At 38.9% G+C, this 72,089-nt stretch overlaps 2 protein-coding genes, 1 non-coding gene and 2 pseudogenes across 5 annotated transcripts; 1 reads left to right on the top strand and 4 right to left on the bottom strand.

Annotated features, from left to right (window-relative positions):
- Nucleotides 1-25,622: 25,622 nt before the first annotated feature.
- On the bottom strand, nucleotides 25,623-30,300 carry LOC106397364 (annotated as a pseudogene).
- Nucleotides 30,301-30,439: 139 nt separating this feature from the next.
- LOC106402244 (V-type proton ATPase subunit G1) lies at nucleotides 30,440-31,843 on the bottom strand. 3 transcript variants are annotated; one of them, XM_013842940.3, is made up of 4 exons: nucleotides 31,646-31,841; nucleotides 31,231-31,332; nucleotides 30,910-31,010; nucleotides 30,440-30,813 (listed from the first exon to the last, which is right to left on the bottom strand). In XM_013842940.3, the coding sequence occupies exons 2-4, from the start codon at nucleotides 31,316-31,318 to the stop codon at nucleotides 30,670-30,672; spliced, it is 333 nt and encodes a 110-aa protein (XP_013698394.1). In that variant the 5' UTR covers nucleotides 31,319-31,332; nucleotides 31,646-31,841; the 3' UTR covers nucleotides 30,440-30,669. The 3 variants fall into 3 exon arrangements, with proteins under 3 accessions (XP_013698394.1, XP_048620422.1, XP_013698393.1); XM_048764465.1 differs by lacking the exon at nucleotides 31,646-31,841 and adding an exon at nucleotides 31,554-31,621; XM_013842939.3 differs by having other exon boundaries at nucleotides 30,440-31,010; nucleotides 31,646-31,843.
- Nucleotides 31,844-32,163: 320 nt separating this feature from the next.
- LOC106402177 lies at nucleotides 32,164-37,815 on the bottom strand (annotated as a pseudogene).
- Nucleotides 37,816-46,672: 8,857 nt separating this feature from the next.
- LOC106399894 (subtilisin-like protease SBT3.6) lies at nucleotides 46,673-47,991 on the top strand. The gene is made up of 3 exons (XM_048763877.1): nucleotides 46,673-46,748; nucleotides 46,855-47,018; nucleotides 47,078-47,991. Exons 1-3 carry the CDS (start codon nucleotides 46,673-46,675, stop codon nucleotides 47,972-47,974), a joined length of 1,137 nt encoding a protein of 378 aa, XP_048619834.1. The 3' UTR covers nucleotides 47,975-47,991.
- Nucleotides 47,992-66,571: 18,580 nt separating this feature from the next.
- Nucleotides 66,572-66,678, bottom strand: LOC125590849. Its single transcript, XR_007326851.1, has one exon. It is a non-coding gene; the product is annotated as a small nucleolar RNA R71 (small nucleolar RNA).
- Between the last annotated feature and the right edge of the window lie 5,411 nt (nucleotides 66,679-72,089).

The raw sequence follows: 72,089 nt of genomic DNA on the forward strand, positions 1-72,089 counted from the left end.
CAAAAGGATATTGAGAACATTACTAATCAAAATTTTTTGCAGGCAAAATCGGCATCGATTGACAGGCTACAAGGGCCTTGGATCGATGGCAAGAAACCTGTTGAGTTACTTCCTTACACAGCAGCAGAGGTTGACAAGATCACATCCAAGATCTACACTGCTCTAGACACCATGGATGAACGACTTGACAAACGCTGCGATGACATCTACTTTCCATTCGACAACAAAATCAGTGGACTAGACAGCCACGCAGATTGGCTACAGAAAGAAGTCAAAGCCATTCAGAGGCAACTCGCAGCTCAACACCAGATATCAGCATCGATCGACAGGACACGAGCAAAATCAATCGATGGCAACACGCCGAGATCGACCAACGAACACATAATCGCATCGATCGACGCCAATTCTACAGCAATCGGCGAGCAGCTGATACACAAGACAGTAGAGTCAATGCAAAAGGAACTGACAGATCTTTCAGCATACGCCTATGACAACATTGGCTGGCACCAGGTCAGCATTGACAACGTTCAAGAAAGGCTACAGAACATCTCCAATGTACTTGAGAAGATGGATGACAAATGGACAAGAAATGATGAGGCCACAAGAAGTTTCATTGCATCTTGGTCCAGAATGTGCAGAGATGACGTGGATGCTTGCTTTCCAACAAGCAGCTGTTTCTCCACCCAATACCCAATCACTACCACAGTCAAGCTAAATGACTATAACCAAGCGCTGAGTGGGAGGCAACCCACTATTAGGTAATTTATTTAGGTTTTATTAGCTAGCATTTATTTACTTTCGTTTTATTTCTTTCAGATTTAGGAGACCCAAGTAGGAGGACCTGAATATCGACCGATGACGAGACGTCGACATCGTTCGACATAGGCTGGCACCAGGTCAATGCAAAAGGAACTGACAGAACTTTCAGCATACGCCTATGACAACATAGGCTGGCACCAGGTCAGCATTGACAACGTTCAAGAAAGGCTACAGAACATCTCCAACGTACTTGAGAAGAGGGATGACAAATGGACAAGAAATGATGAGGCCACAAGAAGTTTCATTGCATCTTGGTCCAAAATGCGCAGAGATGACGTGGATGCTTGCTTTCCAACAAGCAGCTGCTTCTCCACCCAATAGCCAATCACTACCACAGTCAAGATAAATGACTATAACCAAGCGCTGAGTGGGAGGCAACCCACTATAAGGTATTTTACTTTGGTTTTATCAGCTAGCATTTAATTTCTTTCGTTTTATTTCTTTCAGATTTAGGAGACCCAAGTAGGAGGACCTGAATATCGACCGACGACGAGACGTCGACATCGCTCGACATAGACAAACACACGACGATCAATGTAACACTTTCACATCGATCGATATCTAATACGGTCAGATGTATCTTCCTTACTTGTTACATTTCGTACATCATGAACTATTCGTCATAACTCCGGCTGAGTTACAATGGGACAGTGTAATTTAAGTCTGGGGGGAGATTTACTGATATAATTTATTTTATTCTTATGTAAAAAGAAATTTTAATAAATTATGCTTAGCTATTGAAAATAAGGACTATAATCTTATATTGATTTAAACATGAATATCTAACCAATCTTTAGCACTATTTTAGATTTACTGATTGCAGATAGCACTAGAGATGCTAAAGCGGATCAACCTATCAACTACACACTTGCCTTGAACCGTATGAAGTAACCAAAGCTGATTTCCAACACTAAACCTGACATAACCGCTTGTCTTGGGGCTTGGTATACATGGGATCTGATTCTTCAGACAGGTCTGGAAGGTAACGCCTGGTTTAGATTATTTATCACATTTTCTCTCTCTAAATTTCGACCCTAGATTAGTTAGTGATTAGAAAATAAAAAAATAAATAAGATCTATTGTTTAATTAGGATGAGTCTGAACAGGACTTGGTGGCTAAAACCATTAAGGCTTGATTCATAAAGACTCAAATAAAAGAGTTCGAAACGGGACTTGGAGGCGGCAATCTTCAAGGCTCGCTTTCGTAAAGAACTCTTGGATATAGGTCAAAAATAAGTGAACAGAACTTGGTGGCAACCACCATTAAGTTTTAATTCATGGACGCCTGTCCAATCTTGGTCACTGATCCTGCAATGGAAGCAGACTTTGACTCAAGAGAGAAATTTAGAGAGAGAGAAACTAGGAACTAACTTTTATTTGCAGCTCCAGATACCGGTCTTAAATCCTTGCATCTTGTGATCGATACTCCCAAGGTAAAGCATTCACTTTATATTTATGTTAAGAAATGAAATCAGTAGAGGGGATGTCAGACGTGAATTGATGAGTTGTGTTATGTTAGAAATGGTTGCTAAGCTAGGATATTGCATAGTGTGCTTTTGTGATTAGGACTTTTTAAATGTGGTTACAAAATTGTTGAGGAAAGATTTCTATGCTTTAAAATCTTAAGTCCCCAAATATTTTCAAACCTCTTTCAGAGAGACTGTCTGTATGTTTTGCTTGAGGACAAGCAAATGGGTAAGTCTGGGGGAGTTGATATACCTTGGATTTGACCCATTTTTATCCATAGTATATAAGTATTTTACTATATATATATCTATGTTTTCTACTCTTCTAGGTATGTTTTCAGGTTCAGGTGCATTTCGAAGTAAAGCTATGACTTTGGAGCATTTTGGAGCTTAAAGGACATTTCACCCGAGCTGACCACTTAGAGGTCGACGAGAGGAAAAACAATCGATTGATGCGCATCAGTGCTAACGATCGTTATCAGGAAATGCCTCGACAGATGAAGATTAATATCGATCGATGTACACAAGTACCATCGATCGATGTCGAGACACCAGACGCGACATTTTGGATTCAGCAGACTTAAAAACCAAGGCCAAGCCAAATTACCAAAATGCCCTGGCGAGTTTTTAACCTAGTAGAATATATACTGCCTAAGTGTTTTGACGGCAGAGAGTTTTTTCTAGACCTAGTTTTGTTACAAGTTTCATTTGGGAGAGAAGATCACTTGTGATTGGAACTCCTTGTTTCTATTCTTTTCATCTATACTATGAGTTTCTATTCCTCTATTGTTATGAATTGCTTTGCTATGTCTGAGTAGTTCAACTGTTAGATCCAGAGTTCTGATAGGTTTGTGGGATTAGTCCCAAACTATAGATCTGCCTTGTTGTGATATTCATGATAGATTTGTATTCATTGCTTGTTTTAGCCTTGCTAACTAAAAATTGATCATAGGATTGCATACTCAAGCACCCTTGTTATCCCATCCTAACATCTATCTATCATATTAGGCTTGCTAGAGAGGGCTAACCGCCAATTTAGCATCCTAGTAGGGCATTTCATACTCGCGCATAGGCCTGGTTAGAAACCGTCGATCGATGTCCTCAACTGACTATCGATCGACTTTGGCAAAGGTGTATCGGTCGACGTCTTAATTGACCATCGATCGACACTCTCTCGTTGTCTGCATACTAACCGTTGAGACACGAGATCTAGTCTGTTAACCAGTGGTACATGCGACAGCTGATCACTGAGTTAAGCGAATGAGCTCTAATATATGATGCATGCAACAGTTAGGCATCTTATTATAATTTCCAACACCTGAATAGTGGCCCTGCATCTAATATCATTTCCAACCAAGTTACATTTATTATTTACTCGCTTGTTACTATTGCTATTTCATTTAAACATTTGCAACCTTTAGAATTAATAAACACTAGATTTAATTGTTCCCAACCTCCTTGTGGATTCGATCCCTAAGTACTACATCTGAACTTCTTTTGATGAGAGTAACATTCCTTAGGGTAATTTGAGTGGTATCAGTTCCCTATCTAGCATATACAACTATCCGTCATTCTAAACCCAACCCCAAACACAAGCAAGACGGGTAGTTCAACAATCAATAATCAAGATAATAAAGCATGACCGATTTAAGCAATAAACCATAATAAATTAAAACACTCTTTATGAGTGTCGCATCAATCAACCATATATATATACTCCTAGCGCCCAACATAATCATTCTTCCTCCACATAAGGGACACCGGCAATCCCTTCACTATTACACCACACAGGCGTAGGCGCTCGGGAATCACCCGGTCACTGTCCTCAATCAGAATCGCCGTGCCCCGGTGATGTGCCCTGGATCGTAGACCCGGGCCAGGATGGTACACAACTCGACCCAACCAAGGTTTCCCCATCGGATGAAGCAACCATGGTCGAGCCAGAAGCTAACTTTGGACGAGCTGGACGAAGTGACATTTCTTTGGGCGAGCTGGTCGAGCTGAATCGAAGTGACACTTACATATCTGAGCTGGATGAGCTGAGTGAGCTAAGTGACACTAGCTTGGAGCTGAATGAGCTAAGTGACACTGAAGAAGGAGCTTGTTTAGTTTTTGGACGAAATGAGCCTTTTTCAACCCAAGGAAAAATTCCTAACAAATTCAATTTGGGTCGGTTTTACACCAAATTCGACCACGCCTTTGCTGATGGTCTTATGCCCATTTGCATCAAGAAATATCAACAAAAGGAGTCAAAGTCGTGGTCATATCAAGGGGCATTCAACAACACACTTATTTCTAGTCAAAAGTCTTAGTGTTTGTTTATGTTTTCTAAGTTTCCAGTTTTCCACAAAAACTCTTAATCTTTCTTTGACCACAAGTAGTATAAATATGTAAGCTCTTCTATGAATAAAATCAGTCTATGTTTTTGAGTTTATTTGGTTTCTTCTCTGAGTGAGAGAGAGAGTTCTTTAGCTAGTTCATCGGTTTGAACCGGCTTGTTGATTTGGTGGTCAGCCAATTCATCTTTGTGTGTTGTTTGGTGGTTAGCCAACGCATTACATTCTTTCTTAGGTGGTTAGCCTTAGACCGTGGGTATATCAAGAGTCATTCCGCATCTATTGACGATCCTTTCAATTCATCTCAGCTCCAGAAGTGCCGTTGGCCTTCTCGGATCATATCCAACACCCAGCTAAAGTGATCCTTCCCGATTTTGGTTCTATCAAGTGGTATCAGAGCCACTTTGGCTGGTTTGTTTTCATTCTTCTTATCATCTTCTCATATCTTCATCATTTTCTTTTTCTTATTTTTTTTTTGGATCCGGGCTGTTCCTTTACTCCATTGTGATCGCCAGTTATTAAAAAAAAAAAGAAAAAAAAAATCGATCAAAAAAAAAAAGAAAGAGTAAAAGTTTTGGCTTGAATCACTTCTGAAGAGAAATCCGGGGGGAGTGGTGGAAGAGAAACCCTGCTGGCTGAAGAGAAACCCAACCTTAGGACAGTTAAGGCGGATCCATATCAAAATTATTTTCATCTTTCTTTCTCTTTTCTGTTTCCCACAAAAGTTTATCTTGGGTTTTGATTGCTGAATTTTGACGGCCTATCATCCTTTGAACCAGTGAAAGAACTCTGAGTGACCATATAAAAATCGTGAGCTAAACACTTGAGAGTGTGAGAATTTTTATTTGCTAACTTTGTTAAGTGTTTTCAGGATGTTTGGACTTCTCAAGAAATCAAAACTACAACAAGACGTCTACTTTCCTTTTAAAACTGTTTTTGAAAAGGAGCAATTGATTTTAGATAAGAAACAGTTTGCTTCTAATGGGTTTGACTTTGTGCAGAAACAAAGGAAGAGACAAAACATGTGCGATGATGAGAAGTGGGTCAGAAGTGGTGATCGTCCCTTCACTAAAGCCAAGAGAAGCAACCGTGATGTGCATGATCAGAATGAGCTTCAGACTTATGCCAGCTTGGAAAAGATGTTGCATAAGCCGATTCATGTTGTCCGGCAACTCAAAAAGAAGGGAAACAACAACACTTCTTCTGCACCAAAACAGCAAAGTAATTTTTCTTCTCTTTCAAATTCTGATTTGAAAACTAATGTGTTGTCTTCTGATAAAAGCAAAGCTGTGAAACCCACAAGCAAAGCTCATTCTACCAGGTGCTTCAAATGCCATAGGATCGGTCATTATGCTAACAAGTGTCAATAGCAAAAATCGTTGGTGACTTTGGAGAATGACAAAGTTGAAACCGAGCCAGAAAAAAAAGATCCATTGCCAATTTTCGATGACTTCACATATGATCCAATGGAGGGGCTAGATGAAGAAAAAATTCTTGGTCATCAAGCAAACCAAGAAAGATCTTCTTCCATTCAAAAACCGGACCAAACTCAAGGTGAGAAATGTTCAGATTATGATTCCTTTGCTTATAACCCTTTTCCTTTTAATATTACAGATTTGAGGACAAATCTTTTTGAAGAGAGAGGGAATGATGTGCCCTGGATCGTAGACCCGGGCCAGGATGGTGCACAACTCGACCCAACCAAGGTTTCCCCATCGGATGAAGCAACCATGGTCGAGCCAGAAGCTAACTTTGGACGAGCTGGACGAAGTGACACTTATTTGGACGAGCTGGTCGAGCTGAATCGAAGTTAAACTTACATATCTGAGCTGGATGAGCTGAGTGAGCTAAGTGACACTAGCTTGGAGCTGAATGAGCTAAGTGACACTGAAGAAGGAGCTTGTTTAGTTTTTGGACGAAATGAGCCTTTTTCAGCCCAAGGAAAAATTCATAACAAATTCAATTTGGGTCGGTTTTACACCAAATTCGACCAGGCCTTTGCTGATGGTCTTATGCCCATTTGCATCAAGAAATATCAACAAAAGGAGTCAAAGTCGTGGTCATATCAAGGGGCATTCAACAACACACTTATTTCTAGTCAAAAGTTTTAGTCTTTGTTTATGTTTTCTAAGTTTCTAGTTTTCCACAAAAACTCTTAATCTTTCTTTGACCACAAGTAGTATAAATATGTAAGCTCTTCTATGAATAAAATCAGTCTATGTTTTTGAGTTTATTTGGTTTCTTCTCTGAGTGAGAGAGAGAGTTCTTTAGCTAGTTCATCGGTTTGAACCGGCTTGTTGATTTGGTGGTCAGCCAATTCATCTTTGTGTGTTGTTTGGTGGTTAGCCAACGCATTACATTCTTTCTTAGGTGGTTAGCCTTAGATCGTGGGTATATCAAGAGCCATTCCGCATCTCTTGACGATCCTTTCAATCCATCTCGGATCATATCCAACACCCAGCTAAAGTGATCCTTCCCGATTTTGGTTCTATCAACCGGTCCTCTATCGGACTCGCCGGGGGCTGTCACATCCACGTGTGACACTCGGCCTTGGTGATCAAGCCAAGTTAAACCGAGCCCATCACTTTCCGGACCAGGACCGGCTTAGTGGTACCATTTGAGGGAGCAATGACCTGCAAACTACTCCTAGAACCACCACGAGGTTCTCACACAACAGTACCAACACAAGGTACATACTATAACAACATATAATAATCATACAATCACAATAATCCGGGTGCTTAGACTAGTTTTGCTATCCACTTAACCCAGACATCGTCTCAAGCCTCGGATCCACAAACTGACACCTAGACCGGTCCGGCTATCCTAGCTCGGAAGCCGTCTCCGATGTCAGGAACCTGCGTTAAAAATTTGTTAACAAACAATTAACTGTGACTCACAGTGATTAACCGATGTGGCTTGACTTCTTGTTTCCGGATGTTGACCAAACCCTTTTTATTCCCTTCAAATCTTCGTCTTGATTCCGTACCGTTAATCCCGTAATCTTGTAATTTCATACGTCTTGCTTCTCCCAACAACTCTCTAAATTTATTTATTTTCTTTTTTTTTTCTTTTTCTTTTTCTTCTTTTCTTTTATTTGTCCTCTCTCCTCTTCTTTGCTTCCTTCTCTCTCTCGGTCACATTCAGTTTTCTTAAATGGAGAAAGTCCATCTCCTTTTATAGCCAACTTTGATGTGTAATATGATAACAGTTGTCACACTCTCCATTTGGCCATATTAAAAATAATATGACTAAGCCTTGGTGCATCATTCTCTCCAAGCCACGTTTAGATAATGACTATGTCTCAAGGCATTAACTGTTTCTTCTATGACCAGGCCACGTACTCATTAAAAATGAGTTATCAGTTGACTCTTTTCTTGCTTCCTTCTTTTAACACGTATGCATGCATTTGTGCATGAATATCAAATTAGCCACCTCTTTCTCATCTTCTTACTTGACACGTCTTTTTTCTTTTTTGTTTTTTCTAGATGGGGTATTACAGCTTCTGCTTAGAGATTGCAGAAATTCTTTGATAGGACAGAACTTCTCTTCTCGGTCTTCCGAAAGAACTTTTCTTCTAAAACTTCTTTTTCTTTCTCTTTCTCTCACTTGCCATGTCTTTAAGTGTATTTTGGTGTGTGATGGATGAATTAAAATGAGCAGGGGGTGAAGGGTTTATATAGAAATCGCCAACGAGTCAGACAGTGCCACCCAAGTGGCTGTGTGTCATCCCGCATGCTTCCGGTCGCATGCGTTGCAACACACGGGCGTCCACCTGCCCTGATGAATGCTTCCTTTACATGCCAGAAGACAGTACCACGTCCAGATGTGTCTAAGCATGGCTGGACTGCATGTGTCGCGACACACCGGCCTCTGCATGTTGGTTCGCATGCGCAGATCGCATGTATTGCGACACCTCGATCTACGACTTGTCAATATGCATGTGCAGCACTCATGCACGTCTACACCTCCTCATTGTGTTGACGCTCATCTGCTGATGTGATAGATACAACGTCCTGGCCATATGCATAGAGACACCTCGAGCTTCTTGGTCGGTTTACGCGATTTTTGATCTTTCCGGCATATTTTCATCACGCGATCAATCCCGAATATTTTTCCGCTCCCATTCTGATGAGCTAAATATTATTAATAGACTCCAAAATATCTCTGGCCTTGATAAGAAATATTTCCCGAGCCTCCGGCTTTCTCGAATAATTCCATAATACCGAAATTAGGGTTTTCGCCCAACTTCGGGTTTTCCCGCCATGCTTGCTTCCCGTCGTGCTTAATTTCCTTCTTGCTTCCGACTTATTATGTCTCCAGAATAATATTTTATGATACGAATATTTTATGAGAAAACTTCGTGATGAAGAAACGTCGGTCTTCAATTCATATTGTAGTAAAAAATTTTAAAAAAAATTAAAACTCGATTACAATGATGCATCTTTTCCAATGTGGGAGTATACGAGTATACGTACCCACTCTCCCCCCCCCCTTTTAGAGAGGGGGATAGCTGAACTCGTCTTTTGACGAGCTGCCTACGTACCTCTTTCGAGGATCAGGCCATCTCGTAGTTCTGTTTTATGCCGCAAGTATTCTTACTCGGCGGTTGTCGCCATGCTGACCGCCTTGATCGTGGTGACCGTGGCTGGACTAGCGCTTTGATCCGGGTGTTCTGTAGTGTCGGCTTTGGAGTCGTGTTGAATTTCGATGTTTAAAGTGTTCGTGTCGGCAGACGATGTTGAATCGTCTTCCTTTGAAGTGTTCTCGGCCGAAGGTTGAGCTATCTTCGTGTGCTTGTGATTTGCCGTTGCGGAAGTCGCAATTTGCCTTAACTTATGCTCCCCGAGGAAGCATAGCCGCGACTGTTTCTGACAACCCCATATAGCTGCGACTCCATTCAGGGTTGGGAATTTGACACCGAGGTGGTCTGTCGATGGAACGGCTTGCATGGCGTTGAGCCATGGGGTTCCCATGATCACGTTGTAGATGGCAGGATTATCGACCACCGCGAACTCGGCGATTTTCATGATTTCCTTGGCCATGACTAGCAGCTGGATTGATCCGAGAGTCATCAACACTTCGCCCGAAAAACCCGTGAGTGGTTTCGGCGTTGGAGTTACTTCTCCGAGTTTGATGCTCATCCGATTGAAAGTGTCGCGGAAGATAACATTAACCGTGCTTCTCGTGTCAATGAGTACTCTTCCGACTTCCAGATCTCGTATGACGAGATCTACGACGAGGTTGATCGATCCCGCCGTCTTCCTCCTTTGTAAAGGTGATTGATCTGTTTTGACCGTCTTGGGGAGGAGACCATGTAGGCCAGTTTGCACTCGACTCTGCCTTCCGCTGGTAAGCCTTGATGGCCGAAACCGTATCGTTGCAGTATTGCGATCCTCCGATGATCATGTTGACTCTGCGACGATTGTTTTTGTTCCCTTTGTCATCCGGCCTCCTGCCGCGTTTATCCCTGGATTGGTTTCTTTGAGGGGATTTCTCCGCGGGTGGATTTCTGTATGTCTTCGGGGGGCGATCCCTCTCGAGGATGAGATCTTTCACGCTGGTCACTTTCGAGAGCTCTCCAGCTAGTAGTTTCGCGGCCAGCCTTGCTCCCAAGACTTTGCAGTTAGCCGTAGAGTGTCCTCGGGACTGGTGGAACTCGCAGAAGGTGTTTTCGTCATATCCTTGATTGCGAGTCCACGTATTACCCGTGATTCGGCCTTGGTCCGAACTGATAGTGTAATTGTGTGCTCCTTGGAGCTCTTCCCCCTCGTGATGGACGTACTTGTTGTTACGAGAGTTCTTATTCTTCGTTTTCGGGTCCACATCTTTCGAGGATGGTCTCGTCGACTTATGTTTTTGCGACAAGACTTTCGTTTCTTCTTCGATTATGATGTAGTCCATCGCCTTGTGAAGAGCGTCTTGGATCGTCCTCGGTTGGTCGAGGGTTATCCATTTTCTGAATTTCGACTTGTACCAGAGCGTCTTTCTGAGTGTGTCAATGGCCACCTTGTCGCTTATCCCGCTGACCCTGGACCTTACCAGCTTAAATCGACTGATGAACTCGCGGAGGGGTTCGTCCTTCCTTTGGAATAGACTCCAGAGATCGACATCGGAAGTTTCTCTATCTATGAACATAGAGTATTGTTTGAGAAATTCCAATGTGAGCTGTCGGAAACTCCCGATAGAGTTTCGCTTAAGACGTGTGAACCATTCGAGGGCTGCTCCTTCCAGATGCTCGACGAATAGGCAGCAATAACCGGCGTTTTTTTCGCCGTACTTCAGTCTTGCTCTTCCCATCGTGATGTGTAAAGCCTGAAGGTACGCCTTCGGATCGGTTGTACCATTATACTTTGGCACTTTGATTTTCCCCGGGTCAGATACCCTCATATCAGAGATGCGAGTGGTGAAGGGGGTCTTCCGAGCCCCTTCCAGCAGCCTGTCGATCTCGGCGGCAGCGCTGGTAGCATGATGGATCTGGGATTTCATGGCTCTTACTTCTCCCGCAGTTTTGGTGATGTTGTCGCGAAGATCGCAGATATCCAACGTCTCGTCAGCAGATTTCCGAGCCTGTCGGCGTTTACTGCGAGTGAGCTCGGCTTTCTTTTCAGTCAGCTCTTCTTGCTCGTTCCAATAGAGAATTTCCTCCTCTTCCGTCATTGGCTTGTCGAACGGAGAGCTTTCCCGAGCAGATCAGCTTCTGGTCCTTCTTGGATGTCTGTCGACGTCCTCCTCGGTATCGTTGGAGACATCGTTGGGATCCAAGTCGACGTGCTCGATTTCATTATCCTCCGAATCCTTCGCGGGAGGCGGAGAACTCTCAGGGTTCCCCTTTTCGATGGGAAATTTTTCGCTAGGGTTTTACCCGAAGGTCGTTCCCGTGCGGTTCCAGGCCTATCGAGTGGGGTTGCGAAGTCAAGTCTTTTCCCGCGGACTTTAGTGGTTCCGCGGGGACGGATTGCTCGAGTCCTTGCCGTTAAGGTTTCAACTTGTTTGGTCAATGTGCTCACGAGCTTATCCTGTTCTTCCGATCATTTTTCGTAGGTGGCGAACATCTTTTGAAACTCCTCGAGCGCCGCGGCGTTGGCTGGTGTGTTGGCCACGGATACGTCCGCTGCTGGAGTGTGGAGATCAGTGCTGCTGCCTCCGTTAAGAGGAGTTTTCACGTTGTCCGCGTTGTCAGTTGACATGTCTGGTTGAGCGTGATGTGGTTGCGAGTTAGATTGGTCCGTACCCCCTCCTTCTAGCGCCAAACTGTGGGAACCGAAATTCGCACTGTCGATTTCCGTTTAAATAAGGAAAGTAGGAGAGCCCTAATTTCCCAGAGGTCCCGGATATCTGCTAGTACCACACGCTAAGCAATCCGAACACGAAATAACAATGACAAAGTATATAAGATCGTAAAAAGATAGCAAAGTAGGTCTTACTCCGAATCTGCGTTTGAGCGTTACAACAAGGTATAAGCCTGGGCTCGAGAGCTGTCGGCGAGATTCCTAGTTCTAGCAACCCTATGACGGCTAAACCTAATTGAGTCGCATCTCGAATAACAAAAAATGGAAAATTGCCTAAACTGCTCTAAGCACTAAGTTTGATGTGTCAAAAGTTCTCTCCTCATGCTTCTCACCTAGGACTCCTTATATACTCGCTTCTAGCTCAGTTTACGCTTTTCCCCTTCTGCCCTCATAGCGACCGAGCGGGATGGATGTTATAAAATTACCATATAAGTACCATATATGGTAATTAATAATATAAAATTAAACAAAAATGAAGAAAGATGCAAAAATTGTTATCAAATCTTTATTATTCATAGTCATTAATTACCATATATATGTTAATCATATTAGGTAATTCCGTAGCTTTTATTTAAGAAAATAATACATGCTTCTTATATTTTGGGTTAATATAATGTTTTCTAATAATTAAATTTGAACCAACATTTTTTTCAATTGATTCTTAAGCTGACACGTAAGATAAATTGACATCCTAATTTAGTGACACCTATGCATGATTTCTTTTTAATTAGTACAAAATTAAGATTACAACTTTTTAAATGATTCTCAATTAATATATACTAGGTAATAACCCGCGCCTTGCGCGAAAAGTGATTATCAGTTTCGTTATATTTAATAAAAACACATTAAATCTGTTTAATCTGGATATCGGTTCGGTTTTAATTTATTTTTTTAGTTTTTAATCTCCTAAAATATAACTATTATTTTAAATTACAATGAATGGAATAGATTCTGACAACATCTAATTCTGATGTTAACTCTCGGCTTACGCTGTGTGTAAACGGTATTCGTTCATAAATAACAGAACAATAGACAGAGGTAACAAAATCTAACAGAATAGAACTTGAGGGGTTAATTACAAGATAGCAAGTTGAGGGAATTTTCTACGAAAAATCTTTAGTTGGGGAGATTTATCACTAAAATGAAACTGTGCGTTTGTGTGTAAACGGTATCCGTTCATAAATAACAGAACAATAGACGGAGTGTAACAAAATCTAACGGAATAGAACTTGAGGGGTTAAATTATAAGATAATAAGTTGGGGGAATGTTTTACGAAAAATCTTTAGTTAAAGGGATTTATCACTAAAACCCCTTTTAAATAATATTCATTTGGTTTATGTTTCGTTAGAGATTCAAAGTAAAGAAAAAAATTCTCAAAATAAAATAAAATTAAAAAATAAATTTAATTTAAGTTTTGAAAAGATATTGCAAATTTAATACAAATTTTGAACTATGCATGTGGGGACCGAGCTTGGCTCAATGTTTATATTAAATTAATTACCATCCGACAACTGCTAGATGTTATAACAGTACGACAACTGTTAGTTTAATTTCTCATGCAATGTTATGATGGTGCTAGTAAATGCATTCTTGATACTCTTTTTAGAAAGAAATGCATTTATGATACGTTACCTTGAATGTTTTATGTCTTACAAAACTTTATAAGAATAAATAATAATAATAAACTATAAAATAAATATTTTAAATTCCAGAAATATTTATCAAATCACTCGATAAGAAACTCAAAATTATCTGCCTAGAAAAAATAAACTCAAAAACTATATTTTTATTTTTTTATCAATATTATCCCCTATATATTAATCATGGAGCATTACAACATGTTTTTTTTTTTTTTTTTCTTTTGAATTAACATTACAACATGTTTTCATAGCCACATGTCATCACTAAAATGATTTTTAGAATCTTTAGAAAAATATGTTGGTTCATATAAATATATATTATAATTTTATTAAACTGACTATCAAATTGATTAGTAGTTTACAAAAGAATATTCTCAATTCTTTTCTTAAATAAAAACTACAAAATTACCAAATATGATTAACATATATGTCAATTAATGATTATGAATAATACATATTTGATAACAATTTTTGTATCCTCTCTCTTTTTTTTGTTTAATTTTATATTAATAAAAAAAATTAAACAATCACATTAAGCATATAATACAAAAAAAATATATTTTTTCTTATATGTTGTATTGTAAATATTTTAAAACAACTATAAATTATTAAAAATGGTAAAAGTTTCACACTGAAATTTTGTGATTAATGGTTTAACTCTTTTTGTTTAAGCAAGATACAAATGATTATAAATCGTATGAATATAGTCTCATTAATACATATTCATATTATATATATATATATATATATATATATATATCTATATTTATATCATTTAAATTAAATTATATACTATATAAAATATAAAAATATATTAATTTCAAAATTTGTATTAAATTTGCAATATCTTTTCAAAACTTAAATTAAATTTATTTTTTAATTTTATTTTATTTTTGAGAATTTTTTTCTTTACTTTGAATCTCTAACGAAACATAAACCAAATGAATATTATTTAAAAGGGTTTTTAGTGATAAATCCCCTCAACTAAAGATTTTTCGTAAAACATTCCCCCAACTTATTATCTTATAATTTAACTCCTCAAGTTCTATTCCGTTAGATTTTGTTACACTCCGTCTATTGTTCTGTTATTTATGAACGGATACCGTTTACACACAAACGCAGAGTTTCATTTTAGTGATAAATCTCCCCAACTAAAGATTTTTCGTAGAAAATCCCCTCAACTTGCTATCTTGTAATTAACCGCTCAAGTTCTATTCTGTTAGATTTTGTTACCTCTGTCTATTGTTCTGTTATTTATGAACGGATACCGTTTACACACAGCGTAAGCCGAGAGTTAACATCAGAATTAGATGTTGTCAGAATTTATTCCATTCATTGTAATTTAAAATAATAGTTATATTTTAGGAGATTAAAAACTAAAAAAATAACTTAAACCGAACCGATATGAAGATTAAACCGATTTAATGTGTTTTTATTAAATATAACGAAACTAATAATCACTTTTCGCGCAAGGCACGGGTTATTACCTAGTATATATTAATTGAGAATCATTTAAAAAGTTGTAACCTTAATTTTGTACTAATTAAAAAGAAATCATGCATAGGTGTCACTAAATTAGGATGTCAATTTATCTTACGTGTCAGCTTAAGAATCAATTGAAAAAATGTTGGTCCAAATTTAATTATTAGAAAACATTATATTAACCCAAAATATAAGAAGCATGTATTCTTTTCTTAAATAAAAGCTACGAAATTACCTAATATGATTAACATATATATGGTAATTAATGACTATGAATAATAAAGAATTGATAACAATTTTTGCATCTTTCTTCATTTTTGTTTAATTTTATATTATTAATTACCATATATGGTAATTTTATGGTAATTTTATTAATTACACACATGCATTGTGACAACCAAGTAGGTTGATATATGCTTTGCTGTGAATCAGGTGAGTCAACACATGCAGCTTCCCAAGGAACATCATTGGCGCATTGTAGAGAGGCTGTTGATGTATCTGAATGGCTCGCCGGATCAAGGAGTATGGATGGGGTGCAATGGAAGCACTGAAGTGGTGGGCTATTGTGATGCAGATTGGGCAGGAGATAGAGCTGACAGGAGATCAACAACCGGCTATTGCACATTCATTGGAGGCAACTTGGTGACTTGGAAAAGTAAGAAACAGAAGGTGGTGTCATGCTCAAGTGCATAAGCTGAGTACAGAGCTATGCTGAAGCTTACAAACGAGCTAGTTTGGATCAAGGGCATCTTGAAGCATTTGAAGATAGAACAAGCCACTCCAATGACAATGCATTGTGACAACCAAGCAGCCATTCACATAGCCTCCAACTCGGTGTTCCATGAGAGAACAAAGCACATTGAGGTTGATTGCCACAAGGTGAGGCAGATGATTGTCCTAGGAGTCATCTTGCCATGTTATACTAGGAGTGAAGATCAGTTGGCTGATGTATTCACCAAGGCTGCAAGGCAAAAGACAATGGAGTCCATTCATATCAGATTGGGCCTCATTGATCCTGGGAAGAGAAGTAGCTGATCCCCTTAGTCATGAGATCTTTACTCTTTTTCCCTCATCAAGGTTTTGTCCCAATGGGTTTTCCTTGGTGACGTTTTTAATGAGAAAGATCTCATGGCTGTCCAAGCTTAGACTTTCACAAAGCTAAGCTTGAGGGGGGGAGTTGAGATGAGGAGTGTTAAGTGAAGAATGGAGATAAGGGTTGAGTAGAATGAAGAGGAGGAAGGATAGGAAGGTTTGGGAGCTTTGGGATCAGCCAGTCCGTACAAGGCCGTACATGGCCGTACATGGCCGGACAGTCCGTACGAGATGGGATCAACCAAAGCTCAACCAAACCTTACCATAAGTTATCTGAGTTACTTAAGTAAAGAGGAGAAGTTACCTTAGCCTTTGTGGGATGGATCAGACAGTTGGAAAGGATAAGGGAGTCTTGGACAGGCTGGCACAGCTGGAAAATCAAAAGCAAAAGGCATGAGCCAACTAAGGAAGACTCACACGCGCGGCTCACATCATTGGATGATTTTGAAATGGTCATTGACTCCACATGCTTATCTTATCCTCTTGTTTACGAAAACCCTAAGCTCTCTTCTTATAAATATGTAAACTCTCTCATTAATAAGATCAAGCAAGTTTTGAGTCTTTCTCTTAGTCTTTAATCTCAATGGTTCCATATTAGACTCATAATCTCATTTCATACTCTAATCCTCTCTAAATCGATTCTAATCTTCTCTAAACACTCAGATTACTCTAAACAACACTAAAAGTGTTAGAGATGCACCAGAGTCAACTACTAATGGCTTAATGTTCTGATTACTAGCAATATGAGCAAGGATACTAGATGGTTTGAATGCATGATCATTTCTAGCAAGATTTGCAATCCTAGATTGATTTACCATTTCTATCAAACTCTCATGCATCCTATCAGTTCTAGTTAGATCCTTATAGTTCTCTATAGCCCTAGTACCAAAAGAGTACCCAAAGGTGTTACCATTCTCCTTGAATATCTTAATGAGGGCATCAAGATCAGCTCTCCTTAGATACTCCTGATCATTGTTCCCACGGTAACTTGGTGCTCCGGTGTAGGCTACAAGAGACTTCCCATCACCTGCTTCACGTCCATCCATCTCCTTTCCTTTGCTTGTACCAGCTCCACTTGTCACATCCGAGACATTAGCCCTTGCCTCACGGTCTTTCATGAACTTGGCCGGCTTGAGATGTGGATGAAGTATCCAGCATTGACTCTTCTTGTGGCCATGCTTCTTGCAGTGATCACAGCTCCCATTGAACCTCCTCTTCTCATACTTCCCATTTGCAGCCTTGTTTGCTTGAGGAGCTTCACTTCCTTCCTCTTGAGTTGCTCGGTTCACAAGTGACAGCTCTCATTTCTTTCCAAACAACCCAATAAAGCCTTGTTCCTTCTGAATCCTTGCGCACACCTCTTCAAGATCAGGTAGAGTATCTTCCCTCAGCAGGTGTTGAATCAGACCGTTGTAAGCTGGATTCATCGTGAGGAGTAGCCCAAAGACATTATCTTGCTCTCTCCTCTTGTTGAGCTCATCAGCATCAGTTGTGCTTGGCCTAAGCATCTCCATTTCGGACCAGAGAGTTCTGAACCTTCCTAGATGCTTGGTAAACTCCATTGTTGACTTGAAGAAAGAAATGGAGCCAAAGGAGAAGTATGGAGGAGTTTGGGTCTGGTGCAATGATAGGGACAAGATGTCAAGATGCATGGGAGAGGCCTGCTAATTGGTGGTTTAGCCCAATAGTGTTTCAGACGTTGGCCATTCACCGTGAATTCGTCTCCTTTATCATTTATAAGTGTAATGGCTCCATAAGGATTGACGTTCAAAACAGTGAAAGGACCTGACCAACGAGATCGGAATTTTTCGGGAAACAGCGTAAGCCGAGAGTTAACAAAGAGCTGGAACTACAAAGATGCATGTGTGTATTGCGACAACTGCCCTAAAAAGAGTATCAAGAATGCATTCACATACCTCTCTCTCTTTTTTGTTTAATTGAAGAGATGTTTTATTAGACCAAAGAGCTGGAACTACAAAGTATTGAGTATGAACCCTAGTTCTAGCCGCTATCTCTAGTCTCTAAGTCTTGAAGTGTCAATCCCTTGATCTAGGGTTAAGGCTCCCCTTATATAGTTGTCTTGAGGTCGACCTTAGCCGGTGATATACCTTGGATTTGACCCGTTTTCATCCATGGTATATAAGTGTTTTACTATATATATATCTATGTTTTCTACTCTTCTAGGTATGTTTTCAGGTTCAGGTGCATTTCGGAGTAAAGCTATGACTTTGGAGCATTTTGGAGCTTGAAGGACATTTCACCCGAGCTGACCACTAGAGGTCGACGAGAGGAAGAACAATCGATCGATGCGCATCAGTGCTGACGATCGATACCAGGAGATGCCACGACAGATGAAGATTAATATCGATCGATGTACACAAGTACCATCGATCGATGTCGAGACATCAGACACACGACATTTTGGATTCAGCAGACTTAAAACCCAAGGCCAAGCCAAATTACGAAAAATGCCCTGACGAGTTTTTAACCTAGTAGATTATATACTGCCTAAGTGTTTTGACGGCATAAGAGAGTTTTTGAGAGTTTTAAGAGTTTTTCAGTTTCAGAGTTTGAGTTTACAAGTTTTGGAGAGAAGATCACTTGTGATTGGAACTCCTTGTTATCATTTCTTTTCATCTATACTATGAGTTTCTATTTCTTCATTGTTATGAATTGCTTTGCTATGTCTGAGTAGTTCAATTATTAGATCCAGGGTTCAGATAGCTTTGTGGGATTAGCCCCAAACTATAGATCTGCTTTGTTTTGATATTCATGATAGATTTGTATTCATTGCTTGTTTTAGCCTTGCTAACTAGAACTTGATCATAGGATTGCATATTCAAGCACCCTTGTTATCCCATCCTGACATCTACCTATCATAATAGGACTGCTAGAGAGGGCTAACCGCCAATTTTGTATCTTAATAGGGCATAACATACTCGCGCATAGGCCTGGCTAGAACCCGTCGATCGATGTCCTCAACTGACTATCAATCGACGTTGGCAAAGGTGTATCGATCGACGTCCCAATAGGACCATCGATCGACACTCTCTCGTTGTCGACATACTAACCGTTGAGACACGAGATCTAGCCTGTTAACCAGTGAAACATGCGACAGCTGATCACTGAGTTAAGCGATTGAGCTCTAATATATCATGCATGCAACAAATAGGCATCTATAGGTATTATAATCTCCAACACCTGAAATGTGGCCCTGCATCTAATTTCATTTCCAACCAAGTTACGTTTACTAGTTACTTCGCTTGTTACTATTGCTATTTCATTTAAACAATTTACAATCCTTAGAATTAATAAACACTAGATTTAATTGTTCCCTAGCTCCTTGTGGATTCGATCCCTAAGTACTACATCTGAACCTCTTTTGATGAGAGTAACATTCCTTAGGGTAATTTGACTGGTATCAGTCGGTTTGAGTAGGTTAAACACTTCAATATTCGGAAATATGGAAGGTTCTCTTTATCAGAAGTTTTCCTTTTCCCGGAGGAAGGAGGTTGTAGAAACCCGTTAAAAAAAAGTGGTCGAGTATCTTTGTGATGGTCGAGTCGCGGGTGATACTTATCGATCGAGAAGTTTTGAAGTACGAGGTGGACGAAGAAGTGATCGTGAGTAAACTATGAGTCGAAGAAGTTGCTCGACCATAGTTAGAAGATGTATTAGATTGATGAGACGGAGGTTTTGGAAGCTTAACATTTTTGGAAGCACGACGTTTCAGAAGCTCGACGTTTTTGAAGACCGACGTTTCTTCATCACGAAGTTTTCTCGGAAAATCTTCGTATCAGTAAAATATTATTCTGGAGACATAATAAGTCGGAAGCAGGATGGAAATTAAGCACAACGGGATCAAAGCACGACGGGAAAATCCGAAGTTGGGCGAAAACCCTAATTTCGGTATTATGGAATTCTTCGAGAAAGCCGGAGGCTCGGGAAATATTTTTCATCAAGTCCAGAGATATTTTGGAGTCTATTAAGAATATTTAGCTCATCCGAACGGGAGCGGAAAAATATTCGGGATTGATCGCGGGACGAAAATATGTCGGAAGGGTCAAAAATCGCGTAAACCGACCAAGAAGCTCGAGGTGTCTCTATGCATATGGCCAGGACATTCTATCTATCACATCAGCAGATGAGTGTCAACACAAGGATGAGGTGTAGACGTGCATGAGTGCTGCACATGCAGCTTGACAAGTCGCAGCTCGAGGTGTCGCAATACCTGAGATCTGCGCATGCGAACCGACATGCAGAGGCTGGTGTGTCGCGACACATGCAGTCCAGCCATGCTTAGAGACATCTGGACGTGGTGCTGTCTTCTGGCATGTAAAGGAAGCATTCATCATGGCATGTGGACGTCCGTGTGTTGCAACGCATGCGACCGGAAGCATGCGGGATGACACACAGCCACTTGGGTGGCACTGTCTGACTCGTTGGCGATTTCTATATAAACCCTTCACCTCCTGCTCATTTTCATTCATCCATGACACACTAAAATACACTTAAAGACGTTGCTAGTGAGAGAAAGAGAAAGAAAAAAAAGTTTTAGAAGAAAAGTTCTAACTTAATTACACATTTGAACATTATATTATTAATTACCATCCGACAACTGCTAGATGTTATAACAGTACGACAACTGCTAGTTTAATTTTTGATCTCCCTCAATATGTTGCTTTCATAGAACAAGTACGACAACTGAGTATACGTTTATATATGATCTAAATCTAGATGTAACTGAGTTATACATTTATAAATTTGATGAACATTTAACATTTTAAAGATATTTTAATTTATGATTTTAACTAAAAGTAATATTTATAGAACATTATGAACATTAAACTACGTATATCAATTAAAATGTATACATACATATATTTAAAAACCATTCTATTAATACTTGAAAACGTTATTTTAAGACTTACAGATCAGATATGCTACAAATGACCATTTATATATTACAAACTAATCCGTATAAAGATCATCAAGGTTGTCGATATCAAATGGTCATATCGAATATTGTATGATGTACTTTGGCTAACACAATTTGATCTGGATAAGTATACTATATACAACAATAAAATGGAGTATATTGAACGGAGGCAAACCTATAATCTCTTTCATGGTTAGAACTTTAGCCCATACCCCAATTAAGTTTTTGTCAATTTTTATGTTTCTCAACTCCGATGAACTTGCGCATTGCTTCGAACTTGATCTTTGCCAATGGCTTAGTGAATATGTCTGCCTTCTGCTCCACTCCAGGTATGTGCTTCACTTCGATAAAGTCGAACTCCACACATTCTCGAATGAAATGGTACTTCCAGAGTATGTGTTTGCTTCTACCGTGAAACACCGGGTTTTTGGTGACCTCCATGCAGCTAATTCAATAACTCATCAATATGATGGTTACCATGTTCAAGTCTATGTAGTCGATACAAAGCCTGAAACTCTATCATTTTTTTCTTTACAAACAACACTGGTGCTCCCCACGGCGAATTACTCGGCCTGATAAATCTCTTGTCTGATGAATCTTCCATATGTTCTTTCAGTTCAGCTGCTGGCGCTAATCGGTATAGAACTCGTGAAACCGGTGCAGTCCTTGACTCTAACTCGATCATAAGAACATCTCCTCTGGCTGGTGACAGCCCTTCCAGTATAGCTATATTATAAATATTACTTTATCAGAAACGGAGGGAGTACTAAATTGAGTGGCCATCGACGCGCTGAGATAGTGGGTACATGTCCTCGGGAGGATGTTATAATGCTTTTTTGTAAAATTGTGTTAGCCATCAATGGTCAGTTGTAATATCTTGTCACGATATTACAAGAACAGTTATATACTTAAAAGCATCTAGAACATTCAATAAAACGTATAATGTTTATACTACTAATAAAATGCCTGTAAATTTATTATATATGTAAAAATAGACATGAACTAGAATTTTTAATAAAATTCAAAATACTTCATTAATTTTATTAAGAAAAATTTACATAATGTTCATATACACTTTAACACCACCAACTGAGTATACAATAGTGGGTAACAAATGTATTTTGTTCATACTAGGTGGATATCTAATTCTTGTTCATTACTTGTAAACAATATAACACAACTCAATTCCAAAAAAATATTTCATTTCTCCTAAGTCTTTAATTTCAAATACGGATTTTAAAAACTCATACGGTTGATTTAAAAATTATAAGAGGTATACTGACTTTACCAAATTATGATTACAAGTATTATAAATTTGTTATGTTTCCACGACTGAGTTAAAGAACATCGACTGGCTGAGTTATTGAATTTACGACCGACTTATGGGATGTTGTTACGGCTGAGTTATGTTTAATCAGCCATAATTGGATGGATTAACAGTTAACTCAGTTTATTTACGGCTGACTTATTAGCGAAAGATTAATTACTAGAATAGCATTCGTTTGACGGCTGATTTATTTGACGATACGGTTGACTTATGATTTTGCATTTTAATTAGGGCTGATTTATCAGCAAAAGATTAATTACTGAAATATTATACACGTTTCGGCTGACTTACATTGTACATGAGGGTTGATTTATTTAGGTTGAGTTATATATTCGTTTGGCGGCTGACTAACCGAACACTTCAAACATCGAAATTCAACACGACTCCAAAGCCGACACTACAGAACACCCGGATCAAAGCGCTAGCCCAGCCACGGTCACCACGATCAAGGCGGTCAGCATGGCGAAAACCGCCGAGAAAGAATACTTGCGGCATAAAACAGAACTACGAGATGGCCTGATCCTCGAAAGAGGTACGTAGGCAGCTCGTCAAAAGACGAGTTCAGCTATCCCCCTCTCTAAAAGGGAGGGGAGAGTGGGTACGTATACTCGTATACTCCCACATTGGAAAAGATGCATCATTGTAATCGAGTTTTAATTTTTTAAAAAAAAATTTACTACAATATGAATTGAAGACCAACGTTTCTTCATCACGAAGTTTTCTCAGAAAATCTTCGTATCATAAAATATTATTCCGGAGACATAATAAGTCGGAAGCAAGATGGAAATTAAGCACGACGGGAAGCAAGCATGATGGGAAAACCCGAAGTTGGGCGAAAACCCTAATTTCGGTATTATGGAATTCTTCGAGAAAGCCAGAGGCTCGAGAAATATTTTTCATCAAGGCTAGAGATATTTTGGAGTCTATTAATAATATTTAGCTCATCAGAATGGGAGCGGAAAAATATTCGGGATTGATCGCGTGATGAAAATATGCCGGAAAGATCAAAAATCGCGTAAACCGACCAAGAAGCTCGAGGTGTCTCTATGCATATGGCCAGGACGTTGTATCTATCACATCAGCAGATGAGCGTCAACACAATGAGGAGGTGTAGACGTGCATGAGTGCTGCACATGCATCTTTTGCTGATCTTTCCTCTCCTTTGACATCTGTCGCATTGTGCTATGAATGCATAAGTATCGCGAAGCATAGTTGGCCACCAGAATCCTGCCTGAAGAATTTTTGATATTGTTTTAAAGATTGCAAAATGTCCAGCATAATCGGATCCATGGCATTGGAATAAAATATCAGGTGTTTCAGTATCGGCGACGCAACGTCTATACATCCTGTCAGAGCAGTGTTTGTAGAGATATGGTTCGTCCCAGTGATATCTCCTAACTTCTCTTAAAAACTTATTCTTTGTATAACCTCTCAGATCTTCGGGTTCTACGTCAGCAGCTCGATAATTCACTATATCAGTGTACAAAGGTCTGTTCCTTAAACCTTATCCGACTGCGTGCACTTCCCGATTCAGACTTCCGTCTACGGGGGAATCATGGTCAGGGTACAGCTCGTTGTATGTGACGTTTACTTTTATATCGAAGGTGAGGGTTATGGGATTTATTGTTGGGGTCAAAATCGGTCACGACGGAATCAATGTCTGAAAGTCCATAAAAATCGGCATGAACGTTTTTACGAAAAATAAATCTTCGGAAAAGATTTATTCTTACGAAGAGCCCTGCGGAATAAACACGAGACATCAGAGAAAAGCTCGAAAAAGGTCGCACGGTCGCTACGTAGCGACCGAGCTCGAGCCAAGCTCGGTCCCCACGTAGCGAGGGGACTGAATATTGTTATAACATCTAGCAGTTGTCGGATGGTAATTTTAAGATTTGACACACATCTAGCAGTTGTCGCAATACACACATGCATCTTTGTAGTTCCAGCTCTTTGTTAACTCTCGGCTTACGCTGTTTCCCGGAAAATTCCGATCTCGTTGGTCAGGTCCTTTCACTGTTTTGAACGTCAATCCTTATGGAGCCATTACACTTATAAATGATAAAGGAGACGAATTCACGGTGAATGGCCAACGTCTGAAACACTATTGGGCTAAACCACCAATTAGCAGGCCTCTCCCATGCATCTTGACATCTTGTCCCTATCATTGCACCAGACCCAAACTCCTCCATACTTCTCCTTTGGCTCCATTTCTTTCTTCAAGTCAACAATGGAGTTTACCAAGCATCTAGGAAGGTTCAGAACTCTCTGGTCCGAAATGGAGATGCTTAGGCCAAGCACAACTGATGCTGATGAGCTCAACAAGAGGAGAGAGCAAGATAAGGTCTTTGGGCTACTCCTCACGATGAATCCAGCTTACAACGGTCTGATTCAACACCTGCTGAGGGAAGATACTCTACCTGATCTTGAAGAGGTGTGCGCAAGGATTCAGAAGGAACAAGGCTCTATTGGGTTGTTTGGAAAGAAAGGAGAGCTGTCACTTGTGAACCGAGCAACTCAAGAGGAAGGAAGTGAAGCTCCTCAAGCAAACAAGGCTGCGCATGGGAAGTATGAGAAGAGGAGGTTCAATGGGAGCTGTGATCACTGCAAGAAGCATGGCCACAAGAAGAGTCAATGCTGGATACTTCATCCACATCTCAAGCCGGCCAAGTTCATGAAAGACCGTGAGGCAAGGGCTAATGTCTCGGATGTGACAAGTGGAGCTGGTACAAGCAAAGGAAAGGAGATGGATGGACGTGAAGCTGGTGATGGGAAGTCTCTTGTAGCCTACACCGGAGCACCAAGTTACCGTGGGAACAATGATCAGGAGTATCTAAGGAGAGCTAATCTTGATGCCCTCATTAAGATATTCAAGGAGAATGGTAACACCTTTGGGTACTCTTTTGGTGCTAGGGCTATAGAGAACTATAAGGAGCTAACTAGAACTGATAGGATGCATGAGAGTTTGATAGAAATGGTAAATCAATCTAGGATTGCAAATCTTGCTAGAAATGATCATGCATTCAAACCATCTAGTATCCTTGCTCATATTGCTAGTAATCAGAACATTAAGCCATTAGTAGTTGATTCTGGTGCATCTCTAACACTTTTAGTGTTGTTTAGAGTAATCTGAGTGTTTAGAGAAGATTAGAATCGATTTAGAGAAGATTAGAGTATGAAATGAGATTATGAGTCTAATATGGAACCATTGAGATTAAAGACTAAGAGAAAGACTCAAAACTTGTTTGATCTTATTAATGAGAGAGTTTACATATTTATAAGAAGAGAGCTTAGGGTTTTCGTAAACAAGAGGATAAGATAAGCATGTGGAGTCAATGACCATTTCAAAATCATCCAATGATGTGAGCCGCGCGTGAGAGTCTTCCTTAGCTGGCTCATGCCTTTTGCTTTTGCTTTTCCAGCTGTGCCAGCCTGTCCAAGACTCTCTTATCCTTTCCAACGGTCTGATCCATCCCACAAAGGCTAAGGTAACTTCTCCTCTTTACTTAAGTAACTCGGATAACTTATGGTAAGGTTTGGTTGAGCTTTGGTTGATCCCATCTCGTACGGACTGTCCGGCCATGTACGGCTATTTTTACATATATCCTAGGAATTAATGAGTATTTAGTAAATTTATATATGCTATATGATCTCGTAAACTACTTTAAGGGGATCAGCTACTTCTCTTCCCAAGATCAATGAGGTCCAATCTGATATGAATGGACTTCATTGTCTTTTGCCTTGCAGCCTTGGTGAATACATCAGCCAACTGATCTTCACTCCTAGTATAACATGGCAAGATGACTCCTATGACAATCATCTGCCTCACCTTGTGGCAATCAACCTCAATGTGCTTTGTTCTCTCATGGAACACCGAGTTGGAGGCTATGTGAATGGCTGCTTGGTTGTCACAATGCATTGTCATTGGAGTGGTTTGTTCTATCTTCAAATGCTTCAAGATGCCCTTGATCCAAACTAGCTCGTTTGTAAGCTTCAGCATAGCTCTATACTCAGTTTCTGCACTTGAGCATGACACCACCTTCTGTTTAATTTTATTAATTACCATCCGACAACTGCTATAATACAATCATCTATAATGTGATTGATTGACATACTTTAACATGGGTATATCTGAACGTGAAAGGATGCCATTTCCTGAAAACAACGGAAGAACCATCGAAGAACCTGCAAAGACAGAAGACTGTAAAAAACCAATGATAACTTAAACACATTATGCAAACAGAACATAGGTCTGAGGATATTACCGGCAACTAGCCAGTTTATGAACTGGTGTGACGAATGTAGTTCTTGATTCTGTGTTCGGTGCTTTGTTGACAGAGACACCATCACCGACGAAACTCCAACCAAAATAATCTGTTTCCCGTTCGCACCATGGAAAAAGTGATCTACTAGACGTAGAACCAAAATCTCAAGTTTTAAAAGTAGCAAAAGGACTATCTATACCTGTATGAAATAGAGCTTGGACCACATCGGCTTCCTGCTTTCATGAAAAGTGATACTCTGCCAAAATTTGTTCCCTTCTGCATGTGTGTCTAGCCACTTTGCAGCAAGGCTTATTACTATTATGATAGCTCCACTTATAACTCTGCAACCAAGAGATGGTACCAACATGAAACAGTGACCATTTCACAGCTAAAAGTTGACACTGGAGAGCAAAGATGCTAATATTGTGTTCAATACAATTTTACATTCTTTTTGTCAATGTGTTCAACGTAATTTATATTCTTTAAACTCTACTGAATAATCATATTCAAAGTCAAAGGGAGTTCTAGATGAGTTTCGCCTCAAGGGTTACCAGATCTTCTAAGTAATAAATTCTGTTTCCATGCCATGTAAACCACAAAACAGAGAAAACCTCAGGCAGGCAAGGGAGAGAAAGGGACTTACACGAGGTTATTATTATCAGGAATTTCCGCTGGCATCAGAGTGAAGACAGACAGGAACCAACAGGAAATACATACAAAAACTGGTATCCCAGATCTCCAAGGAATTGAAATGTGCAGCAAAACCGAAGACACAAAACCTGCTATCAAGAAAAACCAGGTGTAAAGCTTTCTCTCAGTGAAGCTATGGACCTGCAGAATGTTAAAAGAACAAATGATCAGGGCAACATATATCTCCACATCAGAAAAAAAAACGTACTGGACAATCCAACTACACATACCAATAATTCCACAATGACAATTGACACAGCTGCGGCAAATAAAAGTTTGATGAAGTAGCCAGCCTTCCTTTCCCTCAAATATATCCACAGTCCTCTTATTAATCGGTATTCACTTAAAATCTGTGTCCATAGAAATACTGTCATTCCAATGTATGCACGGTAAAGAGGGGGAGAGTGTTCCATCAAATTTAGCACAGTGAGGATCGCCATAAGCAGACAGCCTGATAGATATACCTGCGTCAGAATGATCAAACTATATGAGAAAGGTGGAAATTTCACAGATATTTAACTATAACCAAGAAACATAACAGCTAAACAAGTAAGAGTATAAAGCTTGTCAAAGTGAAGTATTTGCATTACTTTTCTGGAGTGTCTTTTCTGCACAGATAAATGCCCTTTCCTGGACAAATCTCCTGATAGGGAACTATAACATTGCAGAACATGCAGGGCGAGTACGATCATCCATCCAGTGTATCCAAGGGTAATTACAGTCATCAGCATTAGCCAGTCATACGTTTGAAAGTAATGAAGGCCCTCTAGCGACAAGTTTCTGAGGTCTACAGCCAATTTCATTGCAGCTTCATAACGCTTGGCAGAAATTAACTCATCAATCTGACTCAGCGATGAGGAATAGTCTACCAACGGCTTGAATGGCTTGAAAAATAAGGAGTTTGACATTTTTATGTCTGATTTTGTCAAGGATGACCATAACCAATAGACATAAATGGCAGATTACAAGCAATGCTCAGAAACAAAAGGATACGTGATTTACGAAGAAGCTGATTAAGGATTTGTTTGGTATTAGCTAGCACAGCTTCAACTTCTTCTGCCTGAATATACCAAAAAAATATAATAATAATAAAGCACCACAAGTCTGAACCTCCCAACTATGTACTTCTTTAAACTATATATACTCCTCTTCCTATTATAAACCAGTTCCTTAGTGAGTTTCGACCTCTCTCTCAGCCATGAACATTCATAAGGAATTGGTACTTTAAGAAATGCACAACAACCAAACACCTAATCTTTTTTGACAAGACACAACTAGCGAAAAGTTCACATAAACATACCTCATTCAACTTCATGTAACCAAGTGGTAGGTTTCCAACAGAGTTCACTGGCATGGCAAACCCAAGAGCGTTGACTACAAATAGTAACAAAAAGTGTGACTAAAGAATTCGAAAAACAGATTCATAGCGAAGTTGTTTGTTTGAGGAGAGAACAAATAAGAACAGAGACCAACCATGAGGGGTGCAATGTCAGCTTGGTTGACATCAACTCTCTCAACGCGATTAAGGCCCCAATCATAAGGTGTGGGCATATCATGAGCGTGCTTGTCAACAAAGCTAGCAACAGAATCAGAGTGACTGTGTCCAGTCGCTGGTCTGGGATACTTAATCCCAGCTCCCCAAGCAACTAAGGGAGTATCAGTATTGGTAGGATGCCCATCTCCATGACTCCCTTTGTCGCTCATCCCATGATCAGCAGTAAAGATGTAAGAAGTGCGGTTGTCTCGGTAGTAATCCTCCAAGAGGTGGTAGACCCTTTCAGCGATCTTATCAACAACTTTGACATTGTTGAGGTTGATGGAAGAGAAAGGGCGATGAGCATGACCGTTGGAATCGCAGCCAAGAAGGTGGAGAAAGAAAACAAGTTTGTCCTGGTGGAGAAGCTCTTTCAGCTTGGGGTCATGGTGAGACCTGTTGAGAAGGCTCTCGAATTGATCAAAAGACCACTCGTCCAAAAAGGAGGCATCTACACCAAAGAAACAACTGCACATTACATTCCAGTGATAACAAAACAGTGGTTAACCAGGACTTGTTGCCCGGTGGTGAATAACTTGAGGACAAAAACTCGACAGACTAGTCTGGACCATTTACGTGGGACCAGGATACCTCTGTATAATTAAAAAAAAAAAATAGTGGTTGCATCTCAATATGGCATACGCAAACAAGGAAAGGAACCTGTAGCGAAGTCTTCGTACTCGTGAGGATAAGAGTTCCAAGTGGAGTGAGGTAAAGCACTGCAGAAAATAGGAATGATATCTGGACTGCCATAAGCAAATGTGTGTCTGCTTTGGTTGAAGACGGAATCAAATTCAACAGGATTGGCTTTCCATCCTTTGGTGACAGCACTGGGATCTTCATAGAAGCCAGCGATGATGGCGACGTGGCCAGGTCGAGACTCAGTGGGAGGACGAGCGTGAGAGACACCCCAACGGCCCTGATTATTGATGACATTCCTCAAGAAGGGAGCTCTGTAATTGCCGTCAGCGTCAGGCTCGTAGAACTTGTCAGCTCGTAAGCCATCCGCTGATAATGTCAAATGAGAAACCAATGAGGAAAACAAAAAAAAACAAAAAGAAGAAGAAGAGGTTAGAGTAGTGAAAAAGGAGGTACAGATGAGAAGAATGAGGCGCTTGGCAGGAGGGTGAGAGAATCTGGGAGGGACTGGATCCATGCCGTGGACTATGGGCGTTTTGAAGTATATGTCGAATATACTGAGCATGTATACTGGGTGAAGTGCGACGCCGAGAAGGACCAGCCATGTCTCTCGCCTCTTTAGCCATCTTCTTCTACTCTCCACGACGGCAGATGCTGTTGCTCGATTCTGATCCGAACCTCCTCCTCTTCCGACTCCCAAGATCCCGTCGCTTCTCATCCTTTATTTTCTCCAAAATGAAAAGACTTTTCTTAAATCTCTCGATCTTCTTCTTCTTCTTTTTCACTGTTCACTCTCGTTCGTTAAGAGTTGTTGTGAGATATAACTAAAAGAAAGCCCAACCCTCTGATAATGGTAAGTAATCTGAGATTTCAATGTTTTTTTTATTATTAATTAAAAAAAAGAGTGTGAAACAGAGAAATAAAAAAGGATAATCCAGCTCTCAATTTTATTACAATCCTCAAAAGGAAATGATGAATACAACAAACAAGAAGAAAAAGAAGAATAAATTACAAGAAACACATTTCATATGAGATTTGAGTCTCTGAGATTCAATCCAGTAACAACACCACACGCGTGAAATGAGATAAAGAAAGAAATAAACTCATAAATGGCTTTTGATTATTACAGAGGAATGGAATCGAATCTCTCTCAGTTCTTGACAGTGGTGACATGTTTGAGGAGCATCTCCACAACATCATTGGAGATCCTGGAAGCTTCGTTCTTCAGCTGTTCGATTTTGGCATCAGTCTCCTGCTCCAGCCTCTTCACATTCGCACCCGAGTCTCCACTTGTCTGTTTGTTTTCAACCCCCCCAAATATATATATATACACTGCTTTTGTATTGTATTTGACAGGACAAGAAAGTAATTGCTCTCTGTTTACTCTTACCTCCTCAAGTTTCCTCTGGAAGTCTTGCTCTGTTTTAGCTTTGTATTCAGCAATCTCCTTCTCAGCCTCCTCCTTGGCCTGCTTCAGCCTTGCCATCTTTGCTGCAACCCCAAACAAGAACCACAGATAACCAAATCAACTTCAAACACACACACACATATATATAATTATAATGAATCTCTCTATGTACACAGTTTAATTTAAAATAAGTACCCCCCAGACGTATGTATGTTGTTGGCCAAAATTTTACAAGTTAGAAACAACTAATTATTTAGCCAGGATAAGATAACAATCGTTATGTATAAGGTTGAGACAAGGTACCGGTCCTGGCAGCATTGACAATGTGTTGAGCTTCCTGTTCAGCAGCAAGCAACTGCTGGATACCACCTTGACCTCTGCTGGACTCCATTGTTTTTTTTTATCCTACAAACAAAAAAAAAAAAAAAAGACTTAAAACGTCTCAATTATCACTCTCACAGGTTTGTGGATCAAGAAAGCCCAAGAGCAGCAGATCTTGCTAAAATCTATCAATCCATGACTAGAAGAGGATTGAGTATCACCAAGTCAAATATGTAGAATCTAATCTAACTCATCTTTATCCTACCAAAGATCCTAACACATCTAAAAGGTTTAATCCCCTTTACCAGAAGTAGACAGACAGAACCACAACACGGTGTTAATTTTTCCACTTCCGATTGATTGAATCTCATCCCAAGTAAGTAGACAAGGGACATACCTTTGCTTTTGGCTTGTTCCGACAGCGGAGAGAGAGAGAGAGAGAGAAGCGATACACAATCAAAATCAATCCGATCTGATCACCCACAAACGTCTATCCAATATAAGAATCAAAAGTAGTGGGCCCACGTTTTACTGTAATAAAAGCCCACTTTTTAATTGGCCGAGGCTTATACTCTCAGATTGAGCCCACGTATGGAAGAAAAAGGCCTCACAAATTAATATACTAACTTCATTAATGTGTCTGAAATTTCATTATCATTGCGAAAGAGAGATATCACAGCATATCAATGTTCCTCATCTTCCTAATCAACCAATATCTATTTAATTAGTAAAAATAAATAATGAACAAATTTTTTTTTGAACTCATATATTGTGTGTCAAAGAAGAATGTAATCAACTTACAATGTGACAACATAACCATACTTGTTTGAGTTAAAGTGGCAAGTAAATAAGCTTGGACAAACTCGCTGTGGTACCAAATCAATCTCTCCCTCGCTTATTCCCGCCACCGAGAGATGATCAAACTCCTCAATAATCATTTATGTGATGAGTGATGACAAAACAAGATTGATTACAAACGACTTATTGAACAAACAAATGATACATGTATATATATCATGCATTATTTCAAATATTACACATAATTGTAGTAGATGAATAATGACGAGAGCTCACAGTAACCAACAATATCAATAAAATAAAATACAAGTCACTCAAAGTGCATCACATCTGACATAATCGATCTGATTTAAGATGATGGAACTCGGAGATAGAGAGGGATTGGGTTTTTGGCAACCGGTGGTGAATCCCATACTGAAAATGCACTTTCAGAGTTCATCCATCTGTCGGTCATCTCAGGATAATGGCGATCAAAAACATCTTTGAGACTCTCTGTAGTATTCACCCATTCAAGTCCTTTCTTTGTATAAGTCATTTCATTGAAATCACTCGTGAAGAATCTATCCGCTTCTAATCTCCTGAAAATATATTTAATTTGATATAACATATTAATATGGACAAATCTCCAAAATAGCACCTTTCTAAGTTTATATCACAAAAATGGCACTCAAAAACTAAAATAACTAAAATAGCATTTTATCTTTTGAAAATTTTAATTTTTTTATTTTTCAAAATTTGAAATCTTATCCCCAAAACCTCATTTCTCAACTCTAAACCCTAAACCCTAAACCCTAAACTCTAAACCCTAAACCCTAAACCCTAAACCCTAAACTCTAAACCTTAAACCCTAAACCCTAAATCCTAAACTCTAAACCCTAAACCCTAAACCCTAAATCCTAAATATTAAGTGCTATTTTTGTGACTTTTGACCTTGAATGCTAGTTTGGGAACAAAAACTTGATTTATTGCTATTTTTGTCTTTTTCTCTATTAATATTGTCCATCCATGAAATTTAAATTCAGCTGTCCATTTTTTTATCCTGAGAAATTTAAATAAAATTATACAAACAAAATGCTAAATAGTAAATATACATACCTTGTAGCCATGATGACGAAAATGTTAAAGGCAGTCTCGCTAATAGCGAATCCTTTGATTTTCTTCTCGGCCATAAGTCCCACCAGAAGATCGAGCTCTTCCACATTACCACCGTACACGTCTTCTAGTGCTTCAATTGCTTCCTTATCGTCCGTTAGATCTTCCCACTTCTTTATCGGAATCATAAACATAGACCTCCTAAATTCATTGTATCCTGCACTACAAGAAAACATGTGTTTTCCTACTGCAAAATTAGTAGGGAATCAGTCGCTAAATCCATGTTTACGACTAATTAGCGACTAATTTGTGCCGTCATAATAGTGCTCGTCGTTAAATATATCAGTCGTAAATCAATCGGTAATTAACTACTGATTTACGACTGATATATTTAGTCGTACCGTAGTCGCTACTTAGTCGTTAAATTTAGCGACCAATATACGACTATTGTAGCGACGAATAACTACTAATTAGTGACTGGTTTTGCTACTACTTAGTGACTGTTTTATATTGACTAATTTTACGACTGCGTATAGAAAAAAGAACAAAAAAAAATTAAAATAATATTATTATTAACTTATTAAAAATGTTATTATTATTATTCTTTTTTGTCCCAAACCGGGAATGGTTAGTGGTTAACCGTTTAACACAAAAACTCATAGCTCATATGTCTTCCGCCTTGTCACTGCCGCTGCTCCGCCGCGTTTTCTTCCTCAGCCACCGTCGCGTCTTCTTCCTCATCTCGGACGTGCTCGCTGTTGTCATCTCCACCAGATATCCCTCTCCTCCAATCTTCTTCCGCCATCTCGCCGTCGTTGCGTCTTCTTCCCCTCCCTCCTTTGCAGAGGTGGAAATCCATTTTCGGCTCTGTCTTCTCTCCGTATCTTCTCGAACTACTCAAGAGTCTGTGGAGGCACCAGCTCTTCTAATCCGGTGAAACTTTGTTCGTAGCCCAGAGCATTATCTGGTGACTTTTGGGCTGCACATCCCTCTCTGTTGGGATAGCTATTTTAACAACCTGGTACGGATTCAAAAAAAAAACTGTGAAGGAAAGATAAAAGCTAAGGTCAGATTTGACTAAGACCAAACTTAATACAGCAACAATTGAGACATTTGACAGAAAAAGGATTAAGAGGAGTTTACCTTGAAAGCACCCATTTTCGTCTGGAGGGAGGCAGTGGGATGAGAGAATTGGACAGAGGAGAGTGAAGAAGAAGAAGACTTGGAAACAAAAGAGAAGATGGAGATGATAGATCTGTCGTAGAAGGAAGAGAGGAGAAAACAAATGAATGTTTTCAATGAATGATTTCTAGCCATTAGATTAACATCAATCAATGGCTAAGAATATCAATCTTTGTGTTAGAAAATCAGCCAATGACAAGAGAGGAGAAGAACCACAAAAAGAACAGTTTTGGCCATTGGATTAACATCAATCAATGGTTACAAGTTGTTATCCTTGTTTTCAAGGATTAGCCAATGATAAATTATCCTTTATCCTTTTTTCATTTAATATTTGTTTTAAGCTGTAAAATTGTGATTTATGATTTGTATAATTTAAATACTTTGGTTTTTATTCTTCTAGTTTAATTTTATAAAACAGTTAACTTACTTATATACATTTTCAATGAATGATATAAGGTTAATAAAGTTATTAGCTAGATCTTGTAAGTAGTGTTTAAAGATTATTTTATTTAAAGTCATATGTAAATGGTTTTGAATAGAAAATAGGTTTTTTTTGGGTTAGATCTTAGTTAACTTAAATTTTTTGCGTGTATATAATAATTATTTTAGTTGAAAAGTTATGAATTTTGTTATTTAGTGTTTAGAATTTAGATTAAAGATAAAATATATAGGGTTTGACGGTTAGGTTTAAGATTTGAAAAGTTTATAAATTTTTAATTTAAACTACAAATTTTATAGAGTTTGTAATATGAAATTAGGGTTTAGAGTTAAAATTGGATTTATAATTTTATATAATATTATATTTTAAAGTAAAGATTGGATTTATAATTTTATATAATATTATATCTCTGAAGTCTTAGGATTACCAATGAGTTTGAATGAGGATTTAAGGTTTGAAAGTTATAGAATAAGATTAAAAATATAAAATTTCGGTTTTAGTTTGAAGATTCGGGGTTATAATATAAAAAGATTAGAGTTTTAAACTTTATGTATAGATTTTAGGATTTTTCAAAATGTTTAGGGTTCAATGTTTTGAGTTGTGGAAATATGGTTTATGATTTTGGGTTTGAAGTTTGTATCTTAAAAGTTATAGATTAAAATTAAAAAGTTTAGATTTGAGTTTAAGTTTGAGGTTCATTTAAAGTTATAGTGTAAAAAGTTTTGAGTTTAAAAGTTTATATTCAAAATATAGGCTATCAAGCATGTTTAGGGTTTAGGGTATCAGATTTAGGTTTATGATAACATTTTCCGACTGTTTTCCGATTGATTTTGCGACTGATATATTCAGTCGTTAATTGGTGACTGAAAAGTGATTGTCACGCCACCCAATAATTCAGTCGGTAATCAGTCGTTAAATTAGTGACTGATGGACGACTAGAATTTACCGACTACATATTAGTCGCACTTTAGTCGCTCATTTACGACTGAAGTTCGACATTTTATTGTAGTCGTTAATTAGCGACTGTTTAGCTACTGATATTTTTAGATCGCACGACAGTCGCTAATCAGTCGGTAAAGGGTCGGTAAAATTAGCGACCGCAGCAGTGGTCGTGAAAAACAGTCGGAAAATCCGTGTTTTCTTGTAGTGGTGCAACATTCCTCTCCCTGTCCCTGTAGACTATATCAAATGACGAAGAGCACATCACTCATCAAGTCAAACCACAATACTGTACATATATAAATACAAACACAAAACAAACGGCTTGGATCGGATTGACTTACTTTCTAAAGCAGCTCAGTCGATGTGGTCCGGACGATCGTAGCCATTGGGGTCGTGGGGAACAAGATCCCTAAGCCACACTGGATAATTCATCAGTTCGAGAGCCCCACTTGCTTGATGACCCATTGAGACCATTAGCTTAGTAAATCCAATATGAGACATGGTTTGTTCTCCCTTAGGACCAAGCAATTTTCCGAAAGAAACCCTAAAATCCATATAATCAAGTTAAATAGATAAAAAAGCAAAAAAAAAATTGATTTGGAAGTTCAAAAATAAAGGAAAATTAGAGAGCTCTAGAGTAAGTTATATACTCTTCAATCAACGGTAGTGATTTATTAGTTCCTGGTACAACGTCGATGTCACGTAGTTCGAGCTGATCAGGTAAGAGCGAGTGCATTCGATAGACGCTGGTGAAATCTTCGGTTATAGAATATGGGACTCCATGATTTTGCGGTTTCTTCATACCCACGAGACCTCCCAAGATGGAACTCCCTACATGTCCGAACGAATCTTTAAACTTCTTTCCTAAAATTCCGTACCTAAAACACACACACCATTTATAACCATACACATATGTTAAATGTGTATTAATAAAAAAAAATTGTGTGACGTGATTACAGATCGTCAAAAATGTACAATTACTCACCAATTTGTTCGCATCCCGGCAAGTAAAGTGTCGGTTTTAAGAAGCTCAACGGTCCAATCTATGGTGTGAATCTTGGCAATCACTGCTGACGTCACTAGCCTAGCATGGCGGTACAAATCCTTTTTTTTTTTTTTTTTGAACTTAAATCATCGTACTCCTTCTATATGATGCATAAAAATATAATATTGAACTAGTTTATATACAAATCATTCACTCTATTTGCGTACGAAAAATGCCCGAATTTACACATAAAAAATGGAACACATATATTGACCTTGAGGGCGTCGCATACGGCATTGTGCTCTTTGACGAAGAGAGCTTGCAAGGCGGAGACACCGACCCAACTGTTACGTACGTCGCCGGAAATGGCTAAACCGTCTTGGTCTTGGAGTAAGAGACCCGTCTCCTCCGATAACTTTAGTTTCCCGTCTTTGTAAGTTCCCACTCTGTCCATTGCTTTCGAGTTGCTTCCATAGATGGCGCTCGAATCCCTAATTTCATAATACTCACTCGTATTCATGTTTATTCTGACATTTGTTTTTTCTTTGGTGGCTTAGTTAGACCCAATAATTCACTTGTGATCTATGTACATGTTAGACTTACTTAATTAGCACGGTGTACTATATTTTGTATAGTATATAAGCAATGTAATGTATATGTTAGATTGAGAATCAATTAAGGTGCTATAGTATGTCCGATCTCAATACAAGCTAGGCTAAGAATTAACTACCAGTACTAATAAGGGTGTTTTACTTTACAAGTTATAGAATATAGCATAACTTACCACCAAGGTGTACGGGAATTTAACGAACCGGTCTTGATCTCGAAGAAACCTGTAGGAACTTCCTTCGTCTTGAAGAATCTGAAGGAGCTTAAGGGACACTCGTTCGCTACTTCTCTTGGAGCCACGAGCTCAATCTAAGTTTACCCATTAATAACAAGATTAAGAGGATGATTGTTTTCATATTTTGCAGTGGTTTTTAGTTTTTGTTTTTCAAAAAACCACTTTTTAATCAATCAAGTTTTTGGAAAAATAGATTCCTTATTATAATCTAGGAAAATTGTTTTTTTTTTAAATAAACGGCAACTTTCTAAAAAAGCCAAGCACAAGCAGCTTCTTCACAAACATCACGTTAATTTTTCAATATCTTTTTTTTATTTTTTGTTAAGTATATATTGTTATTTCCTTAATCAGCATTTAACAAAATGAAAATTTATATATGTGCTTGTAAACTAAAAGAAGTTCAAAAAATATTTCAAAAAGAAATTTTATTTAAAAGTTACTATTTTAATTCATTGTTATAGAAATTATTTATACAGAAAAGAAATAAGCAAAGAATAAATGTGTAAAAAATATCTTAGAAATATTTTTCATCAAATGTATGATATTAATAATTTATTTTGTATTTACGGTTTTTGTTTTAAAATAATTTTATTAAATAAATTTATATGTGTTTTGATGACAATATTTTATTTTTATTATTTCCAGATAAACATTTTACTATTAAAAATAAATTTCATTTAATCAATTTTAAAAGAAAAAACCGAAAACTAAAAACCAAAATCTAAAACAATCATTCATGTTTGTTCAAAAACTAAAATCTACCGAAAAATCAAACACTAAGATCCAAAAATCAAAAACTAAAAAATTAAAAATTAAAAATCAAAAACTAAATTCTAAAAATTAGGAAAACAATCATCACCTACACCGTGACTGATAATGGTGACAACATCTAATTCTGATGTTTAATATAAATACGGACCAATTAAATTAGAGTCAAGCCAAGTTTTGCGGGTGATGAAGCCGTTAAATTTATAGGTAAAAACTCATTTAAAAATGTTTCATTCCAAGTATATACAATTTGGCTAGGTTGTCATATATGTAAAAACTATCTTCCCTAGAATTTTTAAATATATGTAAAAAATTTAAATCCAAGTAAAAACTCATTTAAAAATGTTTAATTCATTCCAATACGGACCAATTGAGGTAACACATTTTTATGTTTTAGACTCAAATATACGTATGTAATACAAGTAATTTTTCTTACAGTGGGTCTTTTATATGCAAAGTGTATATACCTATGACTTTACCAAATTTGTATTATCATACTTGCAAAGTGTATATACCTATGACTTTGTCATGTTAAATTATATTTTTAGCTCTCACCTGCTCCGATGGGCGACGACAAAGACGAAAAAGGCGACTCAACTGCTCCGATGGCTGGCGACTTGATGGCTCGAATCCCTGGCTCTATGGCAGCTCCGGCTCCGATCTCTGGCTCTCTTCCATCTCCGGCTCCGATCCCTGTCTCGCGGGCATCACAGGCAACGACACAAGACGGCTCCGACCCACCCCCGATGGAATCTTGCGACCCCAAGGTAACGCTGGGCGACGGAAAAGGTGACTCAACTGCTGGCTCTCTGCCTGCTCCGGCAACGGCTTTGGATGGTTCAGAGCCTCCCCCGTTCGAATGTCGCGACGGAACCGGCGACATAACGGGTGACTCAATGACTGCTCCAGCGAGGTCTCTGGATGGCTCAGTCACAACCCCGACGAAATCTCACCAAGGAGGCTCACCCACCCGTGAAGCCAATCGCTCACCGTGGACAAAATCACCGACTGTCGAGCTTATGCCTCCTCCAGCTGCTGAAAATGGCGTAGTGGAACTGACGATTCCAGATGAGATTTTGGCTGATCAGAACCCATTGTGGAGATGCTATGTGGTGGGGTATTTCATTGGGGACGCGCCTCACGTTGGATCCATCCACGCTACGGTGAACCGTCTCTGGTCTACGCCAAAGACGGGAAGCAAAATTGATGTGCAGTTCTTGGAGAAGAACACGGTTTTATTTCGGATTGAAAATCCCCAGATGAGAACTCGAGTCATTCAGAGGCGATACTGGCATATTGCGGATATTCCACTGGTGGTCAACGAGTGGTCCCCCGAATCAGCTCTCCAGCCTCCGGACCTGTCGGCTATGCCCATTTGGATTGACCTTAAGGGTGTGCCGAGTATGCTTTTCTCTCATAAGGCATTGAAATGTTTAAGCCGAGCTGCAGGCAAATTTGTCAAACTTCACCCGAGTACAGAAAAATGTTTGCGGCTAGACGTGGCTCGAGTTCTTGTTGAGGTTGATCTCCATAAGCCACTGGTGGAGAAGATCAGCTTTGCGGATAAGAATGGTGTGCAAGTGATGATTGAAGTATGCTACCCCTGGTTGCCTCCAAAATGCAGTATTTGCAATGCTTGGGGCCATAAGGGAGCGACATGTAATTCAAGGAAGATTAAGGTTCTGCAAAAGGAAAAGGAGATAGTGGGAATGGCCCCGGAAGCGGACGTTAACGGCGACGTGCAGGACAGGTGTGCGGTCGCACAAAACAGAAATGCTGTCAGTGATTTGCTCCACGAGCTAGAGGCTATGCCACCACCATTGGGAAGTAATGAGGTGGAAGTTAAGCCAAACGAAAAGTTTGAGGTCGGCGGTTCTTCAAGTACAAATGCTCTGAATCTAGAATGGATCCTTACAGGCAGGAAGTCTTCTCCACAGGATAGGGAGAGGGTCACAGGTCCAAAAGAAGTTGATCAAAAGGAGGGGGATATGGTGATCTCACCTTCGAGATTCAGTGTTCTAGCAACGGAGGATCCTGAGGAGAGAGATGGGGATGGAGATGATGACCCTGACGACACGGAGGAGGGTCAGGTGGTATCTGAGGTACATGGTACGGATTCAAAGAAAGATACAGCCAAGAACGTGAAGTTTCGTCCGGGAACGAGCCTCAAGCTCAGTAAGCAACTACAAGGGCATGGGAAGGAGATGAAAGGAGTAAGGACACGATCCACCAAAAAAGCTTCCACTCGGAAGTTATGACGTCCTTTTTCGTATGAAACATGCGTGGCTTCAATATGCCTCGCAAACATAGAGAAGTTAAAAGATGGGTACAGGCAGAGAAGTTCTCTTTTGGATGTTTGCTGGAAACTCGGGTTCAACTGGAGTATTATAGAGAATGCGCAGCAGAGGCACTTCAGGGCTGGTCAACGATGGCAAATTATGAGTACAATCCTCTCGGCCGCATTTGGTTCTGCTGGTCAGATAAAGTGGTGGCAACTCGGTTACATATAAGCTCTCAGGTTATAACGTGTGCAATTCATATACCTGAGACTCGTGAGCAGTTTATATGTTCAGCAGTCTATGCCTCGAACTGTGAAGTGGAAAGGAGGAGACTGTGGGAGGAGCTGAGGGAAACTAAAGCAGCATATAAACACCTAGATATGCCTTGGATAGTCACCGGGGAATTCAATGTTACACTGTCTACAGGAGAGCACTCTAGGGGTACTGTCCCTCGATCATTGTTTGGAATGAGGCAGTTTCAAGATGTGGTTATGGACTGTGGTCTAACTGACTTGACGGCTTCCGGAGCACTGTATACCTGGTGGAACAGACGAGAGGAAGATCCTATTGGAAAGAAATTGGATCGCGCGTTGATAAATGCGGCATGGCTTAGGTATTACCCCCAATCATCTGCTTATTTTGAGGCTGGGGGTATATCTGATCACGCGAGATGTGTAGTCACCGTATCAGGAGCCATAAATGAAGCAAGGAAGCCGTTCCGTTTCTTCAACTATCTCTGCGACCATCCGGATTTTCTTACTACGGTCAAGCGAGTATGGGAATCGGAGCAACCTATTCATCACACAAGGGCGGCTTTGAGTAAATTCCAGGGAAAATTAAAGCTTCTCAAATTCGATATGAGAGTGCTAAACAAAACCCATTATGGAGACCTCCCTATTAGGACAAAGCAAGCTTTTGAAGAGATGTGCAGATGTCAGAATGAGGCACTTGTGAATCCAAATCCGAATAGTTTTGCGGCAGCAGCAGAGGCGTCAGCTAGATGGAACAAATTGGCCAGTATCGAGGAAAAGTTCTTTCGTCAAAAATCATGTGTGCGGTGGCTGGGAGCTGGGGATCAAAATACTATATTCTTCCACCGAGCTGTGATGACAAGAACGTCTAGAAACACAATTAAAAAACTGGTAACTGAGGCGGGTGAGGTGCTAACACAGGTATCCGATATAAAGAAGGAAGCAGTCCAACATTTCCAAAAGTTCCTGCAAGGCCAACAGGGTCCGGAGGTAGACTCGGAAGACATGCTGGAGGACCTTCTAACCTATCGCTGTCCGGCTAGCTCTGCTGCAGGGCTGGTAGCTCCTGTGACTGGGGAAGAAATTATATCTGCACTGAAAGCTTTACCTAACGATAAGGTGTCGGGTCCAGATGGCTTCACCAAAGAGTTCTACATTGCGGCTTGGTCTGTCATAGAGGGAGATTTCATCGTAGCGGTACAGTCCTTCTTCATCTACGGTTTTCTCCCAACGGGGATCAATGCTACAATCTTGACACTAATACCCAAAACGGAGGAGGCGAAGACCATGAAAGATTACAGGCCAATCGCTTGCTGCAATTTGATATACAAGGTAATATCCAAACTACTTGCTCGTCGGTTGAAAACTATACTCCCGGACGCTATTGAGGCAAATCAGACGGCTTTCATTAAAGGTCGGCTAATGCTCGAAAATGTTCTTCTTGCATCTGAACTCGTAAATGGATATCACAAAGGGACAAATTCGGATAGAGCAATAGTCAAATTTGATTTCTCAAAGGCATTCGACACGGTTAGGTGGTCTTTCATCACCTCGGTCCTAAAAGCTATGGGCCTTCCTCCACAGTTTATACTTTGGATAAGGGTTTGTATATCTACTGCGGCTTTCTCTGTGTCTGTCAATGGGAGTTTGGAGGGCTTTTTCACAAGTGCCCGTGGAATCCGCCAGGGATGCTCACTCTCACCTTATCTCTATGTCATACTAAACAACGTTTTATCCAAGATGTTGAACAGGGCAGCGTTTGAGCATCAGTTCGACTATCATCCGCTATGTAAAAAAGTTAACCTCACGCATATCAGTTTCGCTGACGATATTCTTGTGTTTACTGATGGGTCTGTCAGGTCACTACGGGGAGTACTGGCGGTCATGGACAAGTTTGCTAGCATCTCAGGTCTTCATATTAACGCAACCAAGTCTTCGATTTTTGCCTTGGGTCAGACAATAGGAGAGGTCTTACAAGAGGCTACGATCTATGGGATCAAGGTCGGACAGCTCCCGGTAAAGTACTTGGGTATGCCACTCACCACCAAGGCCCTAACGAAGCAGGACTATGAACCTTTGATTGATAGGGTCCGCAAAAGGATGCTTTCTTGGAGAAACAAATGTCTTTCCTATGCGGGCCGGCTGCAGCTAATAAAGTCCGTCATCACGAGCATAGTAAACTTTTGGAGTCAAGCTTTCATCCTTCCAAAGGCTTGTCTAGATGAAATTGAAAACATGTGCAGCGCTTTCCTTTGGTCTGGTTCGCCCAATCAGACCAATAAAGCTAAAGTAGCATGGGATGATCTATGCTGTCCTAAGCAGGAAGGAGGTCTTGGTATAAGGAAGCTTCGGGATTCGTCAAAGGTCTTCGCAATGAGTCTAATATGGAAGATTTTCTCGCTAAAAAGCTCTCTATGGGTCTCCTGGATCCAGGAATACTTACTGAGACAAAAATCATTTTGGGATGTAAGGGATGATGGGAAAGGATCATGGGTTTGGAGGAAACTATTGAAACTAAGGGGTCGGGTTTATGAGTTCATACGTCTTGAAGTTCATGATGGACAGACTGCTTTCTTCTGGGTTGATGATTGGCTTCAAGTAGGGAAGTTAATTGATATCACTGGCCCTATTGGCACATCCCATTTAAGAGTGGCTCGTCATGCCAGGGTGCGGGATGCAGTCACGAACCCATTTTGGAACATCCGTGGACACAGAAGTCGGTTCTTTCATGACCTTACTGATCGCATTCGTAGTGAACAGCTACCACACGAATCACTCGGACCGGACGTCGCACTGTGGAAGCACTCGGATGATAATTACAAGCCTTACTTCTCCACATCAAGCACTTGGGAGCAAATCAGAGACAAAAAGCCTTTTGTCTTTTGGAGCAAAGGTATATGGTTTAAACAGGGAGTTCCGCGCTTCTCCTTTGTAGTGTGGCTGGCGGTAAAGAATAGATTGTCAACAGGTGATAGAATGAGAGTTTGGGGCTTTCAACAAGGTTGTGTATTATGTGGTGAGAGGGATGAAACACGTGATCATCTTTTCTTCGCTTGTCCTTATTCTTTCACAGTGTGGGACAAGCTGGTGAGCAGGTTGAGCGGAAATAGGACTGATCCAGACTGGATGGCCACGCTGCGGTATGTCAGCGGCAACTCACTTCAACTTTTGGACAGGATTTTGCTAAAAATGGCATTCCAAACATGCGTCTATCTCGTGTGGAAGGAAAGGAATGGGAGAAGGCATCGCACTGGTTTCCGGACAGCATACCAACTTATCAGGATCATTGATAAAACGGTAAGGAACATGATTACTTCGTTTCGACACAAGGCTGGCCACAAGCTTGAAGGTTTAATGCGACGTTGGTTTGAAGTTACAGCCTAGATAATTTTATATCCAGATGTACATCCTTTTCCTATAGTTTCCCATAAAGCTTGTATAACTAAACTCTTTATAGTCTGATCAATAAATTTCACATTTCATCAAAAAAAAAGTCACACTTTGTTTACAATTATATAATATAATACTTGTAATCATAATTTGGTAAAGTCACTATCAAAACTGTACAATTTTACAGGTTCTTTGGTATACTTGTAAATCTATATACTCAATTACATACAGATTAAAACATACGTTAAACAACTATAATGATAAAATAACCCATTTTACCATCATTATATTTTATTAAATTTTAATAAATACTGATCATTTCAACTAAAAATATATGAATGATCAGTAAATTTTATTAATTATGGTAACAGTATTTAGGTCTGGATTTTATTATAATTATTATAATTGCGATGCGTCGAGAGTGGAGACCAAAAATATAACTCAGGATTAAACGATGCGTCAACAATTTTACATTTGGTATACTGACTTTATTAAAAATTTATACCAAACGTACGTGTGTTCCAGAACTGCACTTTGTTGGTGAGGAAGCCACTTCCGAACCAGGCATGCCCGATCACAGCTCATGGCCGTAAAGACGTTAGGGAATCAACAGGATTTGTGTTCCAAGGTTGCACGATTTCAGGCGAACCGGATTACTTGGCAGTCAAGGAAACTAGCAAAGCCTATTTGGGAAGGCCATGGAAAGAGAGTATTCAAGGACTATTATCATGAACACTTTTATTCCGGATTTCATCCAACCACAGGGATGGCAACCATGGCTTGGAAACTTCGGTCTCGACACATTGTTCTACTCTGAAGTCCAGAACACAGGACCTGGAGCAGCTCTTGCAAACAGGGTTACTTGGCCCGGGATTAAGACACTGAGCAATGAAGAAATCCTCAGTTTTACACCGGATCAGTACATCCAAGGTGATGTTTGGGTTCATGGCAAAGGTGTACCGTACACTCCTGGCCTCTTGGCTGCTAACCCTAATGCTGCAACCACAATCCCCAGCAACTCAGCTGCTCCAGGTTTCTCCTCCTTCAGGGATACAAGTGGTGCTGGCTCAGTTTCTCCAGCAGCTTCCCCGCAAGGGTCTATTAAGATAGTTTCAAAGTCTAACTAGAAAGATCGACTAAGATGCCATATAATGTGCTTATTTCCTACTCTAATTCAAGAAAATCTGGAAACAAAAAAAAAACATTTGCACAACCTTGAGGAATTCAGGATTATTGCCAAATTGTTGAGATTAAACTCATGTCTAATATCACAATATATTAAAGATGTTGTTTATAAATCTTAATAATAATAATGATTATGTAGAAATAGTTTAGATAAATTAGTTTTCTTTTACCTATGTATCCTAAACGAAATTAAAACCTGCAAATCGAATTGGAGATAATAGCTTATTTATTTCGTATGAAACACAATGTTTAAGAAAAATATATACACTTATTTTCGCTGATACAAATCGTAAAAGTGCTATGCAAAAAAGCAGGGCCGTCGGCCCCGAAGCAAAAAATAAGATTCAGCCCATGATTTAAATAAAACATGAAAAATATTAAAAAGTATTCTGATGTTATTCAAACCCAGTGTTCTTGAGCAGTAATATGATATTTTATTGCATAGTTGACACATGGCTAATAATAGTATCGGCTGGTAATTTGTGATCATAAAAATGTTGGTAGGTTATATCTGTGACTATTTAATGACTGTGCCGGAGTGCACCATTTAACCTATTAGAGCCGTGGTAATTTTTAAATATATGTAAAAAATTATGATCATAATTTTGAGTACTAGGAACAATATATATACATTAAGAGCAGTAGTAATAATGGTGTAAGCACATATGGAACTTAAGTGTACATGTAATATTAACAAAAAGGTTGTCCATAAAAGTTAGGTAACTTGATGGCTAAAGTTCTATACAAGATTATGACCCGCTGTTTATGCACCCAAATATACTTATATATTATATAAGTGGTAGATTATAAATAGAACGACCACAATTAATAGAACGATTGTTCTATAACCAGAACGTTAATCTAGCCCGTTATAGAACAATCGTTCTATTAATTGTGGTCGTTGTTCTATTTATAATCTACCACTTATATAATATACAATTAATCACAATCTAAAACAATAGTTTTATACTTCAAACTATTACACATTATAGATGGAACCAGTTCCAGACCACATGAACAGAGACCAATTGCCAAAACAAAGTTGGTTCTTCTGCAATGATCAATAGGTTCATATAGTATATTTGGGTGAGAAGCAACATGATGATCCTGAGTTTGTCACAGAATCTCACCATCAGATGTTGTGTTCACTTCTTGGAAGGTGTGTAAATTGAGACCTTTTTTTCTCAATGATGGTAATGTGTCAAAGTGTTACTCAGATGTCTTGTGTTTTGTTCCCGTGATTACAGTAAAGAGGATGCCCATGGTTCAATGGTATACAGTTACCGACATGGCTTCTCAGGTTTTTCAGCCAAGCTTACCAAGTCCCAAGCCAAGAAAATAGCAAGTACTCAGTCTTAATCTCACATCAGAAGCCTGTGTCTGCAAATGTCTGAAGTTGTTTTTTTTGTTTTGTTTTGTTTTCTTCCGTTGCTAATGATCTTTGGTGACAGATTTACCTGAAGTTGTTCATGTCATACCGGATAGTTTCTACAAGATGAAAACAACTCGGACTTGGGACTACTTAGGACTTTCTGCCTCCAGTCCAAAGAATCTTCTAAATGAAACTAATATGGGTGAACAGATTATCATCGGCATTATTGACACAGGTATGACTGTTTATTCTACATTTCTTCTCAGCTCATTACAGATTTCTGAAATATGGTGTTGGTTTAGAGTCTTCTTCTTAGATTCTCTTTGATTTTTATTGCAGGAGTATGGCCAGAATCTGAAGTATTTAACGACGATGGGATTGGATCGGTGCCGAGCCACTGGAAAGGAGGCTGTCAATCAGGAGAGATGTTCAACTCCTCCCACTGCAATAAAAAGCTCATAGGAGCTAAGTATTTCATCAATGGCTTCCTCGAGGAGAACAAAAGCTTCAACTCTAAAGAATCACTTGATTTCATTTCCCCTAGAGACCTCAATGGTCATGGCACGCATGTCGCCACCATCGCGGCAGGTTCTTACGTGCAGGACATTAGCTACAAGGGCCTAGCTGGAGGGGTTGTGAGAGGTGGGGCACCACGTGCTCGTATAGCAATGTACAAGGGTTGTTGGTATCTGGATGATTTAGACATAACAACTTGTTCATCTGCTGACATTTTGAAAGCTATGGACGAGGCAATTCATGACGGTGTTGATGTTTTGTCACTCTCTCTTGGCTCTGTGGTTCCTCTGCATGGAGAAACTGATATCCGCGATGGGATATCCACAGGAGCCTTCCATGCCGTCTTAAAGGGTATCACGGTTGTTTGTGCAGGTGGTAACTCTGGCCCCGAGGCTCAAACAGTGACAAACACGGCGCCTTGGATTGTCACTGTGTCTGCAACTACTCTAGACCGGTCCTTTCCCACTCCTATCACACTTGGGAACAATAAAGTGATACTGGTAACTATATTGCAGGGTCAAATTGTATGTCTACTAAGAAAATATTCTGATGATATGTGTCTTATTTTGAGTTTGGTCATTATTTTACAGGGTCAAGCAATGTACACAGGTCCAGAACTTGGCTTCACTAGCTTGGTTTACCCAGAGGATCCAGGGAACAGCAACGAAACCTTTAGTGGGTAATTTTCAAATCTCTAGTTTCTTAGTATTCACAAAATCTTGCAATATAAAGAAGCCCAGTTCTTTGACACCACACTGGTTCTTGTCATGCAGCACTTGTGAGGATCTTTCCTTGAATTCTAATGCTACAATGGTGGGGAAAGTGGTCTTGTGTTTCACAACATCATCTTCTAGTGGTTCAGTATCAAGTGCTGCAGGTTCTGTGAAGAAAGCTGGTGGTCTAGGTGTAATCATAGCAAGACATCCAGGCTCCGATCTCGAACCATGTTTAGATGATTTCCCATGCGTTTCTGTTGACTACGAGCTTGGGACAAATATACTTCTCTACATACGTTCCACAGGGTATTTAAATGACTAAGATCTTCACCGCTTAGAATTGCAAGTAAAGACAGTGTATATTGGTGATATTTGAGACATTTTTTCTGTGGACTTGTGGTTTGCAGATCTCCTGTTTTGAAGATACAACCATCTACAACCCTTGTAGGACAGCCAGTTGGTACAAAGGTGGCAACTTTCTCGTCAAGAGGACCTAATTCAATTGCCCCTGCTATTCTCAAAGTATGTCATAATCAATTAAATTATTTTACTCAAAAAGAATGTTTATAAATCATATGAACTGTCTGAAGTACAGCCGGATATAGCAGCACCAGGAGCGAGCATATTGGCCGCTACAACCACCAATACCACCTTAAACAACGGAGGATTCATTATGCTGTCAGGAACATCAATGGCAGCTCCTGTTATTTCAGGAGTTGTTGCACTGCTTAAAGCTCTCCATCCTGATTGGTCTCCTGCTGCCATTAGATCAGCCATTGTCACTACAGGTTCTTATCTTTTTCATCCAATCAATCCAAATAGACCATACTGATTTAGATACGCGTCTTTGAATTACTCTTCAGCTTGGAGAACAGATCCATTTGGATAGCAGATTGATGCAGAAGGGTGGTCTCGGAAACTAGCCGATCCCTTTGACTATGGTGGAGGGCTTGTGAATCCAGAGAAAGCTGTAAAACCAGGTCTTGTATATGATTTGGGCCTCCAAGACTATGTTCTCTACATGTGCGCTGTTGGTTACAACGACTCGTCAATCTCTCAGCTTGTGATATAGTAATCCTATTTCCGTAACAAACGATCCAATGTTATTCACAAAGAATCGACTAATCACGCCAAGAGTTTACAAGAAGAAACAACTCAAAAGCTATGAAAAGTTATCTCACAAGTTCTCAAATTAAAGATCAAGAAGGAAAACATTATACATTTTTCTGGATAATCCCAATGAATCTCCTCTTCTTCTTTTATTCAAACTCTCTTTTTCTTCCTCGTAACAAACTTCTTCAACGGCCTCCTTATCTTGTGACGCGTGTCTTCTATGCTTCTCTCCCATCCACGTGTCACTACTCATAATACTTCTTATAGCAAATCCTCCCTGTTAAGAGAACCTTGACCTCAAGGTTCAAAAGAAGGAAACTTCTTCTGTAAATCATAGAGAAACTCCCAAGTAGCTTCTTCCTCTCCTTGATTAGCCCATTGAACCAAAACCTGTGTGGCTGCCTTGTCCTGTCTCTTAACCATCTTCCTCTCCAAAATGCGTATCGGCTGCTTAAGTAATACATCGTCAAGGACTGTAGGTAACACAGTGGAAGTGTGCACATTACCAACCAACACCTTAAGTTGTGAAACGTGAAAAACCGGATGAATGAGAGAGGATGGTGGTAACTCCAATTTGTACGCAACAGAGCCACAGCGATCAAGAATTTTGTAGGGACCAAAGAACTTTGGAGCCAACTTGTTGTTAGACCTGACCACTGCAGACTGTTGTCGATACGGTTGTAGTTTGACATAAACATAATCTCCAATGTCAAAACTACGTTCCGTGCGATGCAAGTCTTCATTTTGCCTCATACGATGTTGAGCACGTAACAGATGGAATTGTAACAACAAGATCATGCTCTCGCGCTCCTGTAAGGATTTGGCCACGACGTCAACCTTGGATTCACCTGGAAGATAAGGTAAATGGACCGGAGGTGGACGACCATACACTGCCTCAAAAGGGGTGAGTTGTGTAGATGCATGGTACGTTGTATTGTACCAGTACTCGGCTAAAGGAAGCCATTTACTCCAAAGATGTGGTCGCTCACTCGTCATACACCTTAAGTACGTCTCTAAACACTTATTCAGCACTTCAGTTTGACCATCACTCTGAGGATGATAAGCTGTGGAGTAGTTTAAAGAAACACCTTGTAGAGTAAATAATTCTCTCCAAAATTCGCTCAAAAATACCGAGTCTCTGTCACTGACAATCGATTGAGGTAACCCATGTAAGTGATATACGGTATCCAAGAATGCTTGAGCAACCGAAACTGTAGTGTAAGGATGACTGAGGGCAATAAAGTGAGCAGCTTTACTGAGTCTATCGACGACCACAAGAATCACAGATTTGCCGAAAGATTTAGGAAGCCCATCTATAAAATCCATCGAAATATCTGACCAAATAGCTGTTGGAATAGGAAGCGGCTGAATCAAACCTGGAGAAGCCACTGTCTCGTGCTTGCATTGTTGACACACTGCACAACGCCTTATGTAACTTTGTATGTCCTTATTCATTCCCTTCCAATAAAACAAACTCTTCACTCTCTGATAAGTGGCATCGCGTCCTGAATGGCCCGCACTGCTCGACTCATGTAACCATTCCAATATTGTATTCCGCAACTGTAAGACTGCAGGAATAACCAATTTACTCTTCCTTCGCAATGTACCTTGAGACCATGTGAAATGCTTCTTAGCGTCATGTTTCTTTTTTAAAGATTCAATCACCTCCATAATAGCCACATCTTCCCTGTAACTCTCCTGAATTTGCTTCATCAAGTCACACTCCATGACTGATAGAGCCATACTCAACACTTCAGAGCCTTCAACCCTTGATAACGCATCTGCAGCCAAATTGTCTTTCCCCTGCCTATACTGAATCTCATAGTCAAACTCCATCAACTTAGGCAACCATTGTTGTTGGATTGGAGTGTTTAACCTCTGTTCCAACAAATACTTCAAACTTCGCTGATCAGTTCGAATGATGAAATGATCATGAAGAAGATAGTGTCTCCATTTTTGAACTGCGAAGACCACTGCTAACAACTCCTTCTCGTAAATAGACAAATGTAGTTGTTGGCCTTTCAAGTGTCTACTTATATATGCGATAGGATGACCTTCCTGCATCAACACAGCTCCTATACCACTTCCACATGCATCAGTTTCAACAACAAACTGTTTCTTGAAATCAGGTAATGCTAATACAGGGGCGTTGCACAGAGCAGATTTCAACTTGTCAAAAGCTTCCTGAGCTTCCTGAGACCACGCAAAAGAGTCTTTTTTTTGTTAGCATGGTAAGTGGTCTCGCAATACTTCCAAAGCTCTGGACAAATCTCCTATAATATCCGGCGAGACCCAAAAACCCCCGCAGCTGTTTCAAAGCCTTAGGTTCTGGCCACTCCTGAATAGCTTTAATCTTGCTTGGGTCTGTAGAGATGCCTTTAGCTTCGATAAAGTGCCCTAAATACTCAACACGAGAAGTAGAAAAATCACATTTACTTCTCTTGGCATACAAGTTATTTGCTCTCATAACCTCAAATACTTGTCGGAGATGCTGACTATGCTCCTCCAAAGAGTTGCTGTAGATGAGTATATCATCAAAGAAGATGAGAACAAATTTTCTGAGGAAAGGTTTGAAAACCGAATTCATCAAACTCTGAAATGTAGCAGGGGCATTGGTGAGTCCAAATGGCATGACCCTGTACTCATAATGACCACTATGCATCTTGAATGCAGTCTTGTGTGTATCCTTAGGATCCATACGCACTTGATGATAACCTGCACGTAAGTCAATCTTAGAGTATACAGAAGAACCTCCCAACTCATCCATTAAATCTTCGATCAGCGGAATAGGAAACCTATCCTTAATTGTCATGCTGTTTAGGTTTCTGTAATCAACACACAATCTCCATGTATTATCCTTCTTCCTGACAAGAACTACCGGAGATGCATAAGGACTAGAACTGTTCGTAATTGTGCCTGCATCCAATAAACTCTGAACCATCTTATCAATCTCTGTCTTCTGATATAGAGCATAACGGTAAGGACGTTGATTGACTGGGTTTGAACCATCCATCAACGGTATTTTGTGATCATGGTTCACACGGTATGGAGGAAGTGTTGTTGGTTCCTCGAATATATCATTATAGTCTCCTAATAACCCTTTCAAACCAAAATCTGTTTCTTTACTACCAGCTCCGCTATCAGCACTCACTCCTACTGAAAACATTGCTGGGGTATCAGCTCTCACTCCTACTGAAAACAGTTCTGGTGTATCAGCACTCACTCCTACTGAAAACGGTCTTGGTGTATCAGCACTCACTCCTACTGACCATAGTTCTGGTGTATCAGCACTCACTCCTACTGAAAACAACTCAGATTCCACTCCTTCCTCCACTGGGTTGATGTAAATCAAAGATATTTGCGCATCATCCTCTGACAGAGTCACCTTTTTAGCCTTTACTTCCGTCGCTATTCCCTCCTTTAGCCCATGTAATACGACTCTCTTGTTAAGATATTTGAATTGCATCTCCAACTTCATGAAATCCCAAGTTATTGGTCCAAACAAAGAAAGCCACTGCACCCCCAAAACTATATCACAATTGCCCAAAGGAATCAACATCATATCCTGCTGGAAAGTAGCATTTTGAAAACGCCACTCAAATTGTTCTACAGTTCCTTTAACCATCAATTTTCCCCCATCAGCTACCACAACTCTTTTCATACGAGGTGGCTTGATCTCGCATCCCAACTTCTCAGCAATACTTGGATCCATGCAATTATGTGTGGAGCCCGAGTCAATAAGGATGTAAAGAGTGCATTTACCATGTAGACCACGGACCTTCATTGTTCTGTAATTCTCAGTGACACCCGCGACTGCACTAACGGAAATATGAGCAATATCACCTTCCTCATCAATCTGTGCAACCCCTTCCTCCGCTTCAAAGAACTCTTCATTCTCCTCAGACTCTAGGAAGTAAAGCTGAGTCTTTTTATGCTTCAGATAATGCCCTGGAGTATATTTTTCATCACAATAATAACACAGACCCTTCGCTCTTCTATCACTCATCTCTTCATTAGATAAAAAAATTTTCGGTTGCTTCGCTCCCTCTTTCTGTGTGACAGCTCCTTCATTGTACTTCATCACTTCCGAAGGCTTTGGAGTCTGCAATAGACCTTTATTTGTGTAAGATTTACTCTTCGCCTGTGACCAGTTCTGTGAGGAGAGCTTCCGGGGATGAGCAGTCTCATACAGACGCCCCAATAACCAACATTCCCTCACAGATTTAGGTTGAAACATTCTCACATGCATCTGAGTATCATTGTTCAATCCAGCCAAGTAAGCAATAACCAAATAACTCTCACTCAACTTCACACGAGTACGAATAAGCTCAAATTTAGCATGATAATCACCAATACCCGCAGTTTCTTGTAATCTCTTCAAATCCGCAATAGGATCGTCTAGAACATCTTCAAACCTCTCTTTCAACAGCACCTTATACTGCTCCCAATCCTCGATAACATAAGCATCTTGTTCAGATTGAACTAATGATTGATGCCAAGCTGCTGCTAGTTGATCGAAATGAATCGAAGCCAAACGAACTTTGAGATCCAATGGTGTGTTATCTATCCCAAAGAACTCCTCTACCTTAAACAACCACTCCTTCACATTTTCACCGTTAAATCGAGGAAAGTCAACCTTCGCAAGCCTCGTCATACCTGCGTAATAAGTTTGTTGACCTTGACGATGACGATGATACGGATCTTGCTGCGGAGCGTTACTTGATGATGGATTCATCGGATTGTTGTTCGTCATCAGCTTAAACGTCTCGATCATCTCTCGTACACTCTCGTCCGTTCGCGCGCTCTTTTCGTTCTGAATCTCGATCACCTTCTCCAACGCGTCAAATCGACTGGAAATCGCTATCTCCGACTCACGCGTCGTCGTTCCTTTCAGCAGAGCTTGAGATCGCGTCCGCCATTGTTTCCGAGGTTCGCCTAGCTCTGATACCTTTGATATAGTAATCCGATCTCCGTAACAAACGATCCAATGTTATTCACAAAGAATCGACTAATCACGCCAAGAGTTTACATGAAGAAACAACTCAAAAGCTATGAAAAGTTATCTCACAAGTTCTCAGAATTAAAGATCAAGAAGGAAAACATTATACATTTTTCTGGATAATCCCAATGAATCTCCTCTTCCTCTTTTATTCAAACTCTCTTTTTCTTCCTCGTAACAAACTTCTTCAACAGCCTCCTTATCTTGTGACGCGTGTCTTCTACGCTTCTCTCCCATCCACGTGTCACTACTCATAATACTTCCTATAGCAGCTTGTCGGTGAAAGAACAACCTGTTCAAATCCCAGACCATCTGTTCTTGATTTGAACTTACCTTCCATTACAATTCCAGACCTCAAAGAAGAAGTCACTCTCACAAGAACCGTCACTAATGTTGGACCGCTCAACCCGGTCTATAAAGTAAAGGTCGAGCCACCATTGGGAATTCAAGTGACCGTGGTACCAAAGAAGTTAGTATTCAACTCTAAAACTAAAACGCTCTCTTATCAAATCAGAGTCTCGACCAGACACAAAATCAACACTGGTTTTTATTTTGGAAGTTTGACGTGGAGTGACTCTGTGCATAATGTTATAATTCCTTTGTCCGTAAGAACGCAAATTCTGCAGAATTACTATGATGAGAATTGAACAAAAAAAAAACTGTGAACCTGTATTTATACTGTAACCCTATATATTTACACTGTGGATCAAAGATCAGTTCCTTTTCAAAGGAACCAACCACCAACCAATGCAGCAGCTAAAATAGACCAAACAAGAAACCAGATTCATGTCAAAATTTTAGCATCAACCATAGGGGGAAAATGGTATTTCAACCCAAATAATTTGATCGTGTCAGACCCCACCCAAATAATTACTAAGAGCATCTCCAATGTACACCTCTATATTTTCCTCTAAAATAGAAATTTTTATTATAGAGATAAAAATGCTCCAATGTATGACTTTATAATAGAGTTCTTCTATTTTAGAGGAAATTATAGAGGAAAGTTACTTTTTGCCTCTGTATTTAGAGGTAGAAATATCATATCTCTATATTTTCCCCTATAAATAGAGAAACTCTATTATAGAGGTATACATTTGAGCATTTTCACCTCTATAATAAAGTTTCTCTATTTTAGGAGAAAATATAAAGATAGAAATAGGGGTGGGTTGGAGATGATCTAAGTGCTAAATACGACATTAATTTAACTAAAAATTAAATTTCCTTCTCGAGTTTGCTTCAATAACTCAAAATATTACTTTAACTAACAAGACAGTTAGAATAGCCAAAACACGTTGTTTGTGTTTAGATCAAAATTAAAAAAAAAACCTATGATCAAGGGATTTGAACCCTACAATAGACACTCCGTTGACAAAACACAATAGCTAGCCCAAATTTTCTTTCATTCAAATTTATATAATATTTATAATATGTACATATAAGTTAGTGTACTAAAACATTTTGAGAAGTTTTCTATAATAACTATTTTTAAGTTTTTGTCACAAAAATAGCTATCAATAAAGAAAATAATCAAAATAAATTTTATTAAAGAGTAACTAATCTAAACTCAGACATTATTTTGTGTTTAGATAAAAAGTTAAAAAAAAAATACTATGATCCAGGAATTTGAACCCTACAATAGACACTCCCTTGACAAAACACAATAACCACTAGCCCAAATTTTCTTTCTTTCAAATTAATATAATATTTATAATATGTACATATAAGTTAATGTACCGAAATATTTTGAAAAGTTTTCGAAGATAGTCATTTCTGAGTTTTTGTCACAAAAATAACTTTTAATGAAGGAAATGACCAAAATAAGTTTTATTAAAAGATAAAAATATATTTTTACCCTTTAGTTTTGGGGATAGAGCTTCAAATTTGAAAAAATAAAAAATAAATATAAAAATTTTCAAAATAAAAAAAAAATTATTTTAGTCATTTTCTTTTATGAAACTATCTTTGTGATAAATTTTTTTTTTTTTTGATCAACTTGTGATAAAAACTTAAAAAATGTTATTTGACATAATTGCCCAAACATTTTTGTTGAGATAATCTCCGGTAATCATTCTAGCAACCATGAATTCGACCAAGAAACTTCGTTGAGTCGAGAATGTTTCCACAAAAATCATTGAGCTCTGACGCTATCAATGATGTCAATCCGACGAGAAAAAAATACAATGTCAGATCCTCTTTGGCTTACCTCAATCGATGGTCATGGAACTTGGTTCCCGTCTCATTTACTCCAACTAATTTTGTTAATCGTGTTGAAGATCTCTGTCATAAGAGTATTGTAAAAGTTTTCCACATTCGTTGCTTTGGTGTCCGGAGGAAGAAGATGATTCACTTCATTTGAGTAGGTATATAAATGTCATATCTTATATATTAAAATAGAAATGGACTTCTTTCGCGTATAATTTTTTTAATTTGGATCATTGCTTAGAAATTTTATTAAATGTATTTTATAAAGACAAATAATAAATAGAATCTTTAAAATACTTTAATCATAATATCTTTTGATATTTTTTCATTTTAAATATAATATATTTATTTTAAAATTCTAACAAATCTGTTTCAAAATATTTTTACAAGATCTTCATTTTCGAAATTATATTTAAATATTTTCACTAATTTCGAAATTAGTTTAAAATATTATTATACATTAATATATTCAGTTATCGTTTATAAAATGAAAAACAAAAAATTCTATAATATTTTATCTATTATATAATCATAATCAATCACATTAAAAGAAAATTATTATATTGAGCTAAATATAATAAAATTGTATTAAATTTACAAATTTTATATATTTTAATATAAAATATTTATGTTCAAAAATAAAATCTAATACGTTGGTAAGATGGGTTAACATTAGCAAACTATATAATACATGTATAAAAATTAACATATATTTATTTAAAGTTAATAATATAAAATCTTTGTAACTACTTTAATGATAATATATTTTCATTTTAAATATAACTAGAGGTTGCGCGGGTTTTTGTTTTCATTTATTTTTATATAAATATTTTGTTTTCAATTCTAAATTGGTATATATTATAATATATATGTGTCTATCAATTTTTAAAACATAATAAGTTTACGGTATATTTTTTTCATTGAATAGATTGTTTCAAAATTTCACGTGTATTTGTATCTTCTTCTATATATATATTTTCGGATTATTATTTCCTTATTAAAATCGTAACTATATATATAAAGATTAGTAAAATATTGTTTTATTGTCATCTTCGAAGATATTGTAACATTTCACAAATTTAGAATTTTTTTTAAAAATAAACTTTTTCCTTCATAGATTTATATTATCGAGTAAATAATTAAAAATTTAGTTTTAATTTAATGTTTAAAATAAACTATATAGTTTAAAATTTGTTTTCATTCGTTTAAGGTAGTAAAGATTAATCATTGTTAGATATGATTTTTGTTATTTAAAATAAAATCTTTATAATTTAAAAAGTTAACATCGACAAATATTTAAATAATTAACATACGGAAGTATAGTATTACAACATTAATTTATATTTGTTTAATTTATACTATCTATAAATCTAATGGATCATCTATTGTTTAAATCCAATTATTGATAGCCTAATAAAATTTATGGTAGGCCCAAAATTTAAATGATAAGATTAGAGACTAAATGTAACATGACTTTCTAGAAATAAGTCCATTAGAGCCATTTTTTAAAAAATCACACATAAATCAAGGTTGTGACTTCTGTTTTAATATATAAGATGGTAAAATAACATATTTATCTCAATACACATATTTATCTTAAATATAAATAATTTTAATGATATTATTTTTATTAATTTCGAATTTATATATTAGTTTCGAATTATATCTTGGGCAAAAAAGTCAATTCATAATTAAGAAAGTGTATTTTTCAAAAGATAAAACAGAAAATGCAATTATCAAATTTCAAATCTTAAATATGGTATTTTGCAAATTATCCCTAGATTTTATTGTACCATTTTTTTAGATATATAGTAAATAAATAATAACAATAGTGAGGTACATTTTAAACATTGTTAGATCTCAAACAAATATAGATGTCAAGAATATAGATTTTGTTTTTATATTTGAGTATTATATAAATTTGATTTTGGTGATTATATATGAGCTGATAAAGAAAAATATATTATGAAATTATAAGTAAGATATAACATTTCATGTGTTGGTTAATATATGCGTTTGAAAATTAATGCTATAAATCAAGCTTTAGATTCTTGTAATTAAAGAACTGAACAAAAAGAAACCAAGCTTTAGTTTTCATTAGAAAATTGAACAAAAAAAAGAAGGTAAAGTTGGTGCCTTGTTTTACCAAAAAAATACGTTGGTACCTTATTAATCATTTCTTTTATTGAAGAGGAAAGAGTAGAACATCAGATTGTAGGTACATCTTGTTTTAATATTTTTATAATACAAGCAGCGTACAATGTATACGTGTTGATAGCTCTCTTTACTTCAAACATTCAGATATACCCATGCATGAGCCTAAACATTTATTTTTACATATGACTTAAAGTACAAGTTCCTGTAATACAAGTACTAATAATACATAATGGACGCGTATACATTGTTCATACTAGGATCTCCCTCAATGTACATTTTTATGTTATATAATATCACAGTGGTAGATTAAAAGCATCTAAAACGTAAAAAATAGTATAATTAACAAATAATTAACAAGTGTTGGTCATTTACAATCAATCACATAATGGGAAACAAATGGCCGGTGGGTACATTTACCAGACCACTAATACATGATTTAATATGTAAACGTTCATGAAATGACCGGTTGCTATAAAGGGTAGTGGATACTACCTGTTGTGGTCTAGGCTGGTAAAGACAGCCATTGGGAGGCTAGGGTTGTGGAATCACATCACAGATGAGGCGCCAAAATCAATGGCCAAGGAAGGAGAAGGAAGTGAAGGTGGTGGAGATCTAGTTGTGGCTGCCGAGAAGAAATGGATACAAGAAGACTTGATGGTGCTTTCAGTACTACAAGGGTCTCTTGAAGTTCATCTCTTAGACGCCTACAGCTACTGTGAGACTCCCAAGCACCTATGGAAAACACTTCTGAAGACGTTCGGGAACACTACCAATCTGAGCCGGGTGTTTGAACTCAAGAGAGCCATCAACAACCTTGCCCAAGAAGAGGAGGAGTTCTCCAAGCACTTGGGAAAGTATAGATCATTATGGTCTGAGCTAGAAACCCTGAAGCCAAGCACCATTGATCAAGAAACACTCATGGAGAGGCGCGAGCAGGATCAAGTGTTTGGTTTGATGTTAACACTAAACCCGGCCTTTAATGATGCTATCAAGCACATTTTGAGGTCTCCTAACCTTCCATCTATGGAGGAAGTGTGTGCACAACTTCAGAAGGAAGAAGGATCACTCGGCTTGTTTGGTGGGAAAGGAGACATGGCCCTGTCCAACAAGGCTGAAGCGATCCAAGCCAACAAAGTTGCTTACCGTGGAGAGGAGAGGAAGTTTAGTGGCAACTGTGATCACTGCAAGAAGCCAGGGCACAAGAGGAGCCAATGCTGGATCCTACACACCATCTCAAGCCAGCCAAGTTCAACAGGGAGAGGGAGGGAAGAGTTCACCTTTCTGCGGAGACAAGTGAAGCTGGCGCATCAGGAGCTGGCTCATCTGTTCATGCGGGTGAAAGTGAAGGAAGAGCCTTAGCCTCTCACCACCAAGGAGCAGGGAAGAACATGGAGCATGAGGTGATTAGGAAGTCTGACATTGATGCCCTGATCAAAGCCGTTAAAGAGTCTGGTAACACCATTAAACATACTCTTGGTTATTCATACTCTGCTCATGTGATGTCTAGAACTTGTGATAAGCTGCTAGATAATCTTGATAACTTTATGTTGGGAGTTGAAATGCATAAGACTTATGCTGCTGATAAACCACCTAGAGCTGATGATAAGTTGCTAGATGTTATTGATAAATTAAAACTAATGATCAAATCGCCTAGTACTCACATTGCTCAAGGAATAAAACCATTGATTGTAGACTCAGGTGCCTCTCACCATATGATAAGTGATGATAGTCTTATAAAGAACATAGAACCTGCTCATGGACATGTAATGATTGCAAATGGTGATAGAGTCCCCATTAAAGGAATAGGAGATTTAAAACTGTTTAATAAGGATTCTAAAGCTTTGTACATGCCTGAGTTTACTTCTAACCTATTATCTGTTAAGAGATGCACCAATGACCTTCAATGCAATGTTATTTTCAGTCCTAATGATGTGAAATTTCAGGATATTCAGAGCAGTAAGTTGATTGGGCAAGGAGTAACTAAAGGAGATCTTTATTTACTTGAAGACATTGCCCCTATTTCTAGTTCTAGTTGCTTGTTGAGCTCTGTTTTAAGTAAAGGAGCATTATGGCATTCTAGGCTAGGACATCCACATGTTAAAGCCTTGAGCTTAATGTTACCAGGTGTCATGTTTAAAAATAATGACTGTGAAGCTTGTATTTTGGGAAAACATTGTAAGACTCTGTTTAAGAGATCTACTACTATCTATGATAATTGCTTTGATCTTATTCACTCTGATGTATGGACTGCTCCCTGCTTATCCAGAGATAACTACAAATACTTTGTCACATTCATAGATGAAAAATCTAAATACACCTGGATAACTCTCATTAAAACAAAGGATAGGGTTCTTGATGCATTTAAAAACTTTCAAAGCTATGTATCTAACCAGTATAATGCCAAGATTAAGATTTTCAGGTCTGATAATGGTGGAGAGTATACTGGCAATGCATTCAAGAACCATTTAGCTCAACATGGAATACTTCATCAGACAAGCTGTCCCTACACTCCTCAACAGAATGGAGTAGCTGAGAGGAAGAACAGACATCTTATGGAGGTGGCGAGATCAATGATGTTCCAAATGAGTGTGCCAAAGAGATTCTGGAGTGATGCTGTGATCACTGCTTGCTATCTGATCAATAGGATACCAACAAGAATCTTGGAAGATCAATCACCTTATGAAGTTCTCAACAAGAACAAGCCGGTTCTATATCACTTGAGGGTATTTGGATGTGTAAGTTTTGTTCTGATTCCGGGAGAGACAAGAAACAAGCTTGAAGCTAAGAGTATAAGAGCCATGATGATTGGATACTCAACTACACAGAAGGGATACAAGTGCTTTGTCCCAGAGACAAGAAGAGTGCTTGTATCTAGAGATGTTAAGTTCTCGGAAGAGAAGAGCTTCTATGAAGACAAAGAGTGGAAGGATTTGGAAGATCTCTCACGGCCATCTGATAGACCTACTAGCTTAAGACAGATATTGGAGGGACTTGGGATTGGAATGTCCCAGGATCAACGTGAAGAACACTCATCACGAGTACATGAAGCTGAAGAACCATCCCACATTGATCATGAGGGAGGGAATGGAACTGAGGCTGCTGAGCATGGGAATCAAGACTCAGACTTTCCTGATCAAAGTGTGATTCAAGATGGAGATGAACCAGATAATGAAGATCATCATGAAGATCAGGAACAAGGAGAAGTGGAAACAACTGAAGTAGAAGAAACTGAGCAAGTACCAGCTGCGGCTGTTCCATTGAGGAGAAGCACACGACTTAAGAGAGATGCTTCCAACTGGGTAAACACGAGAGTGTACTACAATGCCCAGGCTGTGGAGCATCCCTCTCAGGCTGTGTGTTCATTTGCTACATTTCTAGATCAGCATTGTGCATTTATGATGAGTTTAGATAAGAGCTTTGTACCTAGATCACATGAAGAAGCAATGTTACATGAAGACTGGAAATAATCTGTTAGTGATGAAGCCAATGCTATGATCAAGAATGATACATGGTATGAGAGTGAGTTACCAAAGGGGAAGAAGGCAATAACCAGCAAGTGGATATTCACAATCAAGTACAAGCCTGATGGAACCATTGATAGAAAGAAAACAAGACTGGTAGCTAGAGGATACACTCAGACTTATGGAGAAGATTATATAGATACATTTGCTCCTGTTGCCAAACTTCATACAATCAGAATTGTATTATCAGTTGCTGTAAACCTTGAATGGGACTTATGGCAAATGGATGTGAAGAATGCATTTCTTCAAGGAGAGCTAGAAGATGAGGTGTATATGCATCCACCACCAGGTCTTGAACATCTTGTGAAGCCAGGAAACGTTTTAAGACTCAAGAAAGCTATCTATGGTTTGAAACAATCACCTAGAGCATGGTATAACAAGCTGAGTACTACCTTGAATGGGTGTGGCTTCAGAAAGTCAGAGTTGGAGCATACCCTCTTCACTCTTACCACTCCTTCAGGTATCATCTGTCTACTTGTGTATGTTGATGATATAATCATAACAGGTAGTGATAAGGATGGAATAAAAGCTACAAAAGAGTTTTTAAAATCCGTATTTGAAATTAAAGACTTAGGAGAAATGAAATACTTTCTTGGAATTGAGTTGTGTTATATTGTTTACAAGTAATGAACAAGAATTGTAACAGGTAGTACGAACAAAATACATTTGTTACCCACTATTGTATACTCAGTTGGTGGTGTTAAAGTGTATATGAACATTATGTAAATTTTTCTTAATAAAATTAATGATTTTGATAATTTATAACACAGTCTTATTAAAAATTATAAATTTATAAATTATGCTAATATTATGACAGTCTTATTATCTGAGCAAGTAGGCGTGCAAATGCCAAGTTCCGTGTGGATAGTAGTCAAACATGCGACCATCTGGTCGATGCATCAATCAGGACCATGAAATACCGAAACGTCCCACTATGTGGGTGTATTAGTCCACATATGTCTCCCTGAATCCTTTCCAGAAAATTTAGGATCTCTTTATCCACTTTGGCTGGTGATGGCCTAGTTATGAGTTTCTCTTGTGCACATGCTGCACATGTGAGATTGTTTGGGGACAACTCCTTTGAACGTGTGCCCTTGTGAATTCATTATTAGTTTTCGCATCATATTAGTACCGGGATGGCCAAGCCGGTTATGCCATAGAGTGAAAATATTTAATGCAGTCCCTCCGTTTATATGACATACGTATATTTGAGTCTAAAACATAAAAATGTGTTACCTCAATTGGTCCGTATTGGAATGAAACATTTTTAAATGAGTTTTTACTTGGATTTATATTTTTTACATATATTTAAAAATTCTAGTTCATGTCTATTTTTACATATATTTAAAAATTTATAGTGATGTATCCATATACCAACCATATATAAAATGTTACAAGAAAAATTACTTGTATTACATACATGGGTTTTCCCACCGAACACATTCTCGTAAAAAATGAACAGTATTACATGTAAAAAGAGGATCAGCTAATGTTCATATAATTGTCATAAATCTAGAGTGGGTCTAAATGTATATTGTTCAAAAATGTATACATACATATGTTGTTTAACCTAGCCCGTTATAGAACATTATGAATTACAGAAGTATAAAAGCATTTGATCGTGAGTGCACTTGATATTGCTCACTGAGTAAACTTCTGTTTCCCATTAACATTAATCAAAATAATGTTCTTGCAAAACCAGGAAACGAATTTCATGCATACATAGAGATAGTTTACGCTTTTTCATGTTTTCTGTTTTTCACAAAACAATTTGAAATTGAAAATGTTTTGGGAATCTCATTAATCTGACATCAATGTTTAATTAAACAATGTTTAATAAATAAATTTTATCTTTAATTAAACAATGTTTAATTTTTTTTTTAAGAACCCCTAAATATAAGAAATTTCATTGGGGTACAAAAATGTTTGTGTCTCTTAACTAATATTTAATAATTAAAAATCATTAAAAGATCCAAAGTGTGTTTTTGGATTAACGATGCTCTAAGGCAATTGCCTCATTTTTTATGCCTAAGGCACGACTCTGTGCATGCATGTGGTGTTATGGTTAATTATATATTACCTGAAAATAAAAAAAGCAAGTTAACGGCATGCTTCCAAGTTCCAATTAAAGATGAGGCAGCAGTAGACCAGCCTACCATGGTTAAATCATATGAATATCCTCAAAGTTTATAAATCACAAACGTTACTTAATTAAGGACTAATTATGGATTCGAACCTCTAAACTCTCAGCACTACAATATGAAACAGGCCATCCTTGGTCTTGTTCTGAAAATGTCCATCCTCCTTTTGCAATGTCTTTCAACATTTTTCTATGATCACCAAGTCCAAGGGGGGTTTTGTGTAAGCTGAGATTTTTTCAAGTAATTGTATCCTTTGATGAACCTTGATTTCTAATGATCTCATCATCATCTTGATATCTTGTGAATTTACATGTTTTTAACTTCTTATTCTTGCATGGTTTGGTCATTTAGAGCATCATTTAGGCACATTTAGGTTGCATATCATTGCATTTGTACATATCAGGTGTTGGAGAGCACCATGGATGAGTTAGAGGACCATTGGAGGTGTTTTGATGCCAAAAGAATGAAGATGAGTCGTTGAAGGTTCCTATCTGCCAGGCGTAGCGGCAAAAGATGGTCACTACAGAAGATAGAGCTGAGGCGCCTAAGTACCGTAGCGGAAGTGTGTAGCGGGTTAGAGAGACCGCTAGAGTTGAAGCGCCTTCTATAGCGGTCTGCCGTAGCGGCATCATAAGGTCGCTATGCGTTCAGGACTTCAATCGCCTTCTACAGCGGCCAGCCATAGCGACTTCATGAGGTCGCTATGAGTTCAAGAATGCGGAAAAAATCGTCTAAGTATCCTAGCGGCCACACGTAGCGGGCATGTCATGTCGCTACAGGCGTAGCGACCTCTGGTAGCAACCTTTTATGGTCGCTACGGAGAAAAATATCTGTTTTTATGGGTCAACCAGGCTTGTTGGGTTAACCCAGCTCGAGTTTTAGTCTTCTATAACTACTTTTCAGACAAAAATTGGGGATCTATCTAGTTTTTTATGAAGAACACAAGAACTCTTTAGAGAGAAAACTTGAATCTTTAGTTTCTTTTCTTCTTATTCTCTTGAATTTGCTTGACTATCTTGATTACTAATCATGATTAACACCAAATCCTCTTTGATTCTTGGGTTTATCATGAAGAGTAGTGAGTAGTTTCCTTAAGAATTTATGGGTTAGGGAGATTAGAGTAACTTAGTGAAGATCTATGGTGTTATTGTATTAGATCCTTGTATAAACTTGCTTGTTGAGTATTTTTAATGCTTGTTTAGTCTTGATCACTCTAAACCTGATTTCTAAACACTTCTCATCAGACATGATTAGATGAAGTGTTTGAATCAACTCAACTAAGCTCTAGTGAGATTAGCCAAGGACACTTGATGTTAAAATTGCTAGATAGTTATTAAACTTGAACTTAAAGATTGCTTGATTGAATTAAGCCAAAGACATTTGATGTTTAATGATTTCTAAGCAAATGGACATTTACCTAGACATAGGACTTGTCTAAAATTGTGTTTAGACTTAAGAGATTACTTTGATTGAAAGCTTGTCACCTAGATTGGATCTTAGTTACTTGAAGTCAATTCCCAATACCCATGGATTCACTTGTCTAAATTGATTAAAACCTTGTTGTATTGCTCTGTTTGCTATTGCTACTTGTCACACACTCACCACTATTGAATCTGCTTAGCTTAAGAAATGACTTGTATTCTCACTGATTCACATCACTAGGACTGGTTCGACATTCACCCCACTATACTACAACATTTGCAATAGGCAAAAACCCTATTATCAAATTGGCGCCGTTGCCAATCCTAGTCTGATTGTGACATTGAGTTTGAGTCTTTGCTTGAGACTGAGTTTTACTTTGTTTTAAAGTTACTAATTCTACTTCTTCATCTACTTGTGATCGCAGGTGCATGAACCTAAGAAGTAGAGGCACTACACATCTTACTCCCTTGACAGATATCAAAACACTTGAAAGAGAGAACATGAGAAGGTTAAGACAAGAAGAGCAAGAGGCTCAGATACAAAGATCAGAACCTATGATGGAACCAGTTCCAGAACAACCTCAAGCTGAAGAGGGCAATGGTCAAGGAGCTGCCAACCTTCGACCTAGACAACCACAACGCCAAGCTAGAGCCATCGGTACATATGATCAACCGAACATAAATGGGAATAGGTTAGGCATTAGGGCACCCCCAGTTGCCAACAATAATTTCGAGATCAAGTCCAGCCTCATCAACATGATTGAAAACAACAAGTACCATGGACTTGCCTTGGAAGACCCACTAGATCACCTTGACAGATTTGATAAGTACTGTGGCTTGTCAAAAACAAATGGAGTTTCAGAGGATGCTTTCAAGCTCAGATTGTTTCCCTTCTCTTTGGGAGACAAGGCTCACACTTTGGAGAAAAACATCTCAAGTGATACTATCACCACTTGGGATGAATGCAAGAAGGCCTTCCTCAATAGTTCTTCTCTGCTACAAGGACTGCCAACCTTAGAAATCAGATCTCTGGTTTTCAACAAAGAGGACTTGAAGGATTTTCAGAGGCATGGGAGAGATTCAGAAGCTACTTGTCTCAATGTCCCCACCATGGCTTCAACAATGAGAGCTTGCTAAGCACTTTCTACAGAGGAGTCTTGCCTAAATTCAAAAGCCAGCTTGACACTGCAAGCAATGGAAACTTCTTGGGGAGGACTGTCGAAGATGCATTAGAACTCTTGGAGAACATGGCACAGAGTGACTCTGTCTACAATGATGAATATGATAGAAGAGACAGAGGTGGTGGAGGAGAAGATATGACCACAAAGAGAGAGAGCTGAAAGCACTTCAAGACAAGATTGACATGCTACTATCAGAAAAGACCAAGAAAGAGGAGTTACATATGGTTGCTGAAGTTGATGGAGTAGAATGCCAAGAAGATATGTACTATGTCAATGCTCAGGGTACATGGTACAAGAAGGAGCCTGACTATCAATACCAGAACAACTACCAACAGAAACCCTTCTACAACAACCAACAGAAGCCATTCAACAACTACCAGCCAAGACCATTCTACAACAATCAGCCTAAGCCATTTTACAACAACAACCAAGGTGGTTACCAACCCAAACAGAACTTCCCTCCTGGATTCTCACCAAAACCAAGTCAACCTGCACAAGACCAAGCTGGATCATCAACACAACCTCCACAAGAGAGTAGTACTGAAGCTATGCTGAAACAATTATTGGAGGGACAAACAAGAAGTGAGAAACAATTAGGGTATGAGCTGAAAAATCTCCACAACAAGATTGATGGGAATTACCATGATCTAAACAACAAGTTCAAAGCCTTGGAGAACCAGTTTGTCTCTATGACAGCCAGCTCAAGTCGCCAACAAGGTTCCCTACCTGGAAAGCCTGAACAAAACCCAAAGGAGACAATGAAGGCAATCACCCTAAGGAGTGGAAGAGAGTTGCCTCCTAAAGTTCTCATTAAGGATAATGAGAAACAAGGTGGGGAGGTGGTCATCAATGTAGATGATGATGTGGTGATTGTGGATGAGAAGACTAATGAGGAAATCTTGGAGAAGATAGTTGAAGCTAAGGGCAAGAGAAAGATTGGAGAGGAGAAAGTTGAGAACAAAAATGAGGCTGCTACATCAACAAAGGAGAAATTGTTCACTCCTCCTCCCTATGAGCCAAAGCTTCCCTTTCCTGGAAGATTCAAGAAGCAACTCCTAGAGAAGTACAAAGCCTTGTTTGACAAGCAAATGAGTGAAGTTCAGCTCACCATGCCCATAATTGATGCATTTATGCTGGTTCCACAATACAGCAAGTTCTTGAAAGATGCTGTAGAACAAAAGAAGAAAGAGATGGAAGGGATGGTGATTCTTACTCATGAGTGCAGTGCCATTATTCAGAGACTGACTGTCCCAAGGAAGCTAGAAGACCCTGGTAGTTTCACCCTGCCATGCGCCATTGGACCTTTGACATTTGAGAAATGTCTATGTGATTTGGGAGCAAGTGTCAGCCTCATGCCACTATCCATTGCCAAGAAGCTTGGGTTTACACAATATAAAAAGTGCAAGATCTCTTTGGTGCTAGCTGATCGATCTGTCAAGCTCCCCATTGGCATCCTAGAAGATCTTCCTGTCAAGATAGGAAATTGTGAAGTGCCTACTGACTTTGTAGTGCTTGAGATGGATGAAGAGCCTAGAGATCCTTTGATCTTTGGAAGACCTTTCTTGGCAACTGCTGGAGCAATGGTGAATGTGAGAGATGGCACAATTGATCTCCACCTTGGAAAAGATCACATTCTCCATTTTGATATCAAGGAGATGATGAAGAAGCCCACAACTCAAGGAGAAATATTCTACATTGATGAGATGGATGCCTTGGCTGATGATTTCCTTGAGGAGTTAGCGATTGAGGACTCTCTTCAACATGCCCTGACCATTGAAAGAGAGACCCAAATGATTGAAAACAAAGAGAGTGATGAGCTAGTAAGAAGGCTAGATGTTCACCTTGAGGAGGATGGAAAAGATGAGTTCATGGAGTTGCCACAAATGACTCAACATGCTGCCTCAGCAGACATTCAAGAGAACCTCCATGAAGCTGATTGGAGTGAGCTCAAGGCACCAAAAGTGGAGCTTAAACCTCTTCCCCATGGTGTAAGGTATGCTTTCCTTGGACCTAATGAGACATATCCTGTCATTGTGAGTAGTGAGCTGACTGAGAATGAATTGTCTATGCTTTTAAATGAACTTAAAAAGTATAGAAAAGCACTAGGATACTCACTTGATGACATTAAAGGAATCTCACCATCTTTGTGCATGCATAGGATACATCTAGAGGATGAATCTAAAACTTCAATTGAACACCAAAGAAGATTAAATCCTAATTTGAAAGATGTTGTTAAAAAAGAGATAATCAAATTGTTAGATGCTGGTGTGATCTATCCTATCTCTGATAGCAATTGGGTTTCACCTGTGCATGTAGTTCCTAAAAAAGGTGGCATAACAGTTGTTAAGAACGAAAATGATGAGTTAATACCAACAAGAACAATAACTGGACATAGGATGTGCATTGACTATCGAAAACTGAATGCAGCCTCTAGAAAGGATCATTTCCCTTTACCATTCATTGATCAGATGTTAGAGAGGCTAGCTAACCATCCTTATTATTGTTTCCTTGATGGATACTCTGGATTTTTCCAAATCCCTATACACCCAAATGACCAAGAGAAAACGACATTCACTTGTCCTTATGGTACCTTTGCATATCGAAGGATGCCATTTGGACTGTGCAATGCACCAGCAACATTCCAAAGAGCAATGATGTCAATTTTCTCTGATCTTATTGAGGATGTAATGGAGGTGTTTATGGATGATTTTTCTGTATACGGTTCTTCGTTTGCTACTTGTTTGTCAAATCTTTGCAGGGTATTACAGAGATGTGAGGACACTAACCTGGTGCTCAATTGGGAGAAGTGTCACTTCATGGTCAAGGAAGGGATTGTTCTTGGACACAAAGTTTCTGAGAAAGGAATTGAAGTGGACAAAGCCAAGATAGATGTCATGGTTGGTCTAGCTCCACCAAGAACAGTGAAGGATATAAGAAGCTTTCTGGGTCATGCCGGTTTCTATAGAAGATTCATCATGGATTTCTCTAAGATAGCTAGACCATTGACCAGGCTGTTATGCAAAGAAGCTGCATTTCACTTCGATGGGGAATGTATGGAAGCTTTCAAAAACCTGAAGAATGCACTCATCAGTGCACCCATAGTTCAACCGCCAGATTGGGATCTCCCCTTTGAGATCATGTGTGATGCAAGTGACTTTGCTGTAGGAGCAGTCCTAGGCCAGAAGAGAGACAAGAAGTCACATGTGATCTACTATGCAAGTAGAACCCTTGATGAAGCTCAAGCTAAATACTCTACAACTGAGAAGGAGCTATTGGCCATTGTCTTTGCATTTGAGAAGTTCAGAAGCTACTTGGTTGGGTCAAAGGTGACTGTCTACACTGATCATGCTGCATTGAGACACCTCTTAGCCAAGAAAGATGCAAAACCAAGACTGTTGAGGTGGATTCTGCTGCTACAAGAGTTTGATCTTGAGATCAAGGACAGGCCTGGAGTTGAGAATGGAGTAGCTGATCACCTGTCCAGGTTGAAGGTGGAGTGTGGAATCCCTATTGATGACAGACTTCCAGAAGAGCAAATGATGGCTATTCATGCAGTGGTAGCTGTTTGTGAGACAGGAAAGAAACTTGAAGAGGTGAAGGCGGCTGATGAGAAGGGTCCTTGGTATGCTGATATAGTCAACTACTTAGCTAGTGGAAAAGAGCCATTGAACCTTGAAGGTTATGCCAAGAAGAAGTTCTATAAGGATGTGAAGAGATATTATTGGGATGAGCATTACCTCTACATACTTTGTAGAGATCAATTCTATAGAAGGGCAGTGGCTGAAGAAGAAATTGATGGGATCCTTACACATTGTCATGGATCATCCTATGGAGGCCACTTTGCTACATTTAAGACAGTTGCAAAAGTGCTACAAGCTGGATTTTGGTGGCCTCACATGTTTAAAGACACCCAAGACTTTGTCTCAAGGTGTGACTCTTGTCAAAGAAGAGGAAACATCACCAAGAGGAATGAAATACCTCAAAACCCCATCCTAGAAGTTGAAGTGTTTGATGTCTGGGGTATTGACTTCATGGGGCCTTTTCCTTCATCTTATACCAACAAGTACATACTGGTGGCTGTAGATTATGTCTCTAAGTGGGTTGAAGCAATTGCAAGTTCAACCAATGATGCAAAGGTGGTTCTAAAAATGTTCAAGAGCATAATCTTTCCAAGGTTTGGGATTCCAAGAGTTGTGATCAGTGATGGAGGGTCTCACTTCATCAACAAACTGTTTGCAAACCTCCTTAAGAAGAATGGTGTGAAGCACAAGGTTGCAACTCCTTACCACCCCCAAACAAGTGGTCAAGTTGAGATTTCCAACAGGGAGATCAAGTCCATTCTGGAGAAGATTGTGGGGGTTACAAGAAAAGATTGGTCCATCAAGCTTGATGATGCATTGTGGGCTTATAGGACAGCTTACAAGACACCTTTGGGAACTACACCTTTCAACCTTCTCTATGGAAAGTCTTGCCATCTACCAGTTGAGCTTGAGTACAAGGCACTATGGGCAGTCAAGTTGCTGAACTTTGACATCAAGAGTGCCAAGGAGAAGAGATTGATCCAGCTGAACGAACTTGATGAGATAAGACTTGAAGCTTTTGAAAGTTCAAAGATCTACAAAGAGAAAACAAAGGCTCTCCATGACAAACATATCCTGAAAAGAGACTTTAAAGAAGGAGATCAAGTTCTTCTCTACAACTCCAGACTGAAGTTGTTTCCAGGCAAGCTCAAGTCAAGGTGGTCTGGTCCTTTCAAGGTTAAAGAGGTTAAACCTTATGGAGCAATAGTTTTGTGGAGTTCTGATGGAAGAGAGTTCACCATCAATGGACAAAGGGCTAAGCTTTACTTGGGAACCAAATCGGAAGACCTGGGAACTTCAGTTCCACTTTCCGATCCAACCACAGTCTAACCTAAAGGAGGCAAAGTCAAGCTAGAGACTTAAAACAAGCTCACTTGGGAGGAAATCCCAAGAGTATCCTTTGTATATATGTGTGAATGTTTTTAATAAATTGTGTGAACTATCCTTGTTTGTGTGTTTGTTTGTGTGAATTGTGTGTGATTTCAGTTTGGAAGGTGCTCAGGAAAAGGAAAGGTTTCAAAAGAGGCTAGGAAAGAAACACAAGTGCTGTGGAGACATGCTCATAGCGACCCACACATGTCGCCTATAACCCTTTACGGACAACCTTAGCGACGTGCATAGTGACATCCACATGTTGCTACGACCAAACGAGGAGAATGCAATATTTGGCTAAGGACCGTAGCGACATATCCATAGTGACATGCTCATGTCGCTACAGTCACAAGGTAACTACTCTAATCCGGTTTAAAATCTCTCCACATCTCTAG

The sequence above is a fragment of the Brassica napus genome, chromosome C7 (genome assembly GCF_020379485.1).
Source record: "Brassica napus cultivar Da-Ae chromosome C7, Da-Ae, whole genome shotgun sequence".
In the NCBI taxonomy this organism is placed as follows: domain Eukaryota; kingdom Viridiplantae; phylum Streptophyta; class Magnoliopsida; order Brassicales; family Brassicaceae; genus Brassica; species Brassica napus.

Bases quoted from the DNA above. Each gene is read 5' to 3' on its own strand.
- LOC106402244 (XM_013842939.3), bottom strand. From the start codon at position 31,318: ATGGAGTCCAGCAGAGGTCAAGGTGGTATCCAGCAGTTGCTTGCTGCT. The intron at 31,011-31,230 runs GTACCTTGTCTC...TTGGGGTTGCAG, and splicing joins TGTCAATGCTGCCAGGACCG to CAAAGATGGCAAGGCTGAAG.
- LOC106399894 (XM_048763877.1), top strand. From the start codon at position 46,673: ATGGTATACAGTTACCGACATGGCTTCTCAGGTTTTTCAGCCAAGCTT. The intron at 46,749-46,854 runs GTACTCAGTCTT...CTTTGGTGACAG, and splicing joins CCAAGCCAAGAAAATAGCAA to ATTTACCTGAAGTTGTTCAT. The intron at 47,019-47,077 runs GTTTATTCTACA...GTGTTGGTTTAG, and splicing joins TTATTGACACAGGTATGACT to AGTCTTCTTCTTAGATTCTC.